The sequence below is a fragment of the Tripterygium wilfordii genome, chromosome 1, assembly GCF_013401445.1.
Source record: "Tripterygium wilfordii isolate XIE 37 chromosome 1, ASM1340144v1, whole genome shotgun sequence".
Classification (NCBI taxonomy): domain Eukaryota; kingdom Viridiplantae; phylum Streptophyta; class Magnoliopsida; order Celastrales; family Celastraceae; genus Tripterygium; species Tripterygium wilfordii.
In genome coordinates, this window is record NC_052232.1 from 5,980,611 (window position 1) to 6,039,839 (window position 59,229).

The 59,229-nt window shown below is 36.4% G+C and overlaps 7 protein-coding genes and 3 long non-coding RNA genes across 11 annotated transcripts in view; 5 read left to right on the forward strand and 5 right to left on the reverse strand.

Moving 5' to 3' along the window:
• The window catches only part of LOC120001544 (protein SRG1-like), a 2,733-nt gene extending 1,724 nt beyond the window's left edge, over positions 1–1,009 (forward strand). The window contains exon 4 of the mRNA XM_038849928.1: positions 512–1,009. Coding sequence (XP_038705856.1) covers positions 512–799 — 288 coding nt within the window. The 3' untranslated portion in view covers positions 800–1,009. The remainder of the gene's footprint in view (positions 1–511) is intronic.
• Positions 1,010–23,316: 22,307 nt separating this feature from the next.
• Positions 23,317–25,095, forward strand: LOC120003384. Its single transcript, XR_005469337.1, has 4 exons — positions 23,317–24,042; positions 24,120–24,201; positions 24,296–24,310; positions 24,514–25,095. It is a non-coding gene; the product is annotated as an uncharacterized LOC120003384 (long non-coding RNA).
• A 2,016-nt stretch (positions 25,096–27,111) lies between these two features.
• LOC119995997 (receptor kinase-like protein Xa21) lies at positions 27,112–30,676 on the forward strand. Its single transcript, XM_038842491.1, has 6 exons — positions 27,112–27,794; positions 27,926–28,179; positions 28,605–28,677; positions 28,789–29,111; positions 29,402–29,540; positions 30,535–30,676. Exons 1-6 carry the CDS (start codon positions 27,112–27,114, stop codon positions 30,674–30,676), a joined length of 1,614 nt encoding a protein of 537 aa, XP_038698419.1.
• Positions 30,677–34,359: 3,683 nt separating this feature from the next.
• On the forward strand, positions 34,360–34,867 carry LOC119996005 (protein RALF-like 24). Its single transcript, XM_038842503.1, has 2 exons — positions 34,360–34,703; positions 34,813–34,867. The coding sequence occupies exons 1-2, from the start codon at positions 34,360–34,362 to the stop codon at positions 34,865–34,867; spliced, it is 399 nt and encodes a 132-aa protein (XP_038698431.1).
• A 3,081-nt stretch (positions 34,868–37,948) lies between these two features.
• On the reverse strand, positions 37,949–40,759 carry LOC119997069 (adenosylhomocysteinase-like). Its single transcript, XM_038843856.1, has 2 exons — positions 39,972–40,759; positions 37,949–39,177 (listed from the first exon to the last, which is right to left on the reverse strand). Exons 1-2 carry the CDS (start codon positions 40,680–40,682, stop codon positions 38,431–38,433), a joined length of 1,458 nt encoding a protein of 485 aa, XP_038699784.1. The 5' UTR covers positions 40,683–40,759; the 3' UTR covers positions 37,949–38,430.
• A 1,877-nt stretch (positions 40,760–42,636) lies between these two features.
• LOC120000896 lies at positions 42,637–44,046 on the forward strand. Of its 2 annotated transcripts, none has more exons than XR_005468685.1 (2): positions 42,637–43,050; positions 43,822–44,046. It is a non-coding gene; the product is annotated as an uncharacterized LOC120000896 (long non-coding RNA). The 2 variants fall into 2 exon arrangements; XR_005468684.1 differs by lacking the exon at positions 42,637–43,050 and adding an exon at positions 43,269–43,742.
• Positions 44,047–46,618: 2,572 nt separating this feature from the next.
• Positions 46,619–47,131, reverse strand: LOC119996012. Its single transcript, XM_038842513.1, has one exon. The coding sequence runs from the start codon at positions 47,129–47,131 to the stop codon at positions 46,619–46,621; it is 513 nt and encodes a 170-aa protein (XP_038698441.1).
• A 50-nt stretch (positions 47,132–47,181) lies between these two features.
• Positions 47,182–48,472, reverse strand: LOC119996022. The gene is made up of 2 exons (XM_038842523.1): positions 48,222–48,472; positions 47,182–47,954 (listed from the first exon to the last, which is right to left on the reverse strand). Exons 1-2 carry the CDS (start codon positions 48,439–48,441, stop codon positions 47,182–47,184), a joined length of 993 nt encoding a protein of 330 aa, XP_038698451.1. The 5' UTR covers positions 48,442–48,472.
• Positions 48,029–51,540, reverse strand: LOC119996030. The gene is made up of 4 exons (XM_038842534.1): positions 51,520–51,540; positions 50,485–51,023; positions 49,788–50,016; positions 48,029–48,933 (listed from the first exon to the last, which is right to left on the reverse strand). Exons 1-4 carry the CDS (start codon positions 51,538–51,540, stop codon positions 48,484–48,486), a joined length of 1,239 nt encoding a protein of 412 aa, XP_038698462.1. The 3' UTR covers positions 48,029–48,483.
• Positions 51,541–51,996: 456 nt separating this feature from the next.
• On the reverse strand, positions 51,997–52,824 carry LOC120000906. Its single transcript, XR_005468687.1, has 2 exons — positions 52,555–52,824; positions 51,997–52,247 (listed from the first exon to the last, which is right to left on the reverse strand). It is a non-coding gene; the product is annotated as an uncharacterized LOC120000906 (long non-coding RNA).
• Positions 52,825–59,229: the final 6,405 nt, after the last annotated feature.

The following is a 59,229-nucleotide window of genomic DNA, read 5'->3' on the forward strand; positions in this document are numbered from 1 at the left end:
TATATTCTTTAATCTCTATTTTAGCTACCGATTTGCCATTAGAGTTCAATGGAATGCTCTAATTATATGTAAACATCCTCCATTTTCATATCATGTAAAGTGAAAACAATTAATATAAAATCAAAAAAATTAATATTTTACTATTATTAAGAACAAGGAACTCTTCCTTCTCGCCTACAAACAATTAAGAATAAAATAAATATATTGCTCATAAAAAGCTAGAAGTCATTTTTTAATTATAAAAACAACAAAATCATATTAGTTCAACAAAATCATATTACCACTAATCGCATGTTCGCTCTTGTATAATCGTTCAATCAATCTCTGCGTATATCATTTGATATGAGTTAATAAACAAGCAATAGAAGATCACATAGTTAGCTCGTTACAAAAGAGATATATATTGAATAGAGATTAACATAAATCTCGCTAAATACATAAATCTCTCTAAATATGAAATGATCAGTTTCAACTAATTCTTGTCTCTCTTGATTATCGAGTATTTTTGCAGATTTTAAGCAATGGGGTTTATAGTAGCATAGAGCACAGGGTCACGGTGAATTCAAAGAAAGAAAGGATCTCCATATCTTTCTTCATGAACCCTAAATTTGAGGCTGATATTGGACCTATTTCAAGTCTAATCAATTTACAAAACCCCCCATTATTCAAGAAATTAGGGATGGAGCAGTACGTCAAAGATTTCTTCTCTCGCAAGCTCAACGGAAAATCGCATCTGGAGCGTATGAAAATCGAAACTGATCAGGTCTCATGGGGAACACCAGGTGATGCCAAAAATTAACAGATAATTGCTGCGGGTTTAGCAGTAAATATATTATCCTGCGTTGCGTGTAGTAAAATAGTATGTTGTGGTGTGGCGTTGAAATAAAATCATATTTATATGATGTGTTTTTACATGGTTTTGTGTGTTTGATGTATGTAATCACTATTTGTACGTATAAGTAAATAAAAACGCAGGGTCGCTTATGGTGTGTGCCTAAATTGAATGTTATATACATTTTCCCAACTCTTCGATCTCTTGTATTTGATTAGGTCTCATCTTAAAAGACGATCTACTCTGAGAGTCCGTCTTACGTGGTAAATTAGGGAGTAGTTGTTGGAATATCAAATTAGAGTGATGGAGGTGTTCCTATAATTGAGGAACCTATTACAGTTATGAGATAGAAATAGGAAACCTTTTGTATCAATCCCTATAATTGTGTATAATCTCCTTCTACAGTTATGTTAATTGTTGTAATCATAGCTAGCATACACACTTGTATATATACAAAGTAAAGTATCAATGAGAAGTATTAGAAAAATATTCTTTTATATGGTATCGGAGCCACCTCCGACTTCCTCACGTTAACCCTAGGAATAGGAGCAAGCTCTTTTTTTTTATGATCTTTGCCTCTGTTTTTTTCGCCTACACACCACCTACACACATCATGTCTTTATCTCACAATGATACTACCTTACCCGTACCCGTGAAAGCCATTACACCTACAACTGTCAACCCAAATCTTCCTCTACAGGAAGTATCCTCCTTATTAACCCCTGAATGATTGGATGGCACGAACTATATAGAGTGGTCTTTGAATGCTCAGAATAAATTTGAGGCCGAAAACGTTGGGGATTTATCTCGAGTACTAAGACTGCTTCAGCCGACACTTCCTCCATCGAATATGAGGCTTGGGAAGATGAAAATTGCATGATTAAATCATGATTACTTGATGCCATTACTAAGGATATCAGATCCTTGTTTTTATGATTACCTACTGCCAATGAAATCTGGGATTCTGTCAAACTAACATACTCAGTCAGTCAAGATGCTTCCAAGGCATATCAATTGCATTGTGATGTAATATATATTCGTCAAAACGGTGGTTCTGTTATTGCATTTTTTGAAAAATTATGCAAATTGTGGCATGAATATGATGTTATTGATGATTGTAGTATGGATTGCCCTACTGATATTGCGAGATACAAAACCAAAGTTAATTCCCAAAGAGTGTATGTTTTCCTAGCTGGCCTGGACTCTCACTTGGATGGGATTCGCAGTCGAGTTCAGTCCACAGCGCTTCTCCCAAATCTTCAAAATGCCTATGCAATGGTATGTGCAGAAGCAAACCGACATGATGCTATGATGGGAAACACAACTATAGATGGCGCAGCTATGGTCTCACGTAAACTTTATCTCGGTATGATTCGAAGAAAGGAGTCCGCAAGTGTAATCATTTTAATGCCACAATCATGTTGTTGAAACATGTTTTAAACTACATGGTTATCCTGACTGTCATCCTAAAGGTAAGAAGGCAGCTAGTACAAACTCTATTCTCAAGCGTGTTGCTTCCCAAGCATCTACACCAACTGCCCCTACTGTCGGTCTCGTGGCCCAGACTCAAATTGGTATGTCCAAATCTACTCTTAGTGTTTCTTCTTGTACTGAGTCTAGAGATTGGATAATTGACACAGGTGCTACTGATCATAAGTCATACAATTCCTCTAGCTTTACCCAATTGTCCAACTCTTATTCTAAAACTGCCATCACAAATGCCAATGGTGGCTCATCTCTAGTTGCTGGCATTGGTACAATTATTTTACCTCATTCCTTACCTATTTTTTTTGTTCTATTTGTTCCATCTTTGGCCTGTAATTTACTCTCAGTAAATCAATTTATCAAGGCTTATAATTGTGTTGGTTTGTTTTTCCCTACTCACTGTATTTTTCAGAGCTTTCATAACAAAGAGGGGATTAGCAGTGGTAAGATGCGTGATGGATTGTACTATCTAGAAGGTGGTGCTCCGCAAGTTAATAAAAGTTCGGCACATGCTGTGAGTTCTCAACAACTAACAGACAATATCGAGCAAATATGGATGTGACATAAAATATTAGGCCATCCATCATTAGGTTGTCTTAGACGTCTTTTTCCTTCATTATTTATTAGTTGTAATATTTCACATATGGTTTGTGAGACTTGTGCTCTTGTTAAGAGTCATCGTACCCATTTCCCTTTATCTACAAATAAAAGTACGACTCTTTTTTCATTGATACATTCAGACGTATGGGGACCATCTCCTGTCTCTACACCCACTAGAATGAAATGGTTTGTTACATATGTGGATGATTGCACCCGAATGACTTGGGTATATTTGATGAAACATAAAAGTGATGTATGCATGATATTTCGACTTTTCTATCAAATGATACTCACACAATTTGGTATTTCTATCAAAGTTATTCGAATAGATAATGGGGGTGAGTTCTTTAAGCCAGAATTGACTGATTCTATGCACTCTGCGGGTGTCATTCATCATACTTCATACCCTGAATCTCTGCAACAAAATGGCACAGCAGAGCGTAAAAATAGACATCTCCTGAAAATTTCTCTCTCTTTGTTGATTGGAGGTAATACTCTGAAATATCTATGGGGTGAAGCTCTTAGTAGTGCTATTTACTTAATGAATAGAACACCTTCTAGTGTTCTTTCTTTGCAAAGACCTTTGGATGTGCTGATCGATCACTGTACTCCTTTACCAATTGTCCGTTTGGCTCCTCGCATTTTTTGATGCATAGTTTATGTGCACTTATCACCCAAACACCACACTAAACTTGATCCAAGAGCATTGAAATGTATCTTTGTTTGATATGGAACAACTCAGAAAAGATATAAATGTTATCAGCCTGCCACCCATAAATTTTACACTTCCATGGATGTTGTTTTCCATGAATTTGAACTGTACTACTCCATCAACGATCAATAATCCAAGGTTACCGAAGAACCCTACACAGCACGGAATACTTAGATTTTGATTCTAAGTATGATGAATATGGAGACATCCCGAATACCGTAAGTACTGATCATCTTAATGACGTTGGTACTAGTCTCGTTGGTGAAGCTAGTACTAGTCAACATGATGGTTCTGTTAATGAAACTGGTACCGGTCTTGCCGAAGTTGATATGACTAGTATAGAAGATGCTCCTATAGATCCAAATGTTGATGGTCTTGATCTGGTCGACTCTCACCAACTAGATAGTATAATCGATATCACGCCACCATCTCTGCACAACCCCTCTTTTACAATCCCTGAGGTACCTCATTCTCTTTCAAATGTTATTTCTAAAAATGTTTCTACACCTCACTTCTACACCTCACTACACACTTCCACCACGTACTGATGTAATAATTCTCGCAAGTGCACAAGAGTACGTATAGCACAGTGTAAGCAAGTACGAGGTCGATCCCACAGAGACAAGTTAATTTAAATATTGTACCTAATTTAATGAATGAATTGAATGAAATTAAGAGAATGGGAGAATGATTGATGTAAGTAGCCTAAACTAACAAAGAAGCAAAATTCAGAATTTTATCATCGAGATGAGAGAAGCCTAGGATAATGATTTCACCTAACAATCATATCACAAGCATTCAATTAATTAACACACAATTATGGTCACAATTCAAGTGTTGATTCTTTCTTAAATATGTTGGTTCGTTCGTTCGTGGTGCCAACAAATATTATTAGCAATGTATCAATCCTATTCGGTTCGTAGTCGTTAACCCAATGCTAATAACTCATTATGTTCTAAAGAACTATAACAACATATCAATCCCCTAAACCATGTTCATGGCAGTCGACAATTGATTTTCTTAATTCTGATTCCACTAAGACACGTGAATTTGGTTCGTTCCTTAGTCCTAGCTAGATAAGCCTAATTGAGCATTCAATTGGTGATCAGGCAATCAAACAAACAATAGACTATAAGCATGGTAACTAAAGATAAGAATCATGAACCAAAATCATACATTCATTAAATCAAATAGCTTGTAATATTCATGCTACGCTACATCACACCCTAGCAATAAGAAAAACTAGAGAGAAGAACAAAAACAAATTTTAAAGGTCATAGAGAATATGACTCTCCAACTCTCCTTCTATTATGCTAGAGGACTCACTTTTATATGAAAAACCTAGACTCCAAAAGTTTCCTTCACGTGCAACTCTTCTATTTCTAATTGAAGTACTTCTCGACTACGTAAAATCTCCTCCTTAATTGACTTGTTTCGCACAGTTTCCTCTCCTTAATAGTCGGCTTTCTTTCCAGTTTCCTAATTTTAGTCCACCAAATCTTCCTTTGCCTTGTTTGATGTCATACCTCTATAATGAATACCCTCCACACGGGATAGGGGCCCAAGTCTGGCATCACAAGTTTAGGCCTAACTCTCTATTGAAAACCCAGATTGACAATAAGAGGTTTGTCCTCCCTTATAAGCTAGACTCCAAATCCATCATCTTTCTATATGGGATTCTCATCAATCCTCCCCCCTTGGGAGCATGCACGACCTCGTGCATGACCTTGACTGTACCATTTCGGCATACGGCCCACTTATCGCCCCAAGCATTGCGAGCGAAGGTCACATAGCCTTGCTAGGTCCAATGGATCTAGGGCTTTCCCCGTTACTTTTAACGGTCTTTTTCTTTCTATTTTTTTAAATGTCTTTTTTTCTCTTTTCCACTACGCCCACAATGGACACGGCCCACTGTCTGCTAACTAAACTCCACAAAGGAATGGGCTCTAGGGGAGGCCGCCTACGATAGTGTCAGCCCATGGATTTGCACGCAAGCGCGTGCGCTCTCAATGAAAGCACCAATGATGAATACCCACCACACAGGATGGGGGCCCAAGTCTAGACTCCAAATCCACCATCTTCTGATGTGAGATTCTTATCACTCTTTTTCTTCATGACACTTCATACACGACTCAATTATTTTTCTTTTGTCTTTTTATTCAACACGTGTGGCTCTTTGTCTTTCTTCCATAAACACTGCCAAGCTTGCATTGAAATTGTCTTGATGGGCTTCAAAGAATCATTGGCTTGTGGGCTTTAATTGTTCTTTGTCTCAAAGCCTAACAATGGTATAACTTCATATCCAAGTAAAGCTTTATTGACCAATTTCACATAAATACTCCTGAAAACAAATTCAAGAGAATTTTATGTAGTATACGTGCTCAATTCAATTTAAGGAGACAAAAACATGTGTAATTTCAGGTACAAAATTATGTAAAATATAGTATGATCACATACTAGCCAAGGAATACCACCTACCCTATATGAGCCTGATCCACATGCCAAGATTAAATATCCAATTGGTAATAATGTCTCCACTTGCAAACTCTCCAGATCATATGCATCATATGTGTGTCAATTTTCTTCTGTCTCTATACCTAGTACATTGCAGGAAGTCTTGACAGATTCTTGATGGACGAATGCTATGGTTGATGAGATGAATGCTCTTAAAAGAAATGTCACTTGGGATCTTGTTCCTCTACCAACTGGAAAGAAAACTGTCGGTTGTCAATGGATATTTACAATCAAACACAAAGCCGATGGCACTATTGAGTGATTTAAAGCTCGCCTACGTTCCAAAGGGTATACTCAATCCTATGGTGTGAATTATCAAGACACCTTTACTCCAGTTGCTAAGCTTAATACTGTGCTAGTTCTCTTATCCTTAGCTGCTAACAACGATTGGCCTCTTCTTTAGTTCGACGTAAAAAATGCATTCCTGCATGTCAATCTTACTGAAGATGTGTACATGGATCCACCACCTGGAATTTGTGAATTCAAGGATACTTCATCCGTATGTAAACTCAAGAAAGCTTTGTATGGACTCAAACAATCACCACGTGCCCGGTTTGGCCGATTTACTCGATCCATGGTGAAAATTGGGAACAAACAAAGTAATGTCGATCATACCTTATTCTTAAAGCGTCAAAATGAAAAACTCACTGCCTTGATTATATACGTAGATGATATGATAGTGATAGGTGATGATGCTAACGAGATTTCTTGTCTTCAACACCATCTGGCTTCTGAATTTGAGATGAAACACTCGACAATCTCAAATATTTTCTCAAAATTGAGGTAGCCCGCTTTCAACATGGTATATTTCTATCTCAACGTAAGTACGTTCTAGAACTATTGTCTGAGACAGGACTTGTTGGGTGTAAGCCAGTCACTACACCAATTGAACAGAACCACATACTTTCCAATGTTTGAAGGCGTCTGGTACAGACAAAGGATGCTTGTGGTAAAATCGATTTATTTGTCTCACACTCGACCCAACATTGCCTACGTCGTAAGTGTAACAAGCCAGTTTATGCATGACCCACGTAAGCCACATATGTATGTTTTCTAGCGAATTTTGAAGTACGTGAAGTCAACTCTGGGTAAAGGGTTACTATTCTCGAAACATAGCCATTCGAATGTTAATGGCTTTACAGATGCAGATTGGGCAGCTTCCCATACAATAGAAGATCTACCTCTGGCTATCTCACCTTTGTTGGAGGTAATCTAATGACTTGGAGAAGTAAGAAATAAACGGTGGTCTCTCGCTCTAGTGCCTAAGCCGAATATCGGGGTATGGCATTAAGCGTTTGTGAGTTGTTATGGCTGAAAATATTACTTATAGAATTGGGATTTCCTCCTCCAGGAGCAATGAACCTTTATTGTGATAATAAATCTGCCATAGAGATTGCACACAACCCAGTTCAGCATGATAGAACGAAGCATGTAGAGATAGACCGACATTTTATAAAAGAGAAACTTGATGCCGGCATCAACTTTCCCTTTGTTCGATCAGCTCATCAACTTGTAGACATTCTCACTAAAGCCATGGCAACTAATGTGTTAGCTTATGCACTTACACTATAAGAAAACAAGATTTTAGTGACGGAAATTAGTGACGAAAACTATTCCGTCGCTAATATTTTATTTTGCGATGACATATCTTTGCTATTCCGTCATAAAATTTAGCGATGGAATTTTTTTCGTCGCTAAACCGTCATTGAATTTCGTCGCTAATTAGTGTGGCAACTCCCGCGTAAAATAGTGACGAAATTGGTGACATATATTTTTTGACGGAATTTCCGCCAGCAAAATAGTAACATAATTTTTCACCATCTTAAATTAGTGACGGACTAGACTTTCCGTCGCTATTTTAGCGACAAAAAATAATTCCATCACTATATTACAGTACTCTGATATACTGGCGCGTAAATTATTACTGTAGCATTTATCTAACATTTTTAGTGACGAAATTTAAATTCCATCATAAATGTTTTTTGTCATCTTAAATTAGTGACAGACTATACTTTTCGTCACTAAATTGTCGTACTCTGACACACTGGCGCGAAAATGACCTCTATCTGACATTTTTAGTGACGGAATTTAAATTCCATCACTAAATTTGTATTATGACGATATTTCTTAGTACCTATAGTGTAGTTTCTTCTTTATCTCTCTTTTATCATTCTCTCCTTCCTCTACTTCATCTTCTTTGCTACCTTCCTTCTGATTTTCTATTTACTATGGAAGTGCCTGCGCATTGTACGTGGATGTACAATAGAGTTGGACCTAATAGGGTGGAAATTACTAAAGAGTTCTTGAATGGGCTGGAGGAGTTCATTACTTATGCGTGTGGAAGAAGGCCAGAATTTCAAAATACAGAAACAATAAGGTGTCTGTGTGTTAGGGTGTAAGTGCACAAAATTTTGAGGGTTGGATGATATAAGGATGCACTTATACAAAAAAGGTTTTCAGCCTAGTTATTACTACTAAACCAATCATGGTGAAGATATGCCTAGCGCGAATATACCCCATGTGGCAACTGTTAATGAGCGAGCAGACGCAGAAAATTATTACCGGGCAAGCAATGATCGGGCTAATTTCGATCCATATGAGCAGATGATAATGGACGCTATAGGACCATCGATTAGGGAGGAGCTCTTACAAAGAGATAATTACAACCAGTCATTCGTGCGGGAACAACCTAATCCCGAGGTGCAAAGTTTCTTTGACATGTTGTATGCTACCCATCTCCATTGTGGGATGGATGAGAGTCACATTCGGTGTTGTCAGCTGCGGTAAGGCTTTTAAGCATTAAAGCTGACTATAATATCCCGCAAGGTTGTTTTGATAACGTCGTTCACCTTATGAAAGAAACGATGCCTGCAGATAATAGGATGCCTGAAATTTTTTATCAAGCCAAGAAGTCAGTGTCTAAAGTCGGACTTGGTTATCAACGAATCGATTGTTGTCTAAACGGTTGTATGATATACTATAAGGACGACGCACATTTGATGTAGTGTAAATTTTGTGGGGTAAACCGTTATAAACCTCGGAGAACTGGACTTGAAAATTCCAAGGAGATTTCGATTAAATCTATGTGGTACCTACCACTAATTCCAAGGCTTCAGAGGCTATTTAGTTCAATAGTTACAGTAAAAGAGATGAGGTGGCATTATGAGCATCAAAGCAAGTCTGACATCCTGTGTCATCCCTTTGATGGAGAAGTATGAAAAAATTTTGACAGAACATATCAAGATTTCACTTCAGACTCACGCAGTGTAAGATTAGGTTTGTGCGCAGATGGTTTCACTCCTTTTGGACAATCTGGTAAGAATTATTCATGTTAGCCTATCATTTTGACTCCTTATAATTTACCGCGTGGGAAGTGTATGAAAGGGAGTTTATGTTCTTGACAATAATCATTCCGGGTCCTCATAATCCGAAGAGTAGAATCGATGTTTATCTTCAACCCTTGATGGATGAGCTCAATCAGTTGTGGTGCGAAGGTGTAGTAACATACGATGTTTCCATGAAAGAAAACTTTATTTTGAGAGCAACGTTGATGTGGACTATCAACGACTTTCCTGCCTATGTATGCTGTCTGTATGGATGACACAGGGGAAGTTAGCATGTCCTTACTGCATGTAGTGCTCGAAGGCTTTTACGTTGAAAAATGGTAGGAAAAATTCATGGTTTGATTGTCACAGACAGTTTTTGCATATGACACATCCTTTTGGGCAGAACAAAGATGCATTTTTCAAGAATCGAATGGAGAAATCACAACCCCCTCCACATTTGTCTGGAGAAGCAGTTTTGGTACTAGTTTGGAACTTTCCAAAGATTACTGAGACATGGCCATTTTCATTGTCGGGATATGGCCAAGATCATAACTGGACAAAAAAGAGCATCTTTTGGGATCTGCCTTATTGGCACAACAATATTATACGAAATAACCTTGATGTCATGCATATTGAGAAGAACGTGTTTGACAATGTTTTCAATACGTGTATGGATGTTAAGGGAAAAACAAAGGATAATGCTAAGTCCCGATTAGATCTTTCACATTATTGTAAACGCAGAGGTTTAGAGTTGGTGGAGTATAACAATGGTAAATCATTCAAACCGAAAGCACAATTTTGCCTCAACAGGGGTTTAGAGTTGGTGGAGCAAAGAAGAGTTGTTTGTTCTTGGGTTTCAAGTTTGAAGTTGCCAGACGTTATGCATCAAACTTAGATAGGTGCGTAGATATGAGGGAAGGAAAGCTGTTTGAGATGAAAAGTCACGACTGTCATGTTTTCATGTAGCGACTGCTTTCGATTCCATTTCGGGCCTTGCCCGAGTCCATTTGGGCTACACTTACTGAGTTGAGTCACTTTTTTAGAGAGATATGTTCAACTACATTGCAAGTGAGTCAATTGAGCATTATAGAGGACAACATTCCTATGATCCTTTGCAAGTTGGAGCGTATATTTCCCCCATCATTATTTGACTTGATGGAACATCTACTAATACATCTACCAATCATGGCAAGGATGGGTGGACTAGTACAATACAGATGGATGTATCCTTTTAAAAAGTATTCTTTAATTCATATTCCATTTATTATATAAATTATGATATTTATTGACACGTTTCAGTTAAATTTAATAATAGGTTCCTCCACTTCCCAAAGAAAAAAGTTAAAAATAAAGCTCGTGTAGAAGGATCTATTTGTCAAGCGTATATAGTGGAAGAGACGTCGACATTTGCTTCGTATTATTTTGAACCACATGTGAGCTCTCGATGAACCGTAGTACCTAGAAATGATGATTGAGGTACATCCAACCAGGAAGTCCCTATAATTTCAATATTCAATCAACCTGGTCGTCTTGTTGATGTTGCTGGTAAACGATACCTCATCGACAAAGAATACAATACTGTAACATTGTACGTATTTTTGAATTGCGATATTGTCCAACCATTTATAGAGTAAGCTATAATTACTTTTGTCGCAATTTGTAAAGTAATCATATTTAATGTGACCATAATGGATGTCAATAATTTGTATGTGTGTTGCAGCTTGTACACAGATTTTATGCGATCCAGTCAATTATCAGATTGAGATAGGTTTTGCATCATGGATCAGACAATACGTAAGTAGCGATTAAAAATAATAGCATCACACTTTTTTATTTAATTACGACAATATAAGTTGATGAACTTATTTTATTTCATGATGAAGGTACATGATCCGCAGAACAAGATAACTGATGAAACAGTACGAAATATAGCGTATGGACCAATGAGAAGGGTTGAGATGTGGCATACATATTATGTCAATGGATGCAAATTTGACACCGATGCGTGTAGCGAAGGCAAGTCAACAATCAACAATGGTGTATACATGCGGGGAATCGATTATGGACAATCAAAAAATGACTACTATGGAAGACTTAAAGAGATTGTACAATTCGAATTCCCAGAACAACCGATAAAGAAAATTATTCTTTTTAATTGTGAGTGGTTCGACCCAACTCCTAATCGAGGTATGCAAATAATAAACATTATGGGCTTGTTGAGGTTAAACGTAGAAGAAGGTACAAAAAGTTTGATCTATTTATAATAGCACAACAAGTGGAGCAAGTCTACTTTGCTCCTTATCCAAAAGCGATACGTGATCGAGCTGAATGGTGGGCCGTGATTAAAACAAAAGCCAGAAGCACAATTACTACACCATCGGCATAGGTAGATGATGCCGTCCAAGATAATGAAGTTCCAGTTGAGCCAATCACAGTAGACACTGACCAACTAAATTCTCAAGTCGATAATGCTGCTGAACCTGAGGAAGTACAAGTAAAAAACTATACAAGGCAACTCTTGGTTGAGGAAGATACTGATGATGACGAAGAAGAAGAATTTGAATCTTATGATTCAGATACAGAAGAAGAGCCCGAAGACTATGATTAATGTAATGAAAAGATTAACAACATTTATGTAAAAAAGTTATTAATGTATTTGATTTTTGATTTACTATATATTATATTTACTAAAAAATTTATTACTATAGATATTAACGGCGGCCATTAAATATTTGCTAAATATTATATATGTAATTAATACAAAATATTGTATACGTAATTAATATAAATATTGTATATGTAATTAATAGAAAATATTTACTAATTTAGTTAAATAGTGACGGAATAATGATTTCCATCACTAAATAATTTAAATAGTGACTGAATGGCAAGTTCCGTCACTAAATATTTTAAATAGTGACGGAATTTCACATTCCATCACTAATTAAATTGAGTTAAATAGTGACGGAATAGCGATTTCCATCACTAAATAATTTAAATAGTGGTGGAACTTGCATTTAAATAGTGACGGAATTTTACATTCCATGACTAATTAAATTTGAGATAAACCCAACGGTTCATTTGGTATTCTCAAATCTCAAGTACCTTAGTTTTATCGGATTGCGAATACCCTCCACTGTCGCTTAGCTCCGGTTTATACCTTTCCCTTCTCAGATCTCTGTCTCTGTCTTCAAATGCCACCGAATCAGAATCAGACTCTTCAGAACTTCTGTCAGCATCTTCATCTTCTTTGAACCCTCGTTTTTGTCTTGATGGTTCTGTCCTTGGTATTCCTTCTTCCTAACTCAAACACTCCAGTTTATTTCATCACAAATCGGTCGAATTAGCTTCCTTTATAACCTCAAATGGGGAACTACAACTACTGACCAGAGACTCACTGCCCTCACTACATCCACACCTCCACCACTGCCAGGAGAGTCATTCAAACGCATATCGTAACCACTTGTGTGGCCGCTACCACCATTGCATGCAGTGTCGACCAATTCAACAATGTAAGTCTACCTTACCTCTTGTCCCTCTCTCCTATCTATCTCTAACTCTAACTATGCTGCCGCTGCCACCATTTCAAATTTTCTTTGGGTTGTTCCTTTTTTTTTAATATGTAGTTAAGATTTATCTCTTTGTTTGTCTAAATTACTTGCAAAACTTGTTCATATTGAATCTGTAGCTACAATGTTTTTAATGTTTTAATGGTAGATGTCTGGTGATCCTTCGAGCGAGCATAATCTAACTCCATCGGGTCGAGGACGTAGTCAACTTATCCGTGGTGGAGGCAGTAGAGTGCCAGCGGGTCAAGAATCCCCTTACAACACAACCTCATCCCCTTCATCTTTCAATTTGATGCTGTCAACCATACTGTCACCTCCTCAGCTATATCCTGAGAAGTGGGCACCGAATCCATTATAGCCCCTCTTTCCAACAACCCAAAACACTCCTCACTTGCCCAATACCCCACCTGCACTCACCTCCCACATCTCGACGATGGACATGCAGTCTGCCAGAGGCTCGTCGTCCCAACAAATTCCACCAACCAATTCTGAAGGCAACAAAACATGGATACGACCATATTCAGACTCTGGGTAAGTGCATTGTTCCTTAATCTAATTTTCTATACATTAATTATAGAAACTTATATGTCACTAATATGTTCTTATTTTATTTGTTAGATTTGAGCCATCTAGTGTTCACAGGACAATGAGTACAATCATTAAGGCATGTTCGAGTATCTCGCGAACACATGGAGGAGTGTTCCTAGCGATGTCAAGGAACTTTATTTTCAAGAATTCACGGTAAGTATAAATTGAAGTACCTTGCATAAATTGTATAATTGTTTGTGTTTGCCTATTTTATTGACTGGAATATGAACAACACAGGTAAACATAAATGAGCCATGGCTAGTATAAGTGTATGTCTGTAAGTTGTCAGTTGTTCATATAGAAAGAGCACTAGAAGTGAGCTTTAAATGGTTTGCAAAATGCTTGTGATATTGGAATGGGCTAAGTACTGTTGTTGTTGAGTGTTGTTGATGGCCCAATTGGGAGAATTGGATTGCAGGTGTCACTACTTATAGAAGCAGCTTACATAACTTGCATAAATGGGTGTCTGGTAGTTACAAAGAAAATTTTCTATAAGAAGCAGTAAGGTATTTGGTAAAAATTATTTGTGGGACGTACTTTTGCCTATGAAGATGTAGCACTTGTTTAAGAGTTTGGAGAGATTAAATCTGACATAAATGACCATACGAAGGTCCTGATGTTCTGTGGATACAAATGATCAATTGGTCACTTTATATAGGTCTTTTGCGGCCTTCTATGTAGTTATACTTATAAAAGAGAAGTTTGAAAATCAGACAAACCATTTCATTTTCATATGTTGTTCTGGTCAATTGGCTTATTGATTTTTTACAAATTGTTATATGTTTTTGGAGTTGTAGTAGTTGGCATGTTTGGTATCGTGGTTGATTATCCAATGATCTCACTTATTTCTCTCTTCAAAAGCCCATACTAGTATGTGGACTCAGAACTGCAATGGATAAATTAAGCTACTACTTTTTTTTGTATAGGATTATATCATGGTACACACCGGTTAGATTGGGTTTTAATAAGTGATTGTTTTTTGCTGCATTATATAATTTGTTTGGAAAATGGTTTAGCTGACTAGTGCATATTTTTTTTTGTTGTGGAGCTTTAGTGTTATTCAATAGGAATTGTTTATTACCATGCCGACTAAGTTTGCAATGACTCAATGGCAACTATTATATTTTTAATTTATATATGTTTACAGAAGAGATTTAAGTGGGATCCCGCCGACGATTATGCAATAAGGAAAGTATGGAGTAAAAAGAATGAAGAATTATTACGAGGAATGATGGAGAAGGTTCAAAATAAGGAAGACAAAGGTGTGTGCATTGAAGAGGGAGCAAGAGCTGAACTTGAAAAGCTTTGGGAGGAACCAGCTTATGTGAGGAAAAGAGAGAAGGCAAAGATGAATAGAGCATCTGAGACTGAAGGGTGCTTAAATACCGGTGCTCTATTCCACACACCGATTATTATAAGAAATTGGTAAATTTTATAATTTTAAATCAAGTTTACGTTTTAAATTGTTTATTTGCTTTAATTCCAAAATTAACTTGTCTATTTTTACTTCATTGTAGGAAAAAGAATATGGTCGGAAACCCACTCGGGCAGAGGTATTTCGTCGTACCCATCTGAAGAAGAGCACTCAACAATTCATTGAAAATCAAGCAGCTGCAACATATGTAAGTATTATAAATTTTATTAAAATTGAAAATTAATATGATATTTAAATCATATGATGATATTTGATATTATTACTTTTTTAATATTGATACAGGATGAGTTCAACATGTTGAAGGAAGCCCAATCCAGTCAAATATCGGCCTCCGGATAGTCATCTTTTGAGCTGTTGGATGATGACTCATTATTCCTAAAGGCAGCTATAAGGGTAAATAATAAAGGCCGAATCTAAGGGTTTGGACAAGATGCGTGTCTTTTGCGCTGTTCATCTTCCTTCAGTGGAACATCTGCATCACAACCAAATTATTTCCAGCAGAAGATGGAGGATCACGTGTCTCGGATGAACTCCGAGTTACAGGATCAGTTTGCAAATCAATGAAACACGATTAGTATATTACGAGAGGAGTTGCAGTTTTATAAGCAATCCTCGGAGACGCAAAGTCAAATGATGCAGCAACAAGGCCGGAGGTTGGAGGAGCAAGACCAGATGATTCAGCATCAAAATCGACAGATGCAACATCAAAATCGAATGATGCGGGAGATCTTTGCCTGGTTTGGGCTGCAACCGCCCTGTGATACCCCTGATGATGATTGCGAGGATGATAGGCGCACTTCTAATGAGGGGTAGGTTTTAGAGGTTCTTTTTGGCATTTTCAAAAGTGTAACAAACTTTTATGTAAATTATTTGGGGTATATTTTTATTGCTTGTTAAATATATTTATATTAATCAAATTGTTTCATCAATTTTTGCATTAAAAATATAATAATACAGAACTAAGATATTTAAATTTTAAAAAATAAAAATAAAAAAGAAATAATTGTTAAGAATAAATAGTGATGGTAATTCCACATAATTCCATTTTGCAAAAAATAAAAATTAAATCTTTTATAACAAATTTATATCTATTAGCGACGGACATTCCCGTCACTAAAGGGCTAATTAATTAATTAATAAATAATTAGTTATTTTCTAGTTAGTGACGGATATTTCTGTCGCTATATACTAAAATAAATAATAATTTATAAATGAAAATATTAAATGGTGAGGAATGGTGACGGAAATTTCCGTCACCAATTTTAAATTTTTATTATATTTTTCGGACAACATTTTCCGTCACAAACAAATTGTCGCTGGAACCGTCACAGATTCCATCACTTATTTCCATCGCAAAATACCGTCACAAATTTTTCGCAACGAGGGTTTTAGTCACGGAAAAAAATCCGTCACAAAAATGAATAGCGACGGAATTTAGTTGTTTTGCAAGGGAATTTTCCGTCACAAAACATGCTTTTTCTTGTAATGTTATCAAGATGGGCATGAATGACATCCATGGACCACCTTGAGGAGGGGTGTTGGAATATCATATTAGAGTGGTTGAGGTGTTCCTATAATTGAGGAACCTATTACAGTTATGAGATAGAAATAGGAAACCTTTTGTATCAATCCCTATAATTGTGTATAATCCTACAATTATGTTAATTGTTGTAACCGTAGCTAGCATACACACTTGTATATATACAAAGTAAAGTATCAATGAGAAGTATCAGAAAAATATTCTTTTACAGTAGTGACGTAACTCAACACATGTCTCACGTCAGTCGTGAATTTGATTCTTAAGTAGGATTTGAACCCGAGATTCTTAATCACAAGTCTTAGCTTTTGTCACTTACCGGCAAAATTAGGATATAATGTGAGGGGGTCATCGGGGGTGGAACCAAGATTATGTCAAGGTGAGCAAGTTAAGTAGGGGTTTGGGCGCAGCGCCTTTGAAATTTTTTTTTGGATACCTATTAATTATACATTTGAAAGTACGAAAAATAATACTAAAAATCAAAAGTTTATTAAATAGGATAAGTAATAATTGTCACATATCTTATTTTTTCAATCATTTGAGCATGATTTTTTGCAACATGGAGGTTCAATTGAAAATTAAGAGGTCTTTCGATAATTTATTATATATTTAGGCTTAATTAAATTTTTTTGAGCCGATCAGCTGATCGTCTCAGTAACATGAGACTTCCCCTGAAACCAATGGATTGTGTATTACAATAATCATAACAATTTCATTTGAATGAATAATACATTTCATTGTGTATTACCATAATCATTACTAAACTAGCCCTAAGCTTTGAAAAAAGTTCAATGCACTAAACATGGCCAAAGTTTATAGACAGAATTTAGTAAGAATGATGAAATTTTTTAAATTAGTGGAACAAATATTTTTTTGTGTTATATGGACAGGTCACGTCAATACACACTTCGAAGAGTGATGGAGTAAAAATAAAATGTTAACTAAATAAGAAACCATTTTGATCGAAATTTTAATGAAGTGCCTTTTACGTGAACCAACATTTGTCAATGAAATAAACGTGGAGAGAAATTGAAGTCGAAAAAATCATATTCCAATCCTTTCCATAATTTATAAAATCGAAAACTCCCTACCATATCCAACTTTACAACACTATTTTTTGAATTTTCTATACCTCTTTCCAACTTTTGTTTCTCTTCTGTTGTATTTTCTTTTCTTAAGCTGCGAGTACATAATCTGAATATGTTCACAAAGAGTATAAAAGATCTACAGGTCATAAACAATAGCATACAGAGATAAAGTTGTCTTAAGAATTTGGGAAGAGAAACAACTTTTAGAAAACTAATTTCATGGTATGAATGAACAAATTTGGCTCGTTTTTCTGTTTTTGGTGGGTAGGTGTCCGAACACCTACAGTGCCATCCGGACATCTAGCCCAGTTTTTGGCTTTTACTTACAGTAGCAAATCCCGAGCAATCGGGACCCAGTCCAATCGATCGGGGTCTGACCGGGAAAAATTCTATAAATTCGAACTTGTAAGGGTTTTCTACTAAAATTTGGTTTTGGGGCGCCGTCTTGAGAGAAAAACAGAGAGAGAGCGCTTACAAAGGGGAAACACTTGAGAGAGAGTGGTGGGATCCAAGAAATCGATTTTTGGGGTTCCGATTGCCTTGTGGGTGAATGAGTTTCTTTTCTTTGTTGATTTCTCCATTGGTTTTCTTGAGAGAGATCTTGTAGGAACGAGATTGCACGTAGGGTGGGCTTGTTCTACATGTATTAGGTAGTCTCTCTAGGTTGTAATCTTTTTCATATAGTGAAATTGATTCTCTGTTGCCCAAGGACGTAGGCAAATTTGTGCCGAACCTTGTATATCGCTTGTCTCATCTCTTTACTACTTTGATTTACTTGGATATTGTTTATTGGTTGATTCTCTACATGCTTGGATTGATTGATTTAGTCAATCGAATTGGTGCTATTGATTTGTGGGTATTGGTGATTTTAACACAACAATTGGTATCGAGCCTATGTCTATGATTCTTGGATTGATTTGAGATTTCTACTTTATTGTGGTTAATCGTTGGTTGTTTCACACCCTATGTCTTATTTTCGCTTTGGGATTGACTGAATACTATTGGGTTGAAGATGAGTGAGGAAGTTTTGGATAAGTCTAAGAAGGAGGAAGCTCCGTTAGTGCTAGGTTCTTCATCGTCTTCTATGTCGATGTCTTCCTATGGGAGGGCTATCTCCAATGCTAAGTTTGAAGTGGAGAAATTTGATCGTAAAAGGAATTTTGGTATGTGGCAGTGTGAGCTTTTGGATATGTTGTATCACCAAGACTTGGATGTCACATTAGGTGACAAACCTGTTGATATTTTGGATGCTCTTTAGGAGAAGTCGAATAAGCAGGCGTGCATCTCTATTCGTTTATGTTTGAAAAAGATATTGAAATACTCAGTGATGAAGGAGACTAGGGCGAAGGACTTTTGACAAAAACTATAAGGCCATTTCATGATGAAGAGTACTGAAAATAGGCTATACTTGAAGAAGAGGTTGTTTCGGTTCCAGTATTGGTAGCACTATGTTAGATCACTTGAGTGAGTATGAGAAACCGTTGGCTGATTTGGAGAACTTGAAAGTCAAAATCCAAAAGGAGAATAAAGCTCTACTACTCCTGAATTCCTTGCCAGACTCTTACGACCACTTAGTCACTTCTCTTTTTTATGGGAAGAGGGAGATTAAGTATGAGGATATTTGCAATGATTTGAACAATAATGAGGTTAGAAAGAGAGACAAGAAAGTTCACAGTGACTGCTCTACTGAAGCATTGACAGTTAGAGGAAAGCCAGAGAGTGAGAAGAGTGAGAAATCCAGGAAGAATGGCAAGTCTCGCTCCAAATCAAAGAATGAAAGACTTGCTAAGGATGAATATTCTTATTGCAGTGAAAGGGGGCATTGGAAAAAGGATTATCCTTGGTTTAAAAATAAGGACAAGGTGGATTCCAAAGCTAATGTTGCTTGTGACAGTGACGAAGATTTTGATGCATTTGTTGGGTCAGCATTGATTGGCCACATTGATGAGTGGGTACTTGATTCTAGATGCAACTATCCAATTGGTTTTCCACATTCGAGAAATTGGATGGTGGAGTTGTCTAAATGGGTGATGGAGTCGCTACAGTGTTGCATGTTGTCAGGTATGTTCCTAAATTGAAAAAGAATCTTATTTCTTTGGGTACTTTGGATGCCATGGGTTGTAAAATCACTTTAGAGGGTGGAGCCTTGAAGGTGGTTTCTGGGTCACTTGTCTTGATAAGAGGTAGTAAGAAAGATAGTTTGTATTTCCTCAGAGGGAGTACATTGGTTGGTACTATAGTTTCATCATCAACCAAGATGGTGAAGACTGTCTTTGGATCTTCTCATATTGGGCATACTACTTTTGGGCACAGTTACTTGGAGGCTTCAAAAGGACTGGTGGAGTCGTATGTGATGGTTGGTGCCATAGTGTGCAAGCTTGGTTTTGTTTTTGTACTCATGGTGTATTGGGCAACACAAAGACTAGAGTCCGATTTGGAAGCCTTTGGGGCTCTAGCATTGGTGCACAATAAGACTTGGGAGGGCCTATGGTGGCCCCAACTTGGGTGGTAAGTTAATTTTGGAAGCCACTTTGTTTAGCTTACCCGTATGTGTATATGCTTTGTATTTGGGCTTCGTTGGTGTTGTGAACTTTGTTTGTTTAGTGCCTTTTTTGGTTGACTTTCGGTGGTGGCGTATTAACTTGTTTATTGGCGCACATGCTTCCTTTGAGTTCGACATTGTGGTTCACAATTTTGCAATCCCTGTTGGTTGATCGATCGGATGTTTGGGCTACGTATTTAGCTACTTTGTTGCTTGGGATCAATGTTTAGTATGCTAGGAACATGATTATCTTGTTTTTTGTTTTGGTTTGGGCATTGCGGTGTCGTTTGGAGGCAGTAGAGTTTTTTGGTTGGTTTGTTTGTGTGGTTGGAGAAGGTGCTTGCTTTGCTTATTCTTAGTGGTTGTTCTGACTTGGTGGAGTGTTTTGGAGTAGATGGAGTCGTTTACTTGCTTGAAACTTGCTAAGGTGGAGATTTGAAGAAATTTGACTCATTTTTGGTGGGTAGCTGTCCGGACACCTACAGGTGTCGTTCGGACACCTTGCCCAGTTTTTGGTTTTTACTTACAGTAGCAAATCCCGATCGATAAATTTCTATAAATTCAAACTTGCAAGGGTTTTCGACTAAAACTTGGTTTAACTTGGTTTTGGGGTGCCTTCTTAAGGGAAAAACAGAGAGAGAGAAAGAACACTTACAAAGGGGAAACACTTGAGAGAGAGTGGTGGGATCCAAGAGATCGATTTTTGGGGTTTCGATTGCCTTGTGGGTAAGTGAGTTTCTTGTCTTTGTTGGTTTCTACATTGGTTGTCTTGAGAGAGAGCTTGTAGGAACGAGATTGCATGTAGGGTGAGCTTGTTCTACATGTATTGGGTAGTCTCTCTAGGTTTGTAATCTTCTCCATATAGTGAAATTAATTCTTTGTTACTAATGTGCCAAATATATACATACATATATGCATCTTTTACACATAAGTTCATCCCATTTTTAGTTGATCAAGAGTTGATATTGCCTAAGAAAGCTATATTTACAAATTGTAGGTGCCAATGCAAGAAAGGGAGGAAAAGAGTGCAAAATGAAGATTTGGACTCCAGAAGCGATTTTCGATCGATCGGAGCCATTCCCGATCTATCGGACCTGCCAAAACAACCTTGAATTCTTGGAGAAAGATTACATTTTCGATAGATCGGAACAGTGTCTAATCAATCGACGTTACTATTCACAGCACGCGCAGTTTCACGAAAAAGTTCTGAATTCACGTGTTTTTGAGCCAAAACGACCTCAACTTGTTTGGGAAACGACATAAGAGTTTGGGGAAGTATAAAAGGGCATTAAATAAGGTTTTATGGGTGTTCTTGGAGCTGGGATTCATTCTCTACCTTGGAGGCCACCATTGGAGCTTGGAGACGAATAGGGTTTATAAGGGGGTTTTCTTTACTAGGGTTTTAATGTAACCAAATCTTGAAGATTCAATAAACTTGGTTTCCTTACTTCTTGATTTCTCTCTCTTATTGATTGTCTATGGGTGGCCTTAATGCTTTTGGATGCTTGATCACCATCTAAATGATTTGTTGCCTAGATTGAGACCGAAAGAAGATTTCTAGGGTTTGCCTCAAGTCATAGATGACATAGGGTGCATAAACCATAGAAATATAGGGGCGTGACCTATGCAATCGCTAAATGGTTAATCCACAAATCTTAATGGGTCTTTGTCTTTTGAATCTGATTATTAGACATAACAGAGATTAGAGATAGAGATACTTCCAGTGTGACTAGACATAGAGCATTGCATATGTTAGGGAGACCAATTGTCATTATTGAGAGAGGAATTAGTGATTAAGGGACCAAGGGAGTTGAATTGGATAGGTGAGGTGAAATTAAGTACCCTAGTGCTTTCCATCTTTGATTACATTTTTGTTTACTTAATTGCTCTTTTGTTCTTTGTTTTAGTTTAGTTAAAAACAAAACCAACCACTCATCCTTTTCACCCAATTTACATAGTTGTTGCTTGTTTGACATTAATTTTGATTGCCAATATAACCTCGTGGGAACGATAATTTACTCATCATTTTATTACTTGTGCGATTTGTGCGCTTGTAATTAAATCCATATCAGTTACCCAAGGGTGTAGGCAAATTTGTGTCGAACCTTGTATAGTTGAATATCGCTTGTCTTGTCTCTTTAATGCTTTGATTTACTTGGATATTATTTATTGGTTGATTCTCTACATACTATGAATTTATCTTTTTTATTTTTTATTTTTTAATTTTGTTTGTCTTCATTTATGCATCATCCAATAAGAAGTTGCCAAAGAGTGAAGTGAAAAGTGATGTTTTTGTTCCTTGCACGTTTAAATCTTCTATGCCTTCTTGCAACTTTGCTTTCATGCTTTCTTCTTGTTAAGTTACGAGCACATAATCAGAAAATGCCCACAAAGTAATATAAAGAGTTAAAGGACATAAACCATATTATAAGTTGTCTTAAGAACCGGGGAAGAGAAACAACTTTCAGAAAACTAATTTCATCCTATGAAAAACATGGAATACTGAAAGGGTTTCCAATCCTAAAAAAGAAGACTTCCAAAACAAAAAATTTTGAGCAAATTGCGTAGGACAAAGAGTATATATTAACTAAGGATCGAAGTTTCATGATCTCAAAATAGACGACATACTTTCACTCATCCATCTCTGTCAATAGGGTTTGAGTAGCTAGCCACTGCAGTCAAGGTAGGATGGAGTCCATCAAAGGTTTTCGGGTGACACTACAAAAGACAAGTCTTTAAGCCATGAAAATTTATGATGGAATATTAACAGAAAGATTCCATCACTAAAGGGTAAATTTGTTTTTTAAATTTAAACTTTCACAATAGAATTTGTTTTTTGTGCTTGTATTTAGCAATGAAATCTTTATTCCGTTACTATGTTACCATACAATAACAAATATCTACTATAATTATGGGGCCAGTACTTTTCTGACATTATTAGCGACGGAAGATAGCTAAAAACTTTAAATTCTGACAATAAATACAAAAAAAAAGCTCATGCTTCCGGCAACCTAAAGAAGAAATTTTTTTTGTCTTACACAATTAGCCACAAGTTTTAAATTTCGTGGCTAATTTTCTTTATGGTGACTATTTTTTATTTTCTCCATTATCGTTTGCTCCCTTCTCTAACGTTTTTTATTTTCTCATGGGTCTAAATGATTTTTTTGAGCATGTAACCAATCAAAATCTCTGATGGATCCTTTGCCTGATCATGTGAACAAAGCCTTCCCTCAGGTAAGCCAACTTGAAAGAAAGCTCACAGTGAACCAGGATGGAAAGAAGCAATTATCTAGAACATTGGGTTTCAAAGTCTCTGGCAACCATTTAATACGTTTCTCCGCTCAATTTTTTGATTTCTTACAGTTTCTTTTTGTCTTCTCCAGTTGTTGTGTTTGTTTGGTTGCAGCTCCGATTGTTATGCATGTTCGTTGCATTCAGAACATTGAGAACCAAGATTCTAAGGTTCACTGTTCCTTTTTGGTTGTGAGTTTTTTCACCTAATTTGGGTGGGTTGCTTTGGAGCTGAATTTTAAGCTTTTTTTAAGTTAATTTTATCTGTTGTTGGGTTTTTTTAATAATAATTTTCTGCTTTGGAGCTATGGAGATCTGTGGTGGGTTTGTTCCGTCTCTTTTTCATGCTCTTTCTCTATCATTCGCTCCTGTTAACAGCGAGAGAATTCATGTGTCTTCTCTTTTTATCATTTTGATTGGCTTTGTTCTCATTGCTTCTATGTTCCTGAATGAAATTTCAGGGCGACTCTTGACTCATGATAGTGTTTGCGTGTCTTGCTGCTGCTGCTGATTTATTTTTTAGGTATGATGCTTTTTATGTGCTTTTTTATTTGCTATTTTGATTAGTTTTTCTTCTTATTACCTCTACGTTTCTCACAGTAATTTGAGGGGTGACTCATGGTGTTTGTTTTAGCATTGAAATTCAAATATTTACCCAGTACATGCAAATTCAGAGGGTCCAGTACGTTCAAATTCTTGACTATGCTTTACTTTAGTTGTTCTTTGCCTAAACCTTTAATGAGAAGTGAAATCTAATTTATTCTTTAATTTTGTAGGTAGCTTATGCAGAGGTTGATTCCTATATTTCTTTGGCAGTTGCGATGTTGTTCATTTGATGGTTAAACGTCTTTTTACACTTGAAATTTTCTATTTTCTGTTTCTTTTTCTTTTCTTTTTTTGTATGAATGTATGCAGGCACAATTTTGTTCATAGATGCTTCTGGTACTGACTTTCTTATTGGTTCAATCTTGAAGTTTTCTGTCTCTTCATGCAGCTAGAAAAAGACGTAATGGAGCTGACTTGGCAGCGAGACCTTGCACATGCTCACGTTGAAGATCTGCTGCAAGCAGCTGAAGATGATGAACCTTTCAAGTCATCAAGAGACTATGGCTATGGCAGTGCTGGGATAAAATAAGAACTCTCACAACTCAAACAAGGACTTCAATTTTGAAAAGAGAACGCAGAATGAAAGAGACACGTTGATAAATGCTTTAAGCTTGTTGGATACCTGTAGATTATAAAGTTCAGAATAAAAGGCACAAACAAGGATTTCCAAACTTCACTGAAAAGAGAAACATCAGTTCAAGTGGAGTCTACTATGCAAAACAATCAAGAAACTGGACTTCAATTATCAAGAGACCAATGCCAACAGTTACATGCCTACCTTAATGTAAACATGGAATAGGAACTGCTTCCAACAATCACATTGCTGTTGTTTCAGTAGTGGGACGTAATTTTTCATTAAAGCATAATTGGATATAGATATAGGTGCGCTTCAGATCATGTAGTATGCATGCATGATCACTTCCATAAACATAAAAAACTACATAATGCATATGTGACATTGCCAAATGGAAAAAGACGCGAAATTGGTTATATAGGTGATGTGAAGTTAAAGAATGGAATAATCTTGACAGGAGTCCTACAGGTTAAGGATTTCAATTTTAATCTAATATATGCAAGTAGGTTAGTAAGGAACACACCTTACACACTGAGTTTTGATGAAAACTCATGTCACTTGCAGGATATAGTCACTTTGAGGAAGAGTGGGATGGAAATAATTCTTATTGATCTATACTATTTACTTGAAGAACTAAGACCAGAAATGAGATATTTGTCAGTGGTTAGTTTAATTTAGAAGAATTAGCTTTGGCACAAGATATTAGGCCACCCTTCTCCGCTAAGAACAGCTTTGTTAACCCTCCGGAGTTCACACGCCTCCTCCTTCCTACTTATTTCAAGCATAACAACTTCTCAAGTTTCACTAGGCAATTAAACACTTACGTGAGCTATTTCAACCTCCACTGCGTCCTATTCTTTGATGCCAATATATGATGTGGGAACAAGAAATGGGTTTTGGCTTCTGTTTTCTGTGTCTTGTGAACGGTGTTGTTTTTGTTTGCCTTCTATTACTGATAAGGGAGATTTTCACAACAAACACTGTGTGCATATTTAAGCGGCTACTTCCTTCTCTAATAAATTAAGAAGATGTAATCCGAACCACTAACTGGGCATTATTTTGATTCGCTTGTATCTTTTCTGATTCCTTATAGTTTTGTCTCTAATTTTCTAACATATGCATTTCTGGTTCCATTCTAAGAGTCTTGTGCTATTGGAACCTCATTTAGATTGTTTAAGCCCCTTTAGATTTTCTTTGATATTTATGTTCAGTTTTCCCAATTGCCTTACACGGTATAGATTTATTTACTTTTTCTGTCAAATATGATAATCAATTGGTAAATCTGAGTCGGGGTTTCACAATTTTGTCTCGCCATCTTTTACATCTGCTAAATCAATTCAAAAGCTTATTACAATTTAGTTCGATGAGTAGCATTCTCTCTCTTTCTTTAAAAGTAAATACATTATAAAGAACACGAGGCAATACGCTTCTGTTTATTGCAGAAAGAGTGTTAGATGCTAATTACCGTTTGGCAGAATCTGTAACTTACAATTGTAATACCATGTATTTCTCTGGGTCTCTTTCTTTCACTTGGAATTCAATTAAACAGCATGAGAGTTTTGAGCAAATGGATGGCTAGACAGGTGCTAATTGTCATATATATTGTTTGGTTTGCCGCATATCATGTCACCCACCCCCTTCATATGTTAGAATCAATCAAGCTGCTTTTAAGAGTAGTAATAGGCTATATGGTGCAGTGCATTTGAACAGTAGAAATGGTGCTTAGTTTTACATTGTTTTTTTGAAAAAAAATTTGTTGGAAAACTCTTATTCTTGTGAAGTGAACTGAAAGTTTTTTGGGCTTCTTTATTGTTGCTATGATTTATTCGTTTCTTAAGTCTTATCCATTGATTTTGTGTGCGCGTGCTTCCTTTTGGACTTTCATGGCTTCTTTGAAATATAGTTCTTTATATTAGTCCCGTTCTCTTTTCTTGCATACATGCTATGGATCAGGGTTTTCCAATGCAAATCACTTGAAAATACCATGCGCAATAGCTCCACTCTCCCAAAAAAAATGCCTATCTTCATGTTCATAAAAATTAAAGGTGATATTCTGCAAGAACTGGGTAATCTTGTTGAATTGGAGGTACTTGCCATGAGGAATATGGGAATCGGAGGTCCAATTCCATTTTTTATCTTCAACAATTCTTCTCTAAAGAAGATCATTCTCCATGGAAATCAATTAGTTGGGAGTTTTCCAGTGGATATATGCCATCATCTTCCTCTATTTCAGTTGCTCTTTCTTGGTGACTACAAGCTTATTGGAGGGATATCCAAAAGTATTGGAAATTGTACTCTACTTATAAAGTTATAGCTCAATTATAATTACTTGAAAGGTAACCACGTACTTTTATCTAGTTTTATATTTTTCTATTAGGTTTCAATAATCATATGTTAGAAATTTATGGATGAATGGACAACTATCGATACACATCTTTGAGAGGTACAATCCCCCTCGAGGTTGGGCACCTACAAAATCTAGAGTCACTAAATGTGATGTCCAACTATCTCCCTAGCATCATTCCATCTAGTATTTTCAACATTTCAACACTGAAAGTCCTTTCATTGACAGACAATAGCTTCACAGGCAATCTTCCACCAAGCACAGGCCACCAAACTCTTCCAAATCTTGAGGAAATTTTTCTATGGATGAATCAACTTAGTGGACCAATTCCAAACTCTATCTCCAATGCTTCCCAACTCACAGCAATAGACTTGGCACATAACCCCTTTACTGGAAATATTCCCACCAATCTTAGCAACTTGAGATCTCTTCGAGTGCTCAACCTTGAGAAAAATTACTTGAATGGTGAATCATCTGCACAAGAATTGATGCTTCTCTCTTCCTTGACGAATTGCCTGAATTTAAGATGTCTTGCCTTATCGCAAAATCCATTGAATGGTATTCTGCCAAGTTCTATTGGTAATTTCTCTTCAGCACTTGAAAGCGTTGCTCTAGTAAATTACGAACTTAAAGGGGGCATTCCCATGGAAATTGATAACTTAAGCAACGTAATACTTATAAGCCTTTCAATTAATGAACTAACTAGACTAGTTCCACCTACAGTCGATAGATTACAGAAGCTCCAGATATTGTATCTAATCAGAATAAACTACAAGGACAAATTCCATTCGAGCTTTGTCAATTACAGAGATCTCTCTCTTTGGCATTTGATCATAATATGCTAAATGGATCAATACCTGCATGTATTGGCAATCTGTCTAGTCTGAGATATCTGAATTTGAGCTCTAACAATCTCAGTTCTACTATTCCAACAACCTTGTGGAGCCCTACTTATATTTTTGAGGTTTATTTACATTCGAACTCTTTGAGTGGCTCCCTTCCTTCAGAAATTGAAAGTTTGAAGGTCCTCAACGTAGTTGATTTATCGGGGAATCAACTATCAGGTAATATATCCAATAGCATTGGCAGACTAAAAGATCTAAAGCAACTCTTACTTGCAAAAAGTAGTTTTCAAGGTAATATATATTCCATAATCATTAGGTGGCTTGACAAGCTTGGAGAGTTTGGATCTCTCTAATAATAATCTCTCCGGAGTGATTCCAAAGTCATTGGAGAAACTTTCATGTCTTAACTATTTTAATGTCTCTTTCAACAAGTTACAAGGAGAAATTCCAAAGTCTGGACCGTTCAAAAACTTCTCCACTAAATTGTTTGTGTTCAACAATGGACTTTGTGGCTTACCTCGATTTCAAGTTCCACCATGCAAAGCTATCAGAACAGAAAGATCCAAGCCAGTTTTGCCACTTTTATTGAAATACAATTTGCTAGCAATATTTGCATTTGTAATATTGGTGGTGTCTGTTATAATTGTTCTTCTAAAATGTCAAAAAAATTAAATAAAATTTGACAATGCAAGACAATCTAATACAAATGGGTTTAGTGAGGGCAGCTTGCTTGGCACTGGAAGTTTTGGCTCTATATACAAAGGAATACTTTCGGATGGAAAGGAAATTGTAATAAAGGTGTTCAATTTGTAATTACAACGGGGCTTTTAGAAACTTTGAAGCTAAAAGTGAAGTGATGCATAACATTCGACATTGAAATCTTGTGAAGATCATTAGCAGTTGTACAAACAACATTGATTTCAAAGCCTTGGTATTGGAGCTCATGCGTAGTGGAAGCCTACAAAGATGGTTGTATTCTCACAACTATTTTTTGGATGTAGTCTCAAGGCTAAACATTGTGGAAGATATTGCTATGGCATTGGAGTATCTTCAACAGGGTAATTCAACACCAATTGTTCATTGTGATCTAAAACCCAGCAACATACTACTGGATGAAGATATGGTGGCACATGTTGGTGACTTTGGCATTGCCAAACTATTGGGTGGAGGAGAAGCTATGAGACAAACAATGACATTGGCAACCATTGGCTATATGGCTCCAGGTGATAATACTCAATAAATTCATCATTTAGATTGAGTTTAGCATTGCTTATTTTTAGTTAATCTAAGTTTATTTAACTTGATTCCTTCAGTATAGAGTATTGCGGTATAATCTTGAGACGACTAACAATTTCAATTTTTTAGAGTATGGACCTTCTACAAGATGCGATGTCTATGCTTTCGGTATCCTACTCTTGAATATAATATTATATGAAACAATTTCTAACTTGTAATCGAATAATGATTTAAAGATTGCTTTTCTATCAATCGTAGAAACAAATTGGTTTGATAGAATACAAATACAAAAGCAATGTTTATGTGAACATGTATAGAGGCAAATTGAATTCTTTAATAATATCAATAACCCAGCCACTTGGTTTCCACACTTTTCAGGCAAGCACCTCCAAAGATACAACACTCTTTTATTACAGGTAAGTGACACTTCAATGCCACACAGCTCTTTCGAACCAAGAAATGAATGTACTCTCATATTTGTGAACAAAGGAAGAAGAGAACAGAATATTTTTGGTGTGTCTCAACTATGCAACAAAGCTCTCTATTTATAGTAGAGCCTTACAACAAAATGGTCCACAAAATTAGTGATATGAACTGATTTTCAGGACTCATTTTTGACCAAATATTTTAGCTCAGCCGCCCACTTATATTGTGGACTTATGGTCAACTAATCCTTGACCATAAACAACCCACATGCATTGCGGGTGGACTTTAACTAACTTTGAATTGATCATATTATGCACTACAATGTATATGGAAATTGTGCATGAGTGGAATACGTGGCTTAATGGAGTGTATTTTCATTCAACTTCCACATAATGATATTTACACCATTATTTTCAACATATATATTTTGGGACTCCGCTCATCCAACTCAAAAAGTGGACAAGCAAATGGACCTTATTCTACTGTGAAAATAAATTTGGAAGAAATAGTTGTAGATGTAGCTGTAATTGTTAAGAGTTGCTTATGTTGATAGATAGTTGTAGCTGTACATTTTGGTTAAGTGTGTTACTTTTGGGCATATTATCCATAAGGTAACTAACCAACAAATCCTAAAATGACACCCCTCCTTGAAAATGCCTACAACATATTAAAATATTACTATTATTGACTTTAGTTATTACATTATGTGAGATCAGTTGGTGCTTGCCACTTGGTACAAGAAAATACTTGCATCAATGATGAGTAATGAAGATAGAAAAATAATCAATTATCATACACAAAATAAATCATATTTGAAGAGAATAAAATTACATCTTATTTATAGAGAGCATATTTGAAGAGAAGAAGTAGAAAGGATATGACAAAACTTGACAAATACTTTTGTGCTGAGTTCATTATGAGGATAAGGTTGGTAATGCTGCTGTTGTGATTGAATATAAGATTCTCTATATGGTTTTGTAAGAGGTGCAATCTGAGGAAGCCTCTGGTTGACATCGTCACTTCTTTCCGTTTATCAGGTCTTGCTCCAATAGAAACCATTATACTTCCAATGATAGGAGTAGTAGTTAATGGAAGAAAAGAGGTGAAGCCAGAAGACATCACCTGAAAACCTTTTTCTTGGCGCCAGAATTCTAAATGGTTTGCACAAGTGCTAAAGAAATGATTGCGGCAACTGAAAGTGAATTGTTCACAACAGAATGGTCATTGCTACTACTAGGATCTAATGTCGATTGGCTAACCTTCAACATGGTAGCTAGCTCCTTCAAAAATTCTTGACAAGGTTGAGATGGAGCTGGTTGTTGAATGCTCTGTGTTAGACTATTGTGGAGCTGAGGCTGAATACACAACTTACTGTAAGCCTTGCATTGATTAAAGAATTCTTCAAAATTCATGGGAATTACGTTGAAGAGCTTCTTGATTTTGTAATAGAGTCTGTTGACATGCTTGTTGCATATTCTTTGCTATTTTTTTCATAGTCTACATCAAACTGTTATTTGTCTAGGAGATTTCTCGGCTTAAAAGTTTGACAAGAATATGACTTAAATCTTCTTTTCCTTCACCTTCATCGGAATAGTGTGTTGAAAAACGTTATGTGAGTCCCTTGTTAAAAGATGTAGAGACGGATCTTCAGCTACTTGTTCACCTATCGCTACTTTTCTTGTTCTCTTTGTTCACACTACCTTTACTTTAAACAATGTTCTTTGTGTGGCTCACATGAAAAAAAAAGGTTTGATTTCCATTTCTGAATTTCGTACATCAACAATGTCTCCATAGAATTCTTACCCTCTACTTTTTTTGTGAAGGAACTTCGAACGGGGACAACACTGCCACAGGATGGAACAAAATGGACTACGCCCGCATCACTCGCCCAACAACTGCTCATCAACCTGCTCACCTGAAAATAAAGGTAAACAGGAACAAGAAAAGAGAATAGGGTGTGTCAAATGTCCAATAGAATATAAAAAGTTAATGACCTGTGTCGAAAAGGAAATAAAAGTATAATTCACATATAATAGGAATAATCTGGGTATGACGATCCGCAAATGATGCCTATGTAATAAATGATATTATATCTCATCAAGGTATGATCAAAACCAATGTAATTGTTTCAATAAAATAAATACAATTAAACCAATTATCGACTGTCACAAATCTCGACTACCAACCATTCTTTAGCCCTACCATGATCCTCTACCGATCTTTCACCAGAAATCGATCACCGGTTATTGCTTAACTAGGTTATAAGTACACCTAGCAAGACATCCAGAGCCTTAACTTAGGTCAGAGTTGGCCAAAAAAAATGTGAAGAAAGTCGCAAAAATGAGTTTTTAACAATTCTGAAGCGTATAGGTTTTTGCCAACTGTCCGAACGAATGTGATGGATGCACAAGCAATCCGGACGGATCCTAATCTATCTCGTTTTTTGTACCTAAAATGTCCAGTTGGTTACACCTGAATTCCATAAAATTCATGCGAAATAGTCCCAAACAACTGTAATCTACCCCTGAATCGCCTGGTATTTATTTTTAATATTTCTAAACCATAATTTTGACTATTCAAACTTGTGTAACTAGTTCAAATGGATACATACTCAACATGTGTCGATCCTACAAAGAATCTAAAAGTACAGGGGTATTACAAATAGCTAGGTAACATCTGACTATCCATGGTAGAGATATTTCAAGAGAACAAAGCCTTCTATAATTTCTTACCTCATTGAGACCTCTGGGTTCTTAATTTTACGCATGGAAATTCATTCAGGAAATTCATTCATAAGACCTGGACAAAGCATACGATACCATAAAGTGCAATGACTTATATTTCCAGTGTTTAGCCATCATTCTCAGTCTCTCATGGTACATGGTGTCTGAAAGGACCCAAACCAAGTTTGGGCCCTTATTGTTGTACTTTGAGTGTTCAAAGTCTTATCAGTGATTATGAATAATGGTGGTGAGGAAGAAGAAGAAGAGAATGTTTAGAGTAGAGAAAACATGTAAACTTTCATTCAAGTAAAAGTTCTATCTATACATGGTTGTAAGCCAATATAAAGCTTGTTGTTTGTAACAAAAGAGACCTCAAGTCACCCGATGACACTTGATCCCCCTTTGGCCATTCTCATCCAATCACCAATGAACACTTGCAAGGAAAAAGATATTTTACACTAATCATTTGTTCATTTTGTAGGAAATTTGAGTTTATTTGAGTTGAAATCTAGGAATTAGTTGTTGGAAATCAAGATTGTTTGAAAGGTTAAAATCAAGGGATTTATTGTTAAAATTATTTTATTCAATTTTAAACCAGTTTATTAGCTAAGCACCGAGTTGTAGCTAGATAAGCCCATAGGCTTAGAAGATTTCGGACTTTGCAGCATACGTGTTTCTAATTTGTCTTAGACATATCTCCAGCAATTGCACGACAACAAAAGATTATAACTGATTTCATCCTGCACTTTGAAGATCAAGCCAACTTCCCACGATCAGTCCACCAAAATAAGTAAAGAATTTCAACTATCAGCCTTTTTTCCTCAACAGCTAGCGTGAGGACTACATTTCAAGGAAGTGGAACGAGCTATGTGTGCTTAATGCCTCAGCAACCTCCATGAAGAAGAACCACAACCTGAGACTTCTACCATGATTCCCATCACTTTGAAGATGTTGCGGTTACAAAGGAATAAACTTCACCTTGAGTGTCTTTCGTTCTTTTATAGTGAATGAATTTAATGTCCGTTCGTATAGTTCGACAAATCTATTGTGATTTTCCAAATTAGCTTCCTGATTTGGAGGCTTGTCATGCCTGGGATTCGTGGGCTTAATGATCATGGGATGAATACATGTCCGTCCATCCAATGGAGGCCTGACACATGTCTTATTTATTGTCTCCCCACACCAATCAAACTTATTTTTCAACATGATTTCACAAGACATTCGTCTATGTAAACGAGCATATGCAATATCTGTGTTATTTTTAAGATAAGAATCACAAGATTGAGATTTAGGGTTTTTAGATAATGGCTGAGAAAACTTGAAACTATTACTTTTGAGTGGGTTACTGGTCTCTAGCCATCAATCCAATGGCTGATTTTAAGTAATGAGATAGGACAGACTAAAAGGGGCCAAAATATGGGACAGAATTGATACAAACGGGATGGAAGTGAAAATATGTCCAACCATGTATGCAAAAATGGGATAAATCATCCCTATATTTTAATCAAAATTTAACAATACTCCAACCATATTCTCCATTCCAACATCACATTTTTATTTTATTTTTTTGAAAGGCCCACAGGCCACACACACGTCAAGTCATGCCCGAGGGGTATTCCCAAACCCCCCTGATGAGAATAGAATCCTGGACCTCAAGGTCTTGGGCAGACAACCTGACCAACAGGCTATCTCTCATTCTCATTCCAACGTCACATTTAAATAGAGGAAAGTATGTTGAATAAATTAATATTTTAGTGGTTTATGGATTTTTAGGAGACTCCAACTTTGTGGGAAAGAAAAATGATCTCTCTCATTTTAAGTTAACATTTGCAGTACAGATTGGAGATGAGAAAAAATATATCTATACCCTTAAAATAGTCGTGCCCCTATTTTAGAGCCCATTGAACTTGCAGTAAAAAGAAAGTTTTAGAGAAGAGTTGGTTACAGTTATTACACAAAAATCAACCATCATATCAATATATTTCATTGCCCAACCACATTAGGAAAGTTCCCTTTAAATCTCACCATCGCTCTCTACAAGATCCCAAATTACACAAACACAATAAAATTCCAAACAAAAGATAAAATGTCTATGTCCAAACCCAGAATCCATCCCATAATCAAACTCTTCCTCCTACTCATTTTAGTCCAAATCCATTTTTCAGTTCGCACGGGGGCTTCAAATTTTGAAGACAGTGCAATTGATGCCTTAGTGAAAAGGGGTTGTACCCAGAAGATTGGAGAATGCTATGAAGAGGCCGAGATGGAATCAGAGATCAGCAGGAGAGTTTTGTTGATGCAGAAGAGGTATATAAGCTACGAGACACTCAGGAGGGACATGGTTCCTTGTGCAAAACCAGGAGCTTCATACTACGCTTGTCATGCTGGACAGGCAAATTCCTACAGCAGGGGCTGTGAGGTCATCACAAGGTGTGCTAGAGGCTGATAAATGCTTTCTTTGGAGGGTAATGTGTTGCCATGATGCCTATGTAAGCTTTTCTTTTCTTTTTTCTGTAAGTTAACTCGATTTTTGGGTTAGATCTGGGGATTTCCAATTGAAAGGATTTCAAAGCCTTTGGGGAAGTTTAAGATGAATGGTTTTCGATGTTAAATTAAGAATATAATGATTAAGAAATGCACCTTATGGTCAAGTGATTATGATTTATGAATTAAAAACAGTTCTGATTTTTACTTTTAAAACCCTTTTTTTCTTGTTTTATGGATCAACTATGACAGCTTCAGATATGTAAACTCAAGGTTAGCCAAAATTTAGGTTTCTTCCTTAAAAATTGGAATAGGCTTCTTTTCATAGTGACCCAATTCTTGTGTGAGTCTATGGGAGTCAACTTTCTATTGAATGTAGGATACATCAGTGGCCCAATTCCAGGGGACAAGCAAGATCTATGCTGCCTTCCCTCGCATAATATGGAGAGAGACTGTTGCCGGGGTTTGAACCCGTGACTCTAAATTGCAACTCTGCAACTTAACCACTGGTCTTGAAATAGTATTCGTCAAATTTTGTGATGATTTACCGGTACTGAAACTGAAACTTATGCAATGTACATCATTGTCTTGAAATATCATCAGATATTTCATCTTTAATTTGGTTTTTCCCTAGTGATATAAGAAAATCTAAAAGAGGCCTACTGTTTCTGGTTGCATGTAATGTATTTCCCCTCCTTCCCAATAAAAGAAGTCACACCTGACACCACACTCTTACTTCTACTGTTCTACACCTACTTTGCTCTGCAATTCTGTTTTTTTGACACTACTATGAAGTCCTGGCACAAGTTCCTCTTCCTAAAATCAGAAACCTAGTAGCTTTCTTTAATCTCTTGATTTCCATCTACGTACATCAAAATTCCCGACAGTTACTTTGATCATATAGCTTTGTAGATATTCTTTTCTGTCTAGTTTCCGTTTGTTTCATCAAGACTGTTTGTTAATTAGTAACCTCCAGTGATGCCAGGTGCCAAGGTTTGGACTGTAGTTGTCCTGCACAAGTTTCCCGTCTATTGAAAGATTCTGCAGTCTGTATGAGCCTCCTTTTCCGAGGGCTCTGCTGGGCAACGTTGCATCTTCGTGCAAATGTAGAATGATGCGGAAAAAAAAAATCACACAAGGCTCATGATTGTTTTTGAATTAAATAACAATAGACATAAAGTGCACTTTGTCAGACTTCGAATTGCTACGGTTCAAGATGTGTGCATATTGAACATCTTTTCATCTGCTGTTAATTTTTTTTTTATTAAGTGAAACCAATGTGCACTTAATTGCCAATTATCATGCATCACCACTTGTTCATTTATGACCCTTTTGAATTATATACTTATCAATCTGCTACTACCCTTCTGTTTCCATTCATTTGCTTGTTTATATTTGGCTCCACTTCCTCTGTCTTTGTCTGCTGCTAGCTCTCTAAAGATCTCAAGAAATGATTCTGATGAAGTTCATTGTCATCAAAATTCATGCCAGTTAAAAAGAGACATACTGCTTTTGCTTGCATGTAATGTGTTTCCATTCCCTTCCAACAAAAGATGTCACAGCGCACTCTTACTTTCTCTGAAAGTTTGTTTCCTTGACACCACCTACTACGAAGCCCTTCCACAAGTTGTTCTTCCTAAAACTAGAAGCCCAATGGCTTTCTTTACTCCTATGATTTCCGTCTATGTACATCAAAATCCCCAACAGTTAGTTTGATCATACAGTTCTGTAGATATTCTCTTTATATTTAGTTTTTGTTTGTTTCATCAAGAATATTTGTTCATTTAGTAACCCCCAGCTGCCAATGTTACCACTGTAGTTGTTGTTATCAAGTTTCCGACCATGAAATCGACCAACCAGCAGGTTGGTCTTGCTTTTGATCCTATTGAAAAGATTCTGCAGTCTGTATGAGCCCCCTTGTTTGAGGGCTCTGCTGGACAATATGGTATCCTCGTTGAAATATAGAATGATGCTGCTTGTGATGGTTCTCACTGTAAGACGTCCATTATTTATGTTATGCTGCGGAAGCACGTGCCTGCTACTTGTTAGAAGCTCGTTGTATTTTCTTGTTGGGCGATGTAATGGAGGGGCCGGCCTTTCTAATGCATGTTCAGTCTGTACCCGCATGGCACCACTGATCTGTTTTCCATCAGAGCATCAAGTAGTTCTGCAAGGTCTGTAACATGCTACTTCAATACTGTGAAATAATGAGGCACATAAGCAAGCGTTATTAATCCAAAGGCTAAATGATGCAGTGCATTTGAACAGTAGAAATGGTGCATAGATTTCCATTGTTTGTTTTGGAAAAAAAATTGCTGGAAAAGTCTTATTCTTGTGAAGTAAAATGTATTTGTTTTGGGGCTTCTTTATTGTTGCTGTGTTTTATTCGTTTCTTATGCATTAATTTTGTTTGTGCGTGCTTCCTTAAGAAGACGAAAACAGAGTCCAGGATAGGTTGAATATCCAGACTTACTTTCTGTTTTCTTTTTCCCTAAGATAAATGTCTATCTTTACGTGATTTTATTCTTAATTATTTTCTTCATAATTGTTTTCTTATTTATTTTTTCTACCATTTGTATCAATTGTCACCTACAAGATGTTCTTCATTTCCTTGGAATGGCAGGTATGTGCAAAATGTTTGGATGACAATTCATGTTTATACAGTTATTATATATGTCCTCAAAATATGCCCGAAGTTTTCTTAGCTTGCGTTTATATATTTCAATACATTGCTATTACAATTTTGTTCTCAAAGCCTTTTTTTGCTGTATAGATTCAGCAAGATTGTCCTGTTCTTTGATTCAGAATGTTTATGAAGAAATATTACTTTGCAGTTTGTGTTAGTAAAGTTGGCGAAACCTGGTTTTTGGTGAAAGGCTGATAGTTTATTTGCTTATTAGCTTCAAGAAAGTAACTATCCTATAGGGCTATATTCAAGAAGTTTTATATGGAGATTTAGGATGACTGTCTTTTCTTAGGAAGATGTGTCGGTTTAGTTTGCTAGGTTCTGCAAGTTGTTCAATGACAAAATAAGCAGAGTCTGTCTCTGCTGCAGAGTGGGTGTTTTTGCTTTGAAGGATGGATTTCAGAAAATGAAGTCTTTGACAATCTTATACTAGCTTAAATTTTATTTACCTTTGAAAAAATGTATTGAGCCTTTTCAAATATATAAAATTATAAAATATATTCAGTTCAGTTAGAGAGCCGTTTGAAGATGACTCGTTTATCCAAGAAAAAAGAACCCAACCCACTTAACGAGTCCCTTTAATCACTCACCACTGCAGCAAAAGAAAAAAGTTGAGTTTGGCGACAAAACCTAACTCTCTCTCTTCCCTTACCCGTAAAAAGAAAAGGAGCAAAACATAAAAACTTCTTGGGGTATGAAATGATATCATAATCATCTGCAGCAAGATTAAACCTCAGCGGCGGTCATGCATCCCCACACAGCCCAATTCAAACCCTTTATTCATTTCTCACCTGGTCCACTCCTCAAAAAGGGTGGAGTTCATTCACTTCCCTCCAAATCGTTGAACACCAAAACACCAAAACCCTAGAGAAATTAAAATTGAAAACCTCGCCTTCCGCTGCAAATCAACATCAATCATAATGTAAAAGAAAACAATCAAGCCGTCCCCTTGTAAATCTTGTCTGAGACTCCGGCAATCTTCTCCCCTCAGTACCTGTAGTGAGCAGGCTTGTAAGGACCCTCAACAGGAACACTGATGTAGTCAGCCTGGTCCTTGCTAAGCTTGGTAAGCTTAGCCCCAAGCTTCCCAAGGTGAAGGGCAGCCACCTTCTCATCAAGGTGCTTGGGCAAAACATACACTTTCTTCTCATACTTGCCAGAGCTCTTCTCCAACCATAGCTCCAGCTGTGCAATCACCTGGTTTGTGAATGAGCATGACATCACAAAGCTGGGGTGTCCAGTGGCACAACCCAAGTTCATCAGCCGCCCTTCAGCCAACACAATGATGCCCGAGTTGGTGTCCGGGAAGACCCACCTATCAGTTTGGGGCTTGATGGTGATACGCTTTACGCCAGGGTAGGTTTCAAGTCCAAGCATGTCGATTTCATTATCAAAGTGACCAATGTTGCAAACAATGGCATTGTTCTTCATCTTCCTCATGTGATCAACCATGATGATGTCCTTGTTGCCAGTGGTGGTAACAAAGATGTCAGCCTCAGAAACCACATCCTCCAAAGTCAGGACTTGATATCCCTCCATAAGGGCCTGAAGGGCACAGATAGGGTCAATCTCTGTCACAATCACACGAGCTCCAGCTTGCTTCAAGGCAGCAGCGCAGCCCTTGCCCACATCACCGTAACCGCATACAACACCAACCTTGCCAGCAATCATGACATCAGTAGCTCTCATCAGGCCATCAGGGAGCGAGTGGCGGCAACCGTACAAGTTATCAAACTGTTTGATCAAAAATCACAGAGACTGTCAGTTAGACGAGAGAATGACTCAAAATTTTGCTCACCCATGTTAGCTATACTGCAAATCAAATGTCCACTATGACAACAAAGTACAAATGTCATTATTTGGATATATAATATATACCATCTTTTTAGTCAGCACATATAGGAAACATGTACAGAAAGCACAGTTATACAGTGACAGACTAAATTGCAATGAGAAATAATTAAACAAGGCTTCCACAAACCACTTAAACACAAAAAGGCATGCACCAACCTTAGCAATAAAGACATTACCAGCAAAATCATTTAGCAATGAGTTGTTCATTGGCAGCCTTAAAAATTATCAAACTGTTAGCACAAAAGTTGAACGCTTTCATAAGACATGGTTAAGGATTCAAATTCCTCACCTATATTAATGTCACATTATTAATGATATGTCCATTTGGCTAACACACAACATGATTGGATGCAAAAACATCAAGTTTCAGTTGGTAAACAAGTAAACGATTCAAGTGAAATTTGAAAATTTCTTCAATCACAACCATAAACTGCAATGAGATACAGACCTACAAGAAATGAGCAAACCATTACTAACAAAATAATTTAGAAATAAACATCATCAATCCAAACTTAGTGGACAGAATGAAATCATTTTCGAACCTTTACTTCACAATTGAACTAAAGAGGTAAGATCTTATAAAGGAAATCTGGATCTCATAGAAAATGTAAGCCAGATCCGGAGATCTATAATAACATATCCGAAACACAAACCAGATCCGTAGAACTAAATACCTTGCTCTTGGTGACAGAGTCATTGACATTGATGGCAGGGAACAACAGAGTCCCATTGATCTGCATCTGGTACAGCCTCTTGACTCCAGTTGTTGTCTCCTCAGAAACACCCACCAATCTCTCCTTCATCTTGTGGTACTTCTTGGGATCGGTTTTGAGCCCATCTCTGATGATAGTCAATACTATCTGGAACTCAGCATTGTCGGTGGAGGCAGGGTCGGGAAACTGCCCGGTCTTCTCATAGATCTCCTCAGCCTTGACACCCTCGTGGATCAAGAGAGTAGCATCACCTCCATCATCGACAATAAGATCAGGGCCACCACCGGGACCCCAATCGAGAGCACGCTCGGTGCACCACCAGTACTCCTGAAGAGTCTCACCCTTCCAGGCGAAGACCGCAGCACTATCGCGGGCGATGGCGGCAGCAGCGTGGTCCTGAGTAGAGAAAATGTTGCAGGAACACCAGCGGACCTCGGCACCAAGTGCGGTGAGGGTCTCGATGAGAACGGCTGTCTGGATGGTCATGTGAAGGGAGCCGGTGATTTTGGCACCCTTAAATGGCTGAGAAGGGCCGTACTCGGTGCGGCAGGACATGAGCCCTGGCATCTCAACCTCAGCAAGATCAATCTCGAGGCGGCCGAAGTCGGCGAGGGACATGTCCTTGACCTTGTACTCCCTGCCACCGGCAGTCTTCTCGACGAGCAAAGCCATTTGTGAAGAGTAGATCTAAGATTCAGATTCAGAACTACAAAGAGAGGAGAGTGGGGAGAGTTTGAGCGGATGTGTTGGGTGAGAGAGAAGATATATAAATAGGGCATTATTTAATCACTTTAGTAATTGAGTTTTTTATTTTTTTATATTGCACTTGAAGGAACGACCAATCATCTTTCCATATCAGCATTTGAGCAATTGTATTGGTGTAATTTTATTGGAACAATAAAATATATTGGAGAATGTGTTTTATTGATGTGATTGGGCAAATAAAATATATTTTTATAATGGTATAAATGTATTGGGGAATGCATTTTGCTGATCTGACTCAGCCAATAAAATATATCGATACAATGATGTAAATTTGTTAGTTTGGTTTTTATAATAGATGTGAGATTTAATATTGATTTTTATGTAAAAATGTATGTGGATATGTTGAAGTAGGCCCCATTTTGGACAAGATGAGCCAACATGGGCAATCCAGGCACTCTTCCCCATGCTTGACCCATTATATTTGAGACAATAAAAGACCATTATTGTGTTGTAAGATGAGTCTTTGGGCCAATAAATTTCTAATTTATAAGATCTATGGGCCATTAAATCCTATCCATTACAAGTGTTCTTATAAATAACGACCAGGCTTTTTTTTCTTCACAAACTAGCAAATTTAGTGGACAATTAAGAGAGCAATTTTAACATTGACCATTGTAGTGGATGCCTAATTTATTTATTTTTTGTATAGCGGTCTACTATTTGCCGAGCAAGTAGTTCAACTTTGTTGTATGATCACTATTTTACTTTCTAGGGAACAAGCCAAAATGTTCTACCAACTTTGACAAGAATATACACAAACAAGTCCAAATCTCCACCCTAGTTGGGTTGGTGGGTGTTGGGTAAAACGTTGTTGTGTTTCTCCTGTCATATTCTATTAACTTAAAATGAATTGAATGTGGCCATTATGAATCTTGTTAGATGGGCAAAAGCTCGAATTACCAAATCAAAGTTTATTCTTAAGTTGACTTTGCTTTAGTATTTAAGTAAATGGAGGATATATTTAGGGGTTGGTGAAATTGAGGTTCGTCAATTATACCTTAAAAAGGTAAATATAAAATCAAAAATGATAAAAGATCCTAACAATTGGTATTTCAGTTATATCATCATCAGTTGAGTTGGACCCTCATGAGCCAAATAAATTCATGACTCTGTATATCCCACATGATGCACATAAAATCATGTGCATACAATTAAACAGTTTGAATAATTGGAATATTAACCATAGGGATTTGTATCATTACTTATATAAAAAATATTTAATAGAGTGAAGAGAGGGAAGGAAAATGTCTCTTTCAAGGGGATTGGTTGGTGTGAATGAAATGACCAATTCCCCGTCAACAACTCCCCCTCACCAACTACAACAGGGGCTTAGGGCATGGTGAGAACATTATGCGCTCATTTGATGCACAACCTAAATAAAGTGGTCACTCACGATGATTTTTTTTGTTTATTAATTTTTTAGTGTTTGGAATATTGACTTTTCATTACGTTTATCTTCTTATGATTACTATTGGTCCATTAAATCTAATATAGGTGCTCGAACTAACAAAGACAGAAGGCAATCTAAAAGTTCTTGGCATCAATGGGGTGTCAGTTAAAGAGATTTTGTCAATCAAGTCAGTAACAATAAAAGTCAAAAAAAAAGAGTTGTAATGGATGTAAGTGAGGGTGGTTGAGACCGTGGAGGGAGGCACGACGGAGAAAGTGTTTATAGAAAGAGAATGTAGATGTAAAACCTTAGATTTTAAAGGGGTCTAGCTGAGCTAGACTAGAAAATTTTTGGGTAAAATCTGAAATAATGATGTAATTGAGAAGAAAAGAAAGGTTTAGGGGATGAACAGTTATTGATTGAAACTTTGAGGTTAAAATAGTAAAATAGAAAATTAAAAATATATAAATAAAGAACCCTATTTGTATCTCGAGAGTCGAGAAAGTTAAAAAAAAATCTTAAATTATTTATTTCTCTTTTCCCTTCCACTCTTTTCTCTCTCCCATGAGCTCCGCGCCCACTTTTGTGAATGACCACCGTCATTCTGTGGCAATCGGAGCTTCTGCTACTACAAATATGATTGCCGATCACCAAGAGTGCAACCCAGCTAATCCCGATTGTGATTGGACGCCATAACCATCGAAAATTTGCCTCAAAATCGCGGGTTGAATTGAAGAAAAATTGGTTGATCTGGCCACCGGAGCCACCACCTCATGAGAGTTTCCCAACCCGAGCACTACCATCCCCGCCTCTTGGCTGCCTGGTATAGGAGTCGGAGGTTCTAGACCCGGTTTTGGGCCCGTTTAACCCAACTTCATTGACCAGGTATACTTTTAAGGTTATTTGAATACGGTGCTGCTAGCTGTACATAGATAAGTTGTACATAAACCTACATAACACATGTGGCATTCCACATGTACTGATGACTAAGCAAACTGTCCCCACCAAGATTCAAATCACATATTATGATTACTGAAAATTTAGATGTTGTAGAGGCTGCCAACTCAGCTTTGGGTGATTCTAAAAACATGACACGTAAGCTTCCTTTTCTTTTTTTTCATCTATGTACATGTAAAAAACTGTTGTTTGATTTAAATTGATTTAATTTACTATTTTTAAATAATTTATTGTTAAATTTATTCAAGAAACCTGGATAGTCAATGCTCAGTTGACACGTTTAGGGTTTAGGCAAATATAATCCGGTTGTTACGCTTCTTTACCTTTTGGTTTCGATCGATTCACCTCTCGGACGTTGCGATTCTTCTCCTCTTTCATCTGTGTCTGCACAATTCAAGCGTTTCACTAATTTAATTTATTGTTCGGATACGTTTTGGTTCATTATTTTGCTGGGAGTTGATTCCACTGGATCCAATTTAAATCTTCTTACATGGCTATTCCACTGGATCCAGTGCTTCTGCGACTCATGTTTTCGATAGAATGGATTCAACGTTTTAGCTTATATGATGTGGCTTCCTCGCTCTCTCTCTTGCCCTCGTGCAATTTTATTTACTCTGTTGGTTCGTTTTCTATGTTTGGCACCTTTGATTTCTGTTTCTGCAATTGTTTCAATTAATATTGATTTTCCTAATTTGGCAGCTGCTGATCAGCTTAATATAATGGGCCACTGGGTCTCAGTGTCTGAGCGTGCTGAGCGAATTGGAGGAGGGCTTATGATGCCATATATGGTCTAACAGAGTCAATATGTAGCGAATTGCATGATTTAAAAAAAAAAAACATACATTATTTTTCTCTCTCTTTAAAAAATTTGAGCAGATGAGATAGCTCCAGGAAATTTCAATACATTTAATTGATTTTGGATTATGCATTAATTGTTGTCATTCTGACCTGTTAGCCACCTGCAGGTTAATTTGGTTATCAATTGCGATCTTCCTAAGAAGCATGGTATGCGGCCAGAATGTTATATTCAAGTATTATGGGTAGGGAAGATTTCTTCCTTTAATACGAACATTTTATGGGTAGGGAGGTTTTCTGTACGTCTTTGTTGTAAGCATCTGTTGTTTCCCAATAGTTGTGTCAACGATGTGATATTCAAGTATATGTCTTTGCTGGTCTTATATACTGGAATAACAGGGGTTTTTATCTCTGGTATTACTAAATTCGTGTGCCATCAGATGGTTCTATTTCTCAATCTTTCTGACTTCCTCCTACGGAACCAAGATGGTTAATTATACTTTTAGTCACTGAAAGATATGCGTCGTTCACTTTTAGCATCGAACAGGTTTTACTCATTTTTTGTCAGAGTCCTTGCTGATGTGGCAATCAATCAACATATTTTGATCAACAATTGCTTATATGGCAGCAAACCCTGATTTAGAAATATCGAGCTAGATTTTTTGAATATAAAATTAATAAAAAAACTAATTAAAAAAAAATTTCTACAACTTCCTCTCCTCTCTCTAAAAACTTTACTCTCTTATCATTAGACCCAATCTCTTCACCTGCATTTGAAAGCAAAAGTCTAACTGCAAACCCACCATTTCAAGGAGGATCAAATTTCTTCTTTTAAGTTTTAACCATTAAACCTGCAAATCCACTCACAAAGGAAGACAATCCATCTCTCCAAGAAATCAGAAGATTCCTTTGTTCTCACAAATAGCAATGAAAAACAAATAGAGAAGCCTCTGCCATCGAAAATTCCTGCCCTAAAAACCCATTTGAGATTTTGATTGAATGACATCATAGATGAAGCCAACGTCGCATAATTATAGGCCCCATCCACACTAGGCAAGTTCAAGATTGACAAATCTCCTTTTGTACACAATAGGCTTCGATTGCTTTCATCTCTAGCCAAATTGACATTTTGGTCCTTCATTTTCCTGAACCTAATTTTTCTCTTCTTCTTAAGAGAGGAGAGAGTAAATTTTTAGAGAGATCAGAGAGAGGAGAGGTAAAGTACTTTTTCCAAGTCATATTTTTTCTTTTTTTTTGGCCACATAAGCAATTTGTTAACCAATATCTGTTGATTGGCTGCCACGTCAGCATTGAACATGCCCATTACTGTACAAATTCTGGCCAAATCCCTTAAGTATCTCATTTTGAAACAATGAGTGACGACTTTGTAACAAAACATCTTTCGATTCTAAAAGTGAACGACGCATATTTTTAGGTGACTAAAAGTATAATTAACCCATAAAAAAATTAAATAATGAAACCTTGCAATTAAACAAATCCCGCGCTTTGCGCGGGGCAATCACCTAGTTTCAATTTAAAGCTGAAACAAAAATTGGGCAGCATATATTAATTAAAAAAGGCGAAAACCTATTTGAAAGGCGGAAACCGTAAAAGCTCCCGACATGGTTTCGCAAGATCTATGATTGTCGCCGACGATAAGAATCGGTCACGCATTCTTCAATGAAACTCTGTAAGAAGACCCAAGTAGTCTGGTAACTAGTACAAGTAAATTTCGAGGCAAAAAATTATTTACGGCAGTTTCAAAAATTTTGAATTTACCACAACGTGAGATTCAGACACTTTTTCTCTCGAATCAAAGTACATAAGTGAACCAAATCAGTTCATGAAGTAGTAAGTTTTTTACACTGTTCGTAGAAGTTAATTTTTGATTTTATATTATACAAGGTTGATGCCTAAAAATGCACTGATATTGCAGACCATGTAAGTTATACATTTACTGCCCTCTAATACACTTTATATGTCTGAAGAAAAATAGATCTGAAAATCGCATAGAGAGATTTTGATGGCACAATATATTGATCAAATCGACAGTTTTTTTAGTGTTTGATGCATTATATGTATTTTGATTATCATTGCATATTTATTGCCTTTTATTACGTATAATGAAATAGATATTACAGAACATCCGACCCTTTGATTTCAGTATTTAGAGGACTGAAACGGCCATGTAATTATGGAGTACTTTTATCAGTGAAACATTTTTTAATTTTCTAGATATGGGCTCCGTTTGGCAGAGCGGAAAGCTGGATTTTCAATACTAGCGGAAATGCTGTAGAAAAAAAGCTGAGCTTAAAGCTTTGTAATATGCTGTGAGGTGTTTGGCACACATATAAGCTGACGCTAGCGGTTATGTTGTCGAATATGTTGTGAGGTGTTTGACGCACGTATAAACTGATGCTAGCGGAAATGTTGTTTAATTAATACAACTATTTTATAATTGTTGAAATTATTTCATTTTACTCTTAACAACTTTTATTAATTTTATTTTCTGTTTTAGTCCAACAAATATATCATATCTCTTTTAAATTAATTTTTTTAATTTAAACATAATTACTAATTTAACAGTAACACAATGCATGTACCATAAATAATCATACATTAAAATAATAGAAAGTATCATATTACATTCTCACAACTCCAAATAATTGTAACTTACATAATTTTACATATGCCCACAATATCAATTACGCTCCCTCCGACGGACAAGTTTGTTTGCAATAAGATCCCAAACACGCGTCATTGTATGGTCGTCACGTAGATCCGAATCCCCTACATTCTCTGCCGCAGTAGCGTTACTAGGACCTTCTTCATATGAACAACTTGGTTCTTCATCGATTTCCATGAACTCGTCATCATCTGTCACCCTTAATCGAATATAATTGTGAAGTGCCATGCACGCTATCACAATTTCCACTTGAATCGGGAACGGGAATGACCGCATATTTCTCAGAATCGGCCACCTATTCTTTGTTACCCCAAAAGTTCTTTCTATGACATTTCGAAGCGATGAGTGTGCATGGTTGAATACCTCATGAGGTCCCGATGCTCGGCGGCCATTTTCAAATTGAGACGAATGATATCTTTCACCTCTATATGGGGCAAGATAACCAATCCTGTTAGGATATCCTGCATCTACTAGATAATACTTTCTTGTAAAAATGAAATTAATTTGTAGTAGAGCATCATGTATCATTTAAACGGCTTCAAATTATTTCGACTTTTGTTTGACAAGCGATTATAAATTTATGACTTACTCGGAGGTGGATGCGGAAAGTGTAACGATTCATCTGTAATTGCATCCTGAAATACCCGCGCATCGTGTGCAGATCCCTCCCACCCAGCCGAGATAAAAATATACAACATGTCAAAGTCGCACACGGCCATCACATTCTGTGTAGTAAATCCTTTCCTCCCTATGAATCGACCTCTCTCATCCTTGGGAATGACGGCTGGAATATGAGTACCATCAATCGCACCAATACAGTCCTTAAATGGCCTATATTTAGGGTCATTCCTAATCCTAGAAGGTACTGTATCGAACTGGTTCTCCCTCGGTTTGATAAGGTCGATGGACATTAGGTAGACGCTTTGTAGAACCTCCCTGAAAATCCGGCTAATTGTTTCGCCGGAATGCTGAAAGCATTCTTGCAACAATCTATTACTAGCACCCTGCCCCAAAGTAAAGAGGAACATACCAACCATTTCCGGAATTTGAATGGTGTTCGTGGTCGGTAACATATATTTGTCTCTTAGATCGATGCATAACTCTCTAAAAATTTCTTTCCTCATCCTGAAAAGTTGTGAACATCTAGCTGGGTGTCCTCTCAGAATTTCTGTCACCCATTGATAACCCTGTAAAGCTGATGTCCTACACGGAACCTTATCAATGTATGATCCACGGGAGCCGTAATAGCGGATGGCAGCTGCTGTAGCACACACAACTACTACAAACCGCGCTATCCATTCACGTTCTGATCGTCTATTGTCATCACCAACCATGTTAACAGTGTCCAATCCTGATCACAATTAGCAAATAAAGTTCAAAAAGACATCCAATATACTCTAATAAAAAATTCTGCAACACCAATTATTAATATGAAAAAAAAAACCATTCCACCACTAAACTGCTTCCAACATGTACATAATACATAGTACCTTAATAAACATTCCATAATAAACATAATACATATACCCTAATACAAAAACTAGTGGTTAAAATGCGTGTCACCCCAGAAATGTAACCACAAAATCAGCAAGTCAAGCAAGATTCAGAATTCACAAACCGGCGAAGTTTTTCCCATTCTGATATTGAGTAAACTTCCTCTCTATAAAAGGCAATCGCAGTACATCATCACAGTCGATAAAGAATTCGCTGTTCATGTTGTCCCGCAACAAGTCCACTGCAAATAAATACAAATCTGTACTCAAATGTTGTTCATGTAACATTTTCTTCAGAATTGCAGTAGCTCTACCATACTGGCTTTGCACTCCAATTTCTCCCATGCTTGAACCATGTGAAGGTGAATTCAATCTCCCAGCCACGTTCTACACAGCTTGTACCAGCTCAACCATGTGTTCATCCTTGTTGGTGGCTTGCTTCTTGCGAATCCTGCTACCACTCATTTGAGAAGACCTTTTACGAAAGCTACCATTTGTATGTGTTGGTGTTACTGACTGAACTTTTAGCGGGGACGTAGCTGTAGAATAGACCTCATCATGGTGTTCATTCACCACTCGTACTGGGCTGATATCAATGTTCAAGTCCTGCAAGGGTGGATCAGGCACATAGGGTTCATCATCAAACCATGCCTGAAAACCATCTGAGTCCTCCTGGTTCTGATTTTCAATCCGCACGGATGTATTTTGAGTCTGTACCACACCACTTGAAGGTGCCCTTCGATATGCACCAGTGGCATACGTCCCTGCAAAACAAAACTCAAGTTCTTGTTTGAACTTGAATCCATGTTTGCGAAACTTGGCATACTCCTTGTTCTCCTGCAAATTAGAATAAAGTAATTATCATGTAAACATCATTATTGTGCAAGAAAAGTGCATACATTCATCCTAAGGTGCCATCAATTTCAGCAAAGAAAGAAGGGCATAAAATCCTTCTAATCTGCCATCACATTCAGCATAGTAAGAACTGCAGAAAATCATCCTAATATGCCAGCAAATTCAGCAACCAAAAAAGTGCATACATTCATCCTAAGGTGCCATCAATTTCAGCAAAGAAAGAAGGGCATAAAATCATTCTAATCTGTCATCACATTCAGCATAGTAAGAACTGCAGAAAATCATCCTAATATGCCAGCAAATTCAGCAACCAAAAAAGTGCATACATTCATCCTAAGGTGCCATCAATTTCAGCAAAGAAAGAAGGGCATAAAATCCTTCTAATCTGTCATCACATTCAGCATAGTAAGAACTGCAGAAAATCATCCTAATATGCCAGCAAATTCAGCAACCAAAAAAGTGCATACATTCATCCTAAGGTGCCATCAATTTCAGCAAAGAAAAAAGGGCATAAAATCCTTCTAATCTGTCATCACATTCAGCATAGTAAGAACTGCAGAAAATCATCCTAATATGCCAGCAAATTCAGCAAGCAAATAAGTGCATAAATTAACCCTAAGCTGCCATCAAATTCAGCAAACAAAGAATTGCAGAAAATTTCCTAATCTGCCTTCACATCCAACAAAAAGAGAATTGCATAAACCGTTTTGATTCAATAACCAATATATATGTTTCATTATACTTAGAAAAGCACTTAATTCAAAGAACATGTTCAAAATTTGTGATATATATACTTCAAATTCATGTTCATAGTGTGTAGTGATGATAATGTTTACCTTAAATCTTTCTTCCCACCATTCATTAGTAGCATCAACCGTACCCAACTCAGGATTCCATCCAATACCGGTATCCTTAGACATCATTTTCGTCCACAAGGTCCAATCCTTTCTGAGTGCATCCCATCTGTTTTTCAAAGCATGCTTTGGCCAACACAATTTTGTCTTGGCATTAAATTTGACAATGAGATCCTCCCATTCAATCTTGGGGATCCGACTACCAAGAACCCTGTTTATAGATTTCATTAACTCATAGCATAATTCTACTAGCACTCCAGTAGTTTTGTCGTCCCATCTAACCTTACCATAGTCACCACCTTCAACTGAGCCAACTTTATCTTTTCCTTTTCGTGACATCGCTAAACACACTACATTAAAGCACAACCAATAGGATATAACATATGTATAGCACAATAACCAAATCCAGTTGCATAATAGTGCATAAAGCATGAAGAGAGTTCCCATTAACAGAACCATAAAAACAAAATGACAGCCGATAAATAAGTTTTTTAATTTAACTGCATAACCATAAAAAACTCACAATGACCACAGATCATGTGGAAAAAAATTAAAATCAACTGCATCTTTCCTTTTCATATAACCATTATGGGTGAATAGAAAAACTCAAATGTAGTAGTAGATTACAGAAAAAAAAATCCAAATAAAAGAAGAAAAGATAAGTTTTAGCCAAACTTACAGGGGGTAAGAGGAAAATGAAGTCAGCAAATGAATCTCTCCGAAGCTCTGAAGCTGTGGACACAAATAAGAAGCTGTGATGTGAATGGATCGACTGAGGTCTACAGATCGGGATGCAGGTAGGTGAAGCTGTTGACTCAAAGAAGCTTCTGATTCTGGATCGACTGAGGTGTAGAGATCAATCAACAGGTGGGTGAAGCTGTGGACACAAAGAAGCTCGAGTTTCTGGATCCATTGTAAGGTGTATAGATCGGGATGCAGGTGGCTGTAGAGAGAAGATGGAGATCGAAGGTAGAGAGCGCAGAGAACGATGGGTAATAGTGAAGATGGATCTCGGTCTAATAAAAAAAGTAAGTTTTTCTTTTTTTTTTCTTTTTTTTTTAATGTTAGCGTTAGCGGTAAATAAGCTCCCCCATGGAGCGGATCAGATGCTAGCGGAACCGCTGTCCGTGTGGCAGCGGATCCGCTGCCAACGCTGTGTCGTTTGGCAGCGCGTTGGCTGCCAACGGATCTCTTAGCGGATCCGCTGTGGCCACCGCTCTACCAAACAGGCAGATGGATTCAAGATGCACTAATTACATCTTCTTTATTCATAAAAACACGTAAATGATTGCTTAGTATTTAGTTATGACACTATTACACTTAGCTAACCTATTGCCAGCATTTAGGCTATCATCACACATTTTGACAATTCTATTATATATTTATTCCCTTCAGGATGGCAAAAACTAAAGCAGTGAAGCATAAAGAAAGTGATAAACAACGCGAGCCTTAATTTTAAGATAAGACATAGAAGAAGTTTTCAGAAGACTCCATTTTGGTGTATGTACAAAAGATTTATCAGGGACGATCAAGTTGAAGTGAATACGAGGGAACAAGAACAAGTTATACGATTACATTTGCATTATTACGATGTAGGGTTATATAATTACACTAAATTAATGGATATTTGCATACATTTACTGCGAAGGTGCACATGTTTAGTATGAACAGGTATAAAATTACACAGTTAGACTGATATTGTACATATTAACACCTGAATTACACATGACGACATTTTAATTACACTACTTATGGATTTTTCTCCGTGCTACTACAATGGTCTGGTCTGGTTCAAACTTCATCCTAAGGGTTGAAATAGCAAATCTGATCAACAATGGCATGGTGTCCAACAATGTGAGCAAAGGATACTTATGAGTGCTTGTTAGATAGTTGTGTTGCCTCTTAAGTGGTTATTTTGTTGGACTGTTGTATCTTTTGGACTTATTACGCTATTTATATGTCTAATTACATTTGAATGATACATAATTACGTTACTGTCTATTTTATTACGCTTCAAGTCTTTGTATTTACATATTCTTAGTTTATTCCTAATACATGCACATAAATACGATTTTTAAATGTCCAAATACGTTATTATCGAGGGCTATTACACAACAAATCTTGTTAATTACTCTAAATTATAACGCAAAAATATATTAATACCGTACACACAGAAAGAGATTCAAAAACTAAAAAAGCAGTGACAATTTTTAAAAAGTCAGAAACAAATGTTTGAGATGTCAACTTAGGAATCTCCTATTAACAAAAAAGCACTTAACTTGTCCATAGGCCTTGTAATATTCAAACATGTCATCTACATATTCAAACAACATCCAATTCATCGGCACATTAGATGCAACACCCTCTACATATTTGTCAATTGATCCCACATCATCCACCCCTATCTTCAAATCGACTAGATCCACGACGTCCATATTCTCACTGCATAGAAATGAATGAACATATCAGTTATTACTTTTATCTAATGTGTATTTTTCCTTGTAGAACAAGTAATTAACCCACATGAAGGTGTAATAACATATCACTCCCGTGTAATACCATTGTAATATCGTATTGCAACTAAATCATCATTGGGCAACGTAACACAAACAATATACGAAATATCAAAACTACCCACTAACACAAACACATCATCCTTTACAAGATCGAAAAATCGAAAAATCAAAACTAGGAATGTTACAGAAACAATATACGAAATAGGTTAGATGATTTAGTAAGAAAAACACACCTCTTGTGTTCTTCCTCAACTTGTTCTCATATATTATGCCGGCAAGTATAACCTTAGATATCGATCGAGTCAATGTATTGAAACCTTGCGGAGAGAGAGAGAGAACGCTTGATTTCAAAAGAAATTCGCAAACCTTATGTTCTTCTTAAACTATTTTCGGTAAACTATGCCGACAATGGAAGGAACCCTGATGGATGGAGAATGGAAACCGTAGATCTCGTCAGATCTCATCAATGTAAGAAAACACGATGGAGAGAGAATGGAAACCAGCATGAGAGAGAGTTAAAGACGTGAAGGAGAGAGAAGGTTGACGTGAAATTTCTAAAATAAACAATTTGTTATGTGCGGGATACAAGTTGTGGCCCACTAACTTGTATTTTAATTGAATCCTATGTGGCATGATGACTTGTCATGCCACATAGTCTATGTACAGATGATGTACATATCCCTATGTATAGATATCATTTTTCATTTGAATATTTTGTTTTAAAATATTATTTACATAAATAAATATGGATATGGGCTTGGGTATTTTAGGTATAGGTTGGCCTCTTTTTGTATTGGGCCCCTTGTTGTTTCACAATTTGGGACTCATTAGACCCAATGAATAGTATGACAAATTTGACCATAGAAAAAAAATAGTTGACTAGATTTTTCCATAATTTAATCAGGATATTTGATCAAATAAATAGGTATAAATAATTGGGACAAATAGAAGATCGAGGAATTTTATTTTGGACAGTTTTAGTAAATCAAATAATTTAGTAACTACTCTACATCGGTATAGTTTTTAGGAGATCGAAGAGATGATGTAAGCGCATAGTTTGATTTCACACAACTATCGAAGTAGGGGTTCTATATTTATTGGTCTCTAGTGCCTGATATTTCTGGTCTCGTATGATTCCGTGAATTGCTTCTTTCGCTTGACTAGTAATTTATATTCATTCTCAATTGTTTCGTGTTCTATTCTTGGAAATAGTAGTCGTTACTTGTTTCATCTTATCATTTCATGATCTCTATTTGTTGATATCACAATAGTACACCAATTGATAAATCCCTTTTGGTGTTGCCACCCAATTCAGCTAAGCTAATAAATGCTTATAAGAGAGTGGGAGGCCGGCCCTTTCCCATCTGGTGGTGCACACCCATTTAGGAACATATGCAAAGGGCTAAAGAGATAAGTCAGTGGAGAACTCAAAAATCCAATGACATTTTAGTCGACCCCGATCTCAATGAGGAGGATGATTGGAAAGTGGTAACCCAAAAGCAAGAAAACTACTCCTCAAATGAAGACCAAGAGGTTTCATCATGCATGATAACGGTGGACCCTGATTTTTCTTGATTGTTAGTGTGCTTTGATACTTGATTAGTTGTTTGGATCTAATGATTCATGTAATTGGTTATCTTGTTCAATTGATTCTCTCGACATGTAGAATTGGGATGAAACCTCTTTGGTACTTTGGATTGCTAGCCAAGATTTTAAATAAACAAATTTTATTCTAAAAAATTTTACATTAAAAATAAGACATTGGAAATATTGTTTATATTTTTCTTCATAAATTTATGTGTAAATCACATAAAATATCTTATATTTGGTTAGGTTCTTAGTAGAGATTTGCATCATATTTTAGATGGATGTCGTTGGTGTGGTGGGGATTATTGTGATGGCATTATTGCTATAGTTTGGTTTGTTGTGGTTGTGGCGTTGTGATGACCTTGTTGTTGTTAACCTGTGGTTTCTTGATAGCTTGTTATTATTGTCTGGCTAGTTGTGAATTGAGGAATTGAATGAATGGTTGTTGTTGCCACGGCCTCCCATGGTTGTTTTGGACTATCGTGTGCTGCTCTTTGATAGTTGTGGATGGTTTGTTTTAATTTGCTTTTACTCTTATAAGTGTTTCTCACTGATTTTGCAGGAAACAAAATCAAAGTGGACATTTTGGCGACTCTTTGCAGCTGTGAAATTTAGATAGATCAATATCTGTCTGAACACCTTATTTAGGTTGTCCAGATAGTTTACTCGAAGGCAGAAAAGTTAAATCTTAAAGTGGCAGCCCAAATACCAAAATAGAGCAAAAATCTGTCCGGACAGCTCTACTGGCTTGTCCAAACATAAGAAATATTGTAGAATTCAGAATTAATATAGAAGACAATCTGTCTAGATGACTCCTTAGAGTGTCTGGACAGGAGCCCGATTCTACACATTCGAAGACAAATTTTTAAGTTGTCTCTTTGTGAAATATCAATTGTGGCCAATATGAGACAACTTTATAAGGGTACATACGTAATTTAGACCATAGGAGAAATAGTAAAACCATATTACAAGTGTTTCACACTTTTGCCTCTTTTGCTCTCAATTTTCACTCAACTTCTCTCTTTAGATGTTCTTGGTTTCTCTTGATCTTTGTGTAAACTTTGATTTTAATCTATAAAATTAGATGTTTATCAAACTAATCATAAGCCATGACTGGCAAGTTCTTTATTCTAGTATCTAATCCCGAAGGATGGATGTGATGTTCGATTGTTCAAGGTATGTTCATAGATCCATAGTTCCAGTTTCTCTCTTATTATTTTGTGATAGTTATAATTTGAGTACATACAAACTAGCATGTTAATGTTGTGATTGATAGATTTAGAGTGTGAATCTAGTTCGACAATTAAGCTAAGCCCTAGAGGGGAACATCAATTCATAATATATGGTGTGTTGTGTTCTAAGCATTCATCGATAGTCTAGAATTCCGATTTCGCATGTTTGGATAAAAATCCTCAACACCCAATTCATGATTTCCCTAATTGCATGAATTAATTGCATAGTCATCAATTTTATGAGTTGATTATTGGAATTTTGTTTGAGTTTATGGAATGAGTATGGTAGAGTTATGGTGAATCGATTTTTGAGTGTGGAACAAGGGTGCTAGCAAAGAGCCCGATGGCCTACCATATTTGTATAGAGGTCGTCATGTCCAATTTCAATTGTACTTGTATGGTTGTTTGATATCACATACTTTATTGTGCATAATTGTGTGTGTTTGCATTATTGCCTTGAACATGAGAATTGAACATCTACCAAGAAGGATTAGAGGCTAGAGTTTTTTAATCAATTATTTTCTCAAATTAGTTCTTAGCTTGGTTACGAATCTCTTATGTTACTGAGTCATCCGATCATTTTACTTTTGATTGCATTATATTTATTATTCTTTGCTTTAGCGTTACTTATTAGTTGTTTGCATCCCATTCACTCAAAATTGTATTAACTTTCTTGTGGATTCGACTCTAGACTTTTACATTTACTACTTCCCGACTACCTTGCACTTGTGGTAAGTTTATACATTATTTGGTTTAAGTTATTTATGATTGGTAGACCAAGGAATCGCTTAGGCAACCATGGTTGGCAGACCCATAAATATTATAATTTGAGGGAATGCATATATCAACAAGTGTTAACTTTCCTCCCTTTGTCATGATGAGCATTAAAGTTTGCTTGTCTTAAGACAACCATTAATTTATTCAAAGATGTGTTGTCATACTTGTCACGTGTTTTAAGGATGAGATATAATTGTTTGCCTACGTGGCGCATCATGGGTCAAGTGTTACGTGAAGAGATGTGTTGTTATGTTTCATAGAACTCTTCGTAAATTGTTGCCTAATGATAACTTTTAAGTTCTTCGAGGCATCTTATCATTTAGCGAACAGTATAAATAGGGGTATATTTTAGTTGTTCTCTACCCTGTTTGTTTTGTTTGACTTTAGAGAGAGTCATTTGTAAAGAGGTCACTTCGTTTTTTTATGGAGAAAAATGGTGAAGAAAGGCGCGGCATTTGATAGTATTGAGAAAGAAGACATTTTAAAGCCGCAAAATATGTTATGAAGTGTTTGGTGAAGTAAAAGCTGACGTTAACGAAAAAACTGTTGACTAAAAGTATTATCTTGAATTTAATAATAAATTTTTAATCATTTTTATTAAACGAATGATTTGATTAATTTTGCAGTTCAATCTTTACAAATATTGAATTTAATTTAATATTTAAGGTGTATTTATTCCATAAATTAATTAATTTATTAAATATATATGTTTAGTACTGTGGGCGAGCCCACATTACAATAACAATGTTAATATTATTTTTATTTAAAATGTTGGTGAATTAATAAAAAATATTAATATAATTAAAAGTGGATGAATGTTAGAAATAAAATATTAAGCTTATTAATGTGTATTTTCTTTTTTTTATAAATATTAAATTAATTTTTATAATATTAATTATAAACATTAGATTTATTGACAAAATATTTATAAAGCTAAATAATGTATTAAGTATATATTATTAAAGTTATGTGGCTCACATTAATTTATGTACAAAAGTCAAAGACACAATGATCAAAGTGGGTCCCACATAAAAAATTAAAAAAAAGATAAAGAGGCAGCATCCGTTGCCTCCGCTGTGAAAGAAGCTACCTCTGGCCAACGGATCCGCTGGTGAAATTCATTTGTTTGGCAAGCCGATCCGATGTATTAGTATGTTTGTATGAAAGTCCTCAAAATATAATTCAAGATTTCATTAATTGCATGAGTTGCTTGATCATCAATTGTATGAGTTGATTATTAGATTTTGTGGGAATTCATGAAATGAGTATGGTAATGTTATGATGAGTTGATTTTTGAGTGTGGAATTAGGGTGTTAGCAAATTCGAACCTCAAGGGAAAACATTAATGCATAAGATTAGGTGATCTACCCCTAACCTTTCATCGTAAATCAATTAGTCCGATGTCTTGCCATATTTATATAGAAGTCTTCAATTACAATTTCCATTGCACTTGTATAATTGCTTGATATCACACTATTATTGTATAAGATTATATGTGTGTATGCATTATTTCCTTGAACATGAGAATTTCAAATCTATCGGAAATGATTAAAGGCTAGAGCTTTTTAATTAATTGTTTTATCAAATTAGTTTTAACTTGATTACAAAACTCACATGATCACCGATCTTTCGCTCTTTCTAATCTTCTATAGTATATTTGTTGTTATTTGTGATTAGCTCTATTTATAGTTGTTTGTATTGCATCCACTCAAATTTTCATTTTCTTCCTTATTGTTCGACTATGGACTTCTGGATTTTACCACTTGCCAACTACCTTTCACGTGAGCTAAATTGATACACAATCGGGTGTCAATAAAGTTTTTAACGTTGTTGCCATGGAAGTATTGTCAAAGTTGGAGGGTGGCACGCTAGCTTATAGATGCCATTTACCATCAAATAAGCAAGGTGTTGATGGTTTGGAATTGCTCAACTCTATCTATGAATAAATTTTTAACTTTTTTGTACAATTTTTGTTTCCTCAAAATTGGACAAAAACGTTAAAATTCGTCCCATCTTTTTAATTTTACTTCTGTAGTTTTGTTAGTTTAGTGTAGTTGAAAAAGTGAGAAAAAAAAATACAATGAAAACTTGGCATATAGGGCTAACTTATACTCCTAAGGGTGATGGATACCATCGTGTTTTTTTGGTTGGTAGTGCAAACATTGTTTGAGAGAGACTTGCGCAATTTCAATTTCCACTTGCTAGTTATTCATACTTGGTGCTATTTTGTCTTGGAATCTATTTTCAACTTCATTGCTCATTATTTGACACTTTGCTTGATTCTTTATAGATCTCATTGATTGCTATCTTCTCTTTGATTACTCATCATTGTCAACCATGTATAAAGAGGAGAGGGAGTAATACAAGGAGTGGTAATGATAGTGTATAAGGGGAAACAATGAAGTGAATGCATTGTTATAACTGTTGTAAGGTGTAAATATGCAAGATTTGCAAAATTTACAAAATGCTCAAAATTAAGGTGGCAATATTATTCAAAATACTCATGTAGTTCTTCCTTCTAATGTGCAACTCATGCATCCTCCCAATATGCATCAACATGTTAGTCATATACATAACTTGCATGCTCCTCCTTTGGAGTATATACATGCTCACGAGAACCGGTTTTTTGCGGCAATTGACTCATCCCTCTAGGCAAGGCCAACCTTCATGTATCATATTGTCTCTTAATCAACAAAATGTGAGTTTAAAGCTCAACATGTTCCAAATGATTCTCAAATATGATGCTATGATATCAAAAAATCCTTACACTCATGCACATGATTTTGAGTCAGTGTGTACTACTTTTGGTGATGTGACATTTTCATAAGAGGTGTTAAAGCTTAAATTCTTTCCTTTCTCTTTACATTATTATGTTAAAAGATGATTTGAGACTTTGTGCCTCCAGACCATTGTGACTTGGAGGGAATTGCAAGAGTAATTTCTCAAGAAATTCTTTCCCACTCATCGCATCATCTCTTTTCAAAAGATGGTAGTTTGTTCCTTTTGCTCCATCGTCACCAGAAGATTGTAAGTCTCTTTTAACTCTTCCCTCAGGGCAATCATGGGATCTATTGTAAAAGGGATCATGGCGTTTCAAGGTGATTGAGCTTGTGGTCCCTTTTTCTTTGTGTGAAAAACTATAGAGGCCCATTATGGGTATCAAATTATAGATACTCGAATCTACAATCGTTGAATAGTCAAGTTGATTTGTTGTGAGCCACCTACAATTATAAAGAACAAAGAAATGTTGCGGGTAGAAAAGAAGTGGTCACTGGTGGGGTGTTTCCAAAGAAGTTTCGATGGTCAAATTAG

Coding starts and splice junctions, on each gene's coding strand:
- LOC119995997 (XM_038842491.1), top strand. CDS start 27,112: ATGGACAACTATCGATACACATCTTTGAGAGGTACAATCCCCCTCGAG. Junction 28,180..28,604: donor TGCAAAAAGTAGTTTTCAAG/GTAATATATATT, acceptor AAATGGGTTTAG/TGAGGGCAGCTTGCTTGGCA. Junction 28,678..28,788: donor TTTCGGATGGAAAGGAAATT/GTAATAAAGGTG, acceptor GATCATTAGCAG/TTGTACAAACAACATTGATT.
- LOC119996005 (XM_038842503.1), top strand. CDS start 34,360: ATGTCTATGTCCAAACCCAGAATCCATCCCATAATCAAACTCTTCCTC. Junction 34,704..34,812: donor GGCTGTGAGGTCATCACAAG/GTGTGCTAGAGG, acceptor TTTTTGGGTTAG/ATCTGGGGATTTCCAATTGA.
- LOC119997069 (XM_038843856.1), bottom strand. CDS start 40,682: ATGGCTTTGCTCGTCGAGAAGACTGCCGGTGGCAGGGAGTACAAGGTC. Junction 39,178..39,971: donor ACTCTGTCACCAAGAGCAAG/GTATTTAGTTCT, acceptor TTGATCAAACAG/TTTGATAACTTGTACGGTTG.
- LOC119996012 (XM_038842513.1), bottom strand. CDS start 47,131: ATGATACATGATGCTCTACTACAAATTAATTTCATTTTTACAAGAAAG.
- LOC119996022 (XM_038842523.1), bottom strand. CDS start 48,441: ATGGGAGAAATTGGAGTGCAAAGCCAGTATGGTAGAGCTACTGCAATT. Junction 47,955..48,221: donor GAATGGGAAAAACTTCGCCG/GTTTGTGAATTC, acceptor AATTGTGATCAG/GATTGGACACTGTTAACATG.
- LOC119996030 (XM_038842534.1), bottom strand. CDS start 51,540: ATGTCGTCATGTGTAATTCAG. Junction 51,024..51,519: donor TGTCGTCATGTGTAATTCAG/GTGTTAATATGT, acceptor CCTGTTTGGTAG/AGCGGTGGCCACAGCGGATC. Junction 48,934..49,787: donor GGTGGGAAGAAAGATTTAAG/GTAAACATTATC, acceptor TCTAATTTGCAG/GAGAACAAGGAGTATGCCAA.